The sequence below is a fragment of the Pelodiscus sinensis genome, chromosome 6 (assembly GCF_049634645.1).
Source record: "Pelodiscus sinensis isolate JC-2024 chromosome 6, ASM4963464v1, whole genome shotgun sequence".
In the NCBI taxonomy this organism is placed as follows: Eukaryota; Metazoa; Chordata; order Testudines; family Trionychidae; genus Pelodiscus; species Pelodiscus sinensis.
In genome coordinates this window covers 6,994,198-7,066,286 of record NC_134716.1, presented here as the reverse complement: position 1 = coordinate 7,066,286, position 72,089 = coordinate 6,994,198, and the positions used below count along the sequence as shown (strand labels likewise).

Genomic DNA, 72,089 nt, shown 5'->3' with positions numbered 1-72,089 from the left:
TTGGGGACAGACTTGGCTCTCGCAGACCCAATACATGGCAGTGTGTCATTGAATAATATGAAAAGTGGCTCAGTCTAGCAGGTGCCCAAACCATTGCAAAGGGAAGCAGCAGATGCCATTTCTTTTTGCTGCTAATCTAATGCCTTGATAATGCTACCATCAAATTAAGCCAGATACTGTCACTATTTATCACATGTACATGCATAGCATAGAGTTTAGCATGCTCCAATTCGCCTTGAATGAGCCAAGATGAAGCAAAATCACCTACAATGTGCTAGCAGCTGCTTGCAGGGCAATTAGAATGCTTCGAAAATGGACAGAACTCATTTCTATTCTTCCTCTGCTGTTAAATTTAATTTCACTCCCTGCTACACTGTAAGTTTATCTGATTTTATTAAAAGGAAAATAAACTCAAATTGGTTTTCCATAAACAAGGCCTGGTGTAATTTCCTCATATCTTGCTTGTCTCCTGTTGGTAAATTGAATGTCCTTAAGATTTGGAGAGATGGAGGAGACAGTGTTGATGAACAGGGTCAGCATATCTAGTCTTATCAAGCAAATAATTGGAGATGCCCTTGTGGTAATAGAATAGTCCTTAGGAAATAAACTTGGTGTGACATTTAATTCAGCTCTGTTTCAAGCAGCAGATGGCAGAAAAATACACCGAGCCAGACTTATCTGCAAGGGCAGTTTGCTTCACATCGGCACCCCAATGTAGCCTAGGAGGGAGAGCAAATTGCTTCTGTGGAGTTTCCTCTATGGGAGTCAAACGCCACATATTTGGTGAAGAAATTGAGGGGAATACACACCCCACCTCCACCCCCACACCAAGCCCTATCAGAAAATATTTGGCTTTAGTTTTCTGCGTTCACTCTGACCCTTCTACCCTAGGAGTTGACACCTCATTTTTTGCATAAGCAATGTTTGCCAGAGAAAGAGCCATGCTGCTAGACCCAATTACATTTACATCACTGTTACATTAAAAGCTAATTAGCTTTACAGTATGTGTGTGCATACATTGTGACGAGTACAACAGGGAGCAAGCCAAAAGTTTGGATCCAAACTCCCACACAGTGAGTGGGAGTTTAAGAGTGGAATATGGACTTTATAACTGGTCTCTGCTTGTGGAGAAGGATGCAATCCTACATTCCCCAGATCCAAATACCCATGAAATTTAAGAACAGGTGCATCTGGCTCAGACTTATTACCAATCAGGTAGAGATGTATTATTTAATGGTAACTATGTGCAAATGACTGTTACCATTAGTTCTATTATTCCCGTAAAAAAACCAGATCCTTCATTCTTTCCTACCCCCCCCCCTCGCCCCAACAGCGAGTTATTCTCCAAGAAGTTTCTTTTAAGTTCAATGAAACTATCGTTTTCATTCAAGTTGGAAGAATCTGACATTGAAAATGCTAATATTTATGAATAATTATTTTAAAGTTGAAAGTTCAATTAATAAAAACAGTAGTGCAACTGGAACAGGACTCTGTATTCAAGGTATAAGCGCATCATAGATTGACTAGGGGAATTATATTTTCTATTCCTTTTCTAAGGAGTTCCAAACATGGTTCACCCTATTTGACTACTGATTAACAGTGAGCTGAAGTTTTCAGTCAACTAACCTCAGAAAGATCTTGGAATCTTTGGAGTGTTAACAGCCCTGTATCAACACTTCAAAGAATGAATCAAGAGCCATTCTAGAACTTGGGTTCGGGGCATCCCCCTATAAGTCGCACTGGTATACATCCATTCCACACTAAAGTCGTTGACGCCTGTAGGAACTAGTCCTCCCATTTCCCGTTCCTAAATCGTGGGGGAAGAAGAAAAAAAAAAAAAAAGAGAACTTACACAAATGGAAGTCAGCTGTGGGGAAAAAAAATTCCCCTGCTTTAAGTTGTTTCGCTGTAGAGGCCAAGTTTTTTGGAACATATCTTGGACTCATCATGAGGACGGCCTGCAGCCCTTGTTTACATTCACACTCACATTAGACGTGTTTAGCAAGAGGCAAGCAATTGAGAGTCCATTAACTGAACTTGCAGAGCTCAGTGGCCGGGGCTGGCATCAAAAGCAGGGCTGACAGCCGAGGGGGGAAGCTTTGTTCTCCCCTGGTCTGGCAAACACTGTGGCTTGGGTCTGCTCAGGACCTGAGGTTACCAGACCAGAGAGGTCTCACCTGGATAGTGTCACCTTCCTGTAGCATTTGATTGCTTTTTGGGAGGGGTATGTGAATTGCCTTGCTCCTACAAAAAAAAAGATAAAGAAAAGGCATGTTCGGTGTAGGCCTCTTGAGCTTGGAACATTTCTGGCAACTTGTGGTTCAGAGAGGAACTCCCACCTTGCACCTAGTAGGCTTTCCTGAAACATAATGAGACATTCTAATAATGAAGAACCAGCATATTTTACAGCAGGCTGAATGTTCATGGGTGAAATTCCTGAATTCTGATGCTCTTCCAAAGGCTGCAGTAATGTCCCATTCTGGATCAGATTCCTCCATTGCCAAGAATCTAGGAGGAACCCGTAAGTGCACCAACCAAGTCTCTTGTCCCAAAAGTACACAAGAGTGTAATCTCCTGTCCATCTGGGAATGGTTCTTTCTCTACCTGTTTAATAGATGTTTAAAGCAGTGCTGTATTTTTTATTTTAAACACACTAGTGCCATGAACAGCCAGCCAAGTTGTCACAGACAACATCGGTCTCTCTCTCTCTCTCTGTCTCCATCCCCCTCATTGCCTTCAGTCCAGGTTCCAGCACTGGTGAAAAAAACCTACATCCTTCTTCTAATACCTTAACCCCTCGTACTAGCTCAGTTCCCAAATCCCACCTGCAGCAGTTTCCATCTGGCAATTGTTGAGTTATTAGGAGACCTCTTTGTCTTACTGGCCCATGAGTCAGTTTCAGTCACTTCGACAACTGCATTTATTCCTTCTAGATGGCCAGGTAATGAACACTTGCCATCTCCTGCACTGTTGCAGAAGCAGCATTAACACACATTGCATCCAAGAGAAATAAAGAGAGAAACTGAGGCACCGCTAGGATTCATAAAAAAGTGAGGGGATTCCTTCTTGGTCATGAAGAACTGATTAGATTCATGAAGTAGGTTGCTACTCCCTCACATAGTTCTGAAATGTAAGACTTTAGGCCAACCACATGCATCAGCTTTGGAAGAGTTTGTCCTTACCACTATAAAGTTGTGTGCAGAGGGTAACATTTTCTGGTATTTTGTTAGAAATATTTCCACATGGAATGTCCAAGAACCTTAAACAAATGACAGCCTCAAGTCTATGCAGCACGTTTTCAAAGCACTAAAAAAACAAACAAAAAAACAAACAAAAAAAACGTTAAAAGCCAAAGTGCTATTTATTTTGAAGTTCATGGGAATTCAGCCACTTGCCAAGTTCATATAAATTGGCATGAACTGAATTTGATGCGCAGCGCTCAGGGGACTGATTTGAGGGGCGGGAGGACTTGCAATACTTTTTGCTGAACAGATCCTTGACATCCTTTAGTCAAGGTCTTAAGATTCTTTTGTGCCTGGGTGACATGTTTTATTACAAGCCAAAAAGCCACTCACCCATGATTTCCAGCTGTTGGAGGAGGGGAGGATTGTGGTAGGGCGCCGCAGCCCTGCACTTTTGAAATTCCCCAGAGCCAGCCAATATGGGCCACGAGGGAGCGCATGTGTGGCATGCTGAAATGCCGCGCAACAGCTGAGGGGAGATGCCCGGGTGTGGCGTGGCGTGGCATGGCGTGGCATGACGTCATGGCCCGGGACTTCAAAGCCGCGCAGCCCAGCGTTGCACTGCACGGTTCAGCACGTGGCCTGGAGCCTGGGCCGTGGCCGCCCTGCACACTACAAGGCATAAGGTGGATGGCAGAGGAAGGGGCTTGTGCTGAGGGGAGGGGGGCAAGTCAGGAGAAGAAAGGGGAGGAGAGACAAATGCAAGGGGGCCAAGTGGAGACAGTGAGGAAAAGGGCAGGAGGGGAGGTGTCAGTGGGGGGGGGGAGGGACAGGGTGATGCTGGGAGAGGAGAGGAGAGGAGAGGAGAGGATAAGAGCATTGAGGGCTAAAGGGGGAGAGGGAGGGGGAGGTGCTGGGAAAAGGCTTGAAAGGAGGGGTGGGCATGAGGAAGGCGGAGATGGAGCAAGGCATGTGTGAAAGCATGGGGGCAGAGGGTGGTGGGCATCAGGGGAAAACAGGGCAAAGGGTGCAGAGGCAGTGAGAGAAGGGGGAGGCACCAGGAGGGTGCAGGTGCCAGGGGATTCTGGGGGTGAAGCAGAAGGGCAGACACCTGCAGGGGAGGGACCAGCACCAGAGGAGAGAGCCAGGGCAGGTGTGTAGAGGGAGATGTTAGAGGGGATGAGGAGGGGTAGCTCACATGATCAGAGGGGGGGCTACTGGGGAAGAGGGCACACAGGGGGACCCCTTTTTTCTTTTTCTCCAAAGGGGGGGCCCCGCAATATTGTGCTGCCCTGGGCCCCGCAAAACTCTCATCCGCCCCGAGTGGTCAGAACAGGATGAGTGGGTGTAAAAATCCCATGCAGCCCACTGTCCTCTACCTGGTCTGTGCCACAGCCCTAGGGGCTGGTAGGGGAATGCTGCTCTGCATTTCAGCTCAGGCACCCTCTAATCTATAATCCAGGTCTGCACCCCTATTGTTTCTGGCCTTCTATCTTCCTGGCTGCTCCTGTAGGTTACCTATCTCCCAACTTCCTCTTCCCAGGGAGTGACCTTCGACCTCCTTCTGTAGTCCTGAACATGCCTCCCCTCTTCTTAGGGAGTCACTGCAGCCTACTTCCCTGTCCTTCTACCTAACCAAGATGTTCCTTGCTCGTCATTATTTCTTCCTCCGCTTTCAGCAGACATGGCAAACAATCACACTTAACAGCCCCCAGCATACTTGAAAATGGGTCTCCCATACAGTCATCTTCTCTCTCTCTCAAAAAAAAAAAAAAAAAAAAAAAAAAAAAAAAAAGTGGCATGTTTACTTTGAACTATGATGAAAGGTTGTTTTCTAAACCTTTTATTGTTTTTGTTGCTTTTCCCCGGAGTCCCTCCAATTTTTTCACATCTTCCTTAAAACACGGTGTCCAAATCGGGGCTGAAGACTCCCACTGAGGGCTCACCACTGCTGAGTGAAGCCAACAATTATGTTGCAGACAACACTCCTGTTAATACACCAGGTGACATTAGTGTTTTCTGGAACTGTATCACTGGTTGACTCCATTTGTACCACGTCTACATCTTTTTCAGCTGCACTACTGTCTAAAGTTATTCATTTTGTAGCTATGCATTTGATATTTTCTTTTCTACTTTCAGTACTTTGCACTTGTTATCGAATTTTATCTGGTTAGATACCAATTCTCTAATTTGTCAAGGTTTGAATACAAACAAAAGGAAGTTTTTCTTCACTCAGCACAGTGTCAACCTGTAGAACTCCTTCCCAGACCATGTGGTGAGGGCTAGGACTTTGACCAGACTCAAAAAAGAGCTAGATAGCCATTGATGGACCTAACCTCCTTGAATCTAGTAGCCAGGATGGGTAGGAAAGGTGTCCCTAGCCTCTATTTCTCTGGAGGTGGGTGACAGGGGAGGGATCACGTGAGAATTACCTGTTGTGATCCCTCCCTCCGGGCCATCTGGTATTGACCACTGAAAACTTTTACACAGAGAAAGCTTCTAAGTTTGCCCCTACAGGCCATGTCTACACTACAGACAAGATTGAAGCAGCCACCATCAATCTATCAGGGTTCGAATTGGTGAGTCTAGTGAAGACATGCTACTTCCAATTGAGAGGGCGCTCCCTTCAATGCTGGTAGTCCTGCTCCTACGAGTAGTAAGGGACGTCAAAGAGAGAGAGAATGTGCTCTCCTGACTGCCTGCAGTATGGACGGTGGCCAAATTCAAGTTAAGATACTTGTGTAGCTTAAGTCGAAGTAACGTAGCTGAAGTTGCATATTTTAATTCAAACTTATCCCGTAGCATAGACCAGGCCAATGAAAGAGATACATAAAAGTGGCATGCCCTCCCAGGTAATTATTTACATGAGGCTTGATAATAAAAACACTTGTGTGTTTGTTAAGAACAGAGTTAGATTTAAATGGTTGCTATCTAGCTATCTCTAGCTGAGACTGGCAATGGAAACCTCTTGATATGTTTCATGTAACTGGACATTCTTAAATTAAAAATAATTATCTACACACAGAAGAAGCCCCAGATAGAATCATAGAACTGGAAGGGACCTTGAGAGGTCATCAAGTCCAGTCCCCTGCCCTCTCAGCAGATTCAAACACCATGTAATACAGGGGTTCTTAACCAGCGAGGTGCGTCTCCCCGGGGGAGGTGTGAGGTGCCTCCCAGAAAATTTATCGCAATTGCCTTCTCACTGGATAAAATTTGAAAGTTTAGATTTCTTCATAATATTATGAATTAAAATTATAAACATTAATTTCTTAACCTCTAGAGATCGCACACTACAATAGCAGCGCAAATCAGTCAGGCCTATGTGACGACACACTACAACAACAGTATGTGAGCATTGCTGACTTTCATCTTCAAATATTATGTAAATTTGTTAGGAAAAGGTTCAAAGTAAAAAGCTCATATTGTTCATTTAGGCATTGTAACGGGGTTCACACACCCCACAGCATCACCAGTTATCGGACTTGGGAATTGGCTCGGACGGCTGCATCCAGCTTGTTCGCCTGGTCCCAGGGTTCAGGTAGGCCTTGGGGTTCAAGCCGGGCCTCCAAATCGCCAGGCACCAAGTAGAGCCTTGGGTTCCTCTAGGTCAGAGGGTAGCCCTGCTGGCCGGCTTGGCCACGCCTCAGCGGTCCAGGCAGGGAAGCCTTCACTGGCCTGTGGGAAGGCGGCTGTGGGAGGCCCGGGCCAGGTCTCAGCCTCATCAGCCAGGAGCTCTGGGCAGGCCTCTGTCTCCCTCAGAGGCTGGGCCCTGACTGAGCTCCCTGGCAGAGTTCTTATAGTCCTAGCCACACTCCTTAGCTTCCTGTCAGGTGAGGGGGCGGGGCTAGGCTGTGCACAAAATGGCTCCTGGGGGGTGAACATGAAGTTCACTTTCAGGGGAGGCATGACAGTAAAAAGGTTAAGAACCCCGATCTAATAGGTTAGTTTGCATCTCCTAAAAGTGTGTGCGCGCGCGCAATGGGGATGGGGGGGGGGGGGGGGGGGAGAGTAAGTTTGCCATAGCCACCCCTGAAAATACTGCCAGTATAAAATATTAACTAGTTTAATATATTTTTCCACATTCAATTATGTTAAATGATTTGTGTCCTGGAAATGACACATCACCACATTTCCATAAGATGCCAATCAAACAGACATCAAGTGTAACCTTGCATTGTCCTTGCAAGGATTCCAAACTCCAGGATATCATGAGCTGGCAAGCAACACAAGTCATTCGTGTCTCAATAAATGTATTAGAGGATGACATGAAAAATGGAGTTTGCTTGTATTAGAATTGCCATCCTCATTCCTAAGAGATTTTAAAAAATGGAGAGATTCTGTACCAACTTCTGTCCTCTATTGGACAAGGACTTTTGAAAGCAACAGTTTTTGTGTGTGAAATTCCTCCAATTCATGTTTGAAAATTACCTGTAGGTCATAACTAGCCATGAATTTTTAAACAGGAATACTTGTCAAAAAAGGGACTCTGGTTCTAAGAGCTAAAAATGCACATTATCAAATGGAGCAGCTTTAGATAGTTGTGGAAAGTATGTGCTGAAATGGGGGCTTGTCAGTTGCCCCCCCTTTAAAGGATTTTCTTTTTTTTTTTCCTAACATGTCACCAGATCCCTTTGCTTTCAACATTTATTACTTATTGCTATTAACCATAAACTTATTTTTGTGAGAGAAAAAAGATTTTTTTGTGGAAAGTGAAATTGGAGGAAGTATTTACAGTTCCAGCTTAAAGAAGTTCTCATTTAAATACCTATTTTGAGTTTTAATTTTCAAATATTTACAAAATTGCCTATTGAGGCCTCCCCTCTAATTTCTTCAATTCGTGGAAAAGAGTGAAATAATAAAAAAAAAAGAAATTCATATAAAATCTCAAAAGAATTCATATAACATTTTTCATTAAAACAAAAAGGAAAAAAAGATATTAAATAAAAAGTATTTGTTCATGTTTTGATTAACACATATTTTGATTGGTTCCACTATTGTTTGGACCTAAAGTAGGTTCAGAAATAGGAGGAGTTAAGAGTTCGGCCTTGTCTCCACTACATCGATCGATCAATGGGTCATCGATTTATTTAGTCTGTGAAGATGCAATCAATCACTCTCAAAGTGCTCTTCCATTGATACTGGTACTCCAGTAAGACGAGAAGAGTAGCCAGTGCTGAGGGGAGATCAGTATCCACTGATTATACCGTATGCAAGATACCACAGTGAGTTTATTAACTTCAGCTATGCTATTTGGTTAGCTGAAGTAAAGAGATGGTGGTAGGAGGGGGGAAGAGAGAGAGAGAGAGAGAGAGAGAGAGTGTAGTCCAGATAAGGCCTTAGGGTATGTCTACACTTGCCCCCAGTTCGAACTAGGGAGGCAAATGCAGCATACCGAAGTTGCTACTTAAGCGCGGGATTTAGATATCCTGTGCTTGATTAGCATATTCGTGGCCGGTCACCATTTTAAAATGCCGATAGCCCGAATTAACTCGCCGCGTGTAGACGCGGTAGTCCGATCCAAAACCCTTCCCTCAAATTAACTGTTAGTCCTCATGCAATGAAACAAATGGTAGCAACTGCAAAATAGCCACTGGCTTTTAGCCTCATTCCCTCAGTAGTCTTGCATCTGCATAATTCACAGAGTTGCATGAAACATTTTTCAGGCCAACTCAGAATATGACAATTTAAATTGCTTCAGCAAGATTTCTGGGGTCCCAGGGGAGGTGAGAAAATGAATGAGATTTTAAAACTCTCATTGAAACACTCCTGCAGAGCCCTACAATCAAAAATATGGAAAGACAATTTAAATAAATTGATCCCAAAAGTCTTCCTTCAACCATGAGTGGCAGATTTGAACTGCAAATGGGCAATGGCATAATGTGTGTGTCTGTGTCTGTTACCAGCAAACGTAACATTATTTCTCTAGAAGCATTGCAAGACATCTCCTTGATTTTGGGGGCTTGGGAACAGAGTGGGGTTCTCAGTCTATTTGCAGAAAACTGGAGCCTTTCGGTTTATCACATGGCCAGATACAACAGTTTACTGCTTTTTAGAATCAGGTTTAAGCATTGCTTTTTCTTTTGACAGCTTGTGCGCAGGCTAGGAGAAGCAATCTAACCCCGACCCATACCCTCATCTCAAACGCTGAGAAAGGGAACTCAGTTACTATTACTCAGAAAAGAGGGAGACACAAAACTAGGCACCACTAGAATAGAGAAAACAGTAACCCAGTTCTTTGGGCTTTGGACCAGAGTCTTACACAGAACTAGCTTTGATCCAGAGACCCACATGAGAATAAGATTGCACAGCACGAGGCACTAAGCAAACCCAGTAAGGCAGCCCCGGCTCCCAAACAGCTTACAGTCTAAACCAATGAGAGAGAATGGTACAGACACAGTGAAGTGACTTGCCCAAAGCCAATGACAGAGCCAGCAATGTTACCCAGACCACCCCAAAGGCAGGCCAATATCCTGTCTGCTAGAGCATGTTTCTAAAGCCGACGTTCCAAGAGATTGCAAGTGGCGGTGGAGGGGGGAGAAGGGAGATGTGAATGTGACAAAGATATACCAATCAGAATTCAATTCAAACAGATCACTTCATAAGGAGTTCTCATACCCCCGCCCCCTCCACTTTCCACTACTTGATCTATACGACACAATGCACTCACTTTCAGTTCTCATTCAAATTGCATTGTACTTAAAGGCAGGGTTGTAAGTAAGATGGTTGAAGACAAAACCCTACACACATTAAACAAACTTCCATCAAATATAAGAGAGAGGGTCCAAGCCACTGCATGCTGAAAAGTCATCTTATTTGGTTGAGAAAAGAAAGAGGATGCCATTTTTGTGCTATAGCATTTCCTCTACTTGTTAGGCCCACCATTATGTCTGACAGCTCACCTAGTGGAAGAGACTGAAAGACAAAAGCGTGATATACCTGTTCAGTGCAATGCAGAAGCATTATCTGATTTTTAATGTACCATATTTTCCAGCGTATAGGGCGACTGGGCGTATAAGACGACCCCCTAATTTTTTAATTAAAAGATAGGGTTTCGTCTTATACCCCAGCGCCCCTCCGCCTCCTTTGCTCCCGGTGTCCCTGGTCTGCTGGAAACGGTCCCCAGCAGACCAGAGGCATTGGGAGCAAAGCCGCAGCAGCTTTGCAAAGCCTCGGGGGAAGCCGGCGGGGGGGCAGCCCAGGCACGCCTGGGATGTATACCCGGCGTACAAGACGATCCCCGATTTTTGGGGGATGTTTTTTAACATCAAAAGTCGTCTTGTACGCCGGAATATACGGTAGCACTGAAGAGACCTAGGATTCAATGCTAGCTAATTTCCTGTATTAAAATGATAGATGTAACTAAACCTTTATTTCAGATCGTCTGAACAGGTGTAAACAGAAAAACAAAACAGTAAGGCTTTGATCAATAATGCACTGACCTCAAATAGGGTTAATCAAATGCTTAATGTTCAGCACTTTCTTCAGTGTATTCCAGGATCGCGAACAACGAAGAATTAAGCAAACCTCAATGGTCACAGAAATCCTAATTTATACAGGTTGTACCTTTCTAGGCCATCAGCATCCATGTGGCATGATTTTAGTGAGCCTGATGTCCAATTATGAGTGTGGGCAAGTTTCTTGAGGTCCCATAAAGTGTGTTTGCAGCCACCAGGCCTGGCTCTCAGCGTTCTACGCTGTTACGTAGCTCTAATTTACCCCTAAATGTTTTCTATGAGACCAGTAAGCAGTGAGTGTGCTGGTAGTGCTGCTAGACAATATTGACCTCCCGCGGTTTGGCAAATTGTCTGTTTTGGCACCGGTCAGGTCCCCCCAGGTGTTGGGCTATAGAGGTTCAACCTTTAGTACATTTACACAAAAACTATTGCTACCATTAGCTACCAGTTAATACAGCCTCTCTCTAACTTACGAACCGGTTATGGACCAAGCAATTGGTCGTTACTCTGTTTGTAAGTTGCACCGCATTGAGTTACACGTGACTGCGCTGTTCGTAAGCGCAGATCGCATTCGTAACTCGGGGTCTGCCATTTACGACCGTTTCAGTCGTAACTGCGAATGGTCGTAAGTCAACCGTTCACAACTCAGAGACCGACCGTAAGGGCTACAGAGTCTTCTGTTTCAAGGCACGTGTTGCTAGCCGTGTGGATTCAAGCAAGGAATCCTCTTGTCATATTGTTTTCTACCTTCTAAGTTTCTGGCCGTGCATCCAATAGTAGCCATAAGTGAGGGAACAGACCACCATTGGTCTGATGCAATAAGACCTGAAGTCAGATAAATGCAGGAGGGGCAAAGCCCACATTTTCTGGAAACGGTGCAATCTCAGTATTACTTGTTTGGCACAAACTTGAAGCTTTGTGCTTCAAGGGTTCTTTTAAAGGGTTCTTTTAATGATGCTAGTGAATAACTATATTAAAATTTGCCAATTAGCCCGTCATAAGACAGGACTTTCAGGTCTCTCCTCCATGTCAGTCTTCTCTCCTGAGCCTCCAGTCTCTCCCTCTCCTTCTCCCCCCTCCCTCACAGAACCCAAACGGCTGTTTGGGCTCCAAGCTCCCCGTGCTGCATGGGGACCGCAGCACCCAAACAGCCGCTTGCTCCCCTGCGGCGGCCCGGCTGAGTGGCGCAGAAGTCAGCCGAGCGCCATGGCGGGAGGTGAAGGACATGACTCAGGCAACAGCACCACCCAGAGGGAACAGCCAACATTTCAGCGTTACAGAGTCTCAGACATTGGGCTACTATATTAAAATAAATGGGTAATAGTTGGTATGTATGTATAATCTATAACAATTTCAAATACATTTGTTACGTGCATGTCATGTCCCATTTCTCAGTGGGCATGTTTTCACAAACAATAGGGATCCTTTAAAGTTTGAGCTTAGGCCCAAAAAAAGTGTTTGCTGGACAGATCAGGAGAGCTCTAGATTATCGAGCTGCGATGACATTTTAATTGCAGTTTCACCTCAGGAAAAGAACGCCAAGTGCATGGCAAGTAGTACTACCACCCCTACTACTGATGGATCATATTCAGAGATCTGCAGCCTGAAGACAAAAATAGCTCGGAAACAGCTCAAACACATTGATGTTTTACAGCAAGACAAAGGTTCTCTACCAAATAAGAATCAGATAAACTGAAATGAACACTTCCCAAGTTTTCCCCAGAAAACCATGAATTGTTCTAGGCTAGCTTGATGGGATCCTGACTCTTGGTGAATAATTCAGTAAATCTTGGCCAAGTTTCAAGTGTATTATTCATAAATTTGTGTTGTACTTAGAGACCCCATTCATATATCCAATCACTGCCCGATAAAGAGCTTGCAATCTAAATATGCATTGGGCAGACAAAAAGATGCAAATAGGCCATTATGACTCCCTGGTGGCCAAGATGAGACAGTGACCTCCAGAAGGTGGGGGCTCAGAGGACAGCAGGCCGCAGGAGTAGCAGCTCTTAAAATCTGCTCTGTCACATCAGCAGCTGAGACAGACAGATGCTGTGGGGAGCACAAGGCCACAGTGAGATACAAATAAAAAGTGATCACAGCATACCACCTGCCTAGCATGCGATGACACCCCAAGTTAGACAAGCCATGCGCTTTCAAACCATGTCAGTTTATTACCCAGGTAGTTGTGCTGTCCCAGGAATCGTGTCCCAAATACACATACCCCTCCTGCCAGCCACATTCGCTGGGATGCAAGTACGAAAAGAGACCGAGAGACCGCAATGCTGAGCACCATGTGCAACTTTTATATGCCAAGGAAATTGGGTGTTGTGTTACTCGGCAATGAAATGCCCAACCTTTGGGCACTAAAACAAATCATTGGGATTCATCAAGCCTGAGTGTGAGGCTTTCTATACAAGAAATGGAGGAAGATTAGAATCTAAAGGTGGGATTTGCAAAAGCCAGCATGCAAGGTGGCTCCTAGATTCAACTAGCCAATAGAGGAAGCCACGGAGATGGGATGTGTCCAACTCTGACTTCCAGGGGACATCTAAATCCCGGTCATAGGGAAATGCATCTCTTCTAGGGACTTCAGCTGGGAGCCCTCTCCTGTGTTAGTCAGAAAGCCTGGAGGCAGAGCCGGTTTTAAGGGCAGACGAGTCGGGTGGAAAAAAAAATATAATGGGAACTATTCACCTACAAGTCAAATTGGCAGTGTGGGGTCCCTATGCAAAGAAGGAGTGATAGACACGTTAGACTGAGTCACAAAAGCCAGTACGTTAGGTGGGAGCCACTTAAGTGAGGCAATGGGAGAAGCCAATATCAGTTGTATGCCAAGCCCAGCTTCTCTCATGGCGATCGGCATTTGTCACTACTCAGCAACCCATAAGAAATCCACTGCCTGGAATAGGTGGCATAAGCACCTTTGGTGTGAATGATATTTGACAGGATTACTGGGCTGGTGGATATGGGGGAAAGCAATAGACATGTTTGTAACCGAACACCACATGAGTGACAGTGAGAAATACTATTTACGCCATCTGAGGATATGGCCCCAGATTCAATTTCAAGGCCACATCCAATCACCCTCTGTCTGCAAGTGTAAATGGCTATTTTAGTTGCTGTAAATTGGGAGAGGGAGGAATTTAGTTTCTGCTTGAGAACAGACCATGCCAGACAAAGTGGAATGTTATTTCAGGTCTCAACAGAAGACTTAACACCATGCATGACATTTTGGAAGAATTAGTACGGGGACATCCCTGTTGCTTTCTATTGCCAAATAATTGAGGAAAGTGGTACCAGTGACACATCTTGTCTGAACTTTTTACTCTGCCATTATCCAACTGCAACCAGACTCTGCCCTGCAGATTCCCAAGGTCAGCATCAGAGCTTCTACAAGGCTTCAGCTGTGAATACTCATAAGCCCTCATCCACAGCAACAGTGTTAATTTAAAAAAGTAAAGACATAATGGGTGAAGCAAGGGTCTCTACTTTTAGAAATTACAGGGTTTTTCAAAAAAAGTAGTTTTTCAAAAAAGCTTCACCTGGGTCTAGACTGCAGCTGCATTCTTTTGAAAGTAAATTGAAAGAACGCTGCAGTTTTTGATCCCAGTAAACCTTATTTACGAGGAGTAACGTCTTTTTTCGAAAGTACTCATTCGAAAAAAGGCGCTATTGAATTGAAAACTGTTTTTTCAAAATAGAGTGTCTAGACACTTGAGAAAGCGGCTAGCATTTTTGAAAAATCTGCTTGTAGTCTAGACACTTTTGAAAGAGGCTTGTAGTCTAGACGTAGCCTATGACAGAAGCTGACTGTCTCGGATCCATCTCGCTCGAAAACCTTTGAGAGACTTTTCAGAAATAATTTTTATTGATTCTGGCAAAACTCAGCCTGACCTGTGGAGCACTGAGGCTGCTAAGGGTCATTTAAAAAAATGTATTGGAAAAGTTTTCATTATTTTAAAATAGACAACTGCATGGATTTAATCTTCTGTGTCACATGCTATGATGCACGGGGGGTGGGGAGAGGAGGGAGAATACATGAAAGGTAACCCTTTTCCTTTGTGGAGTCCTGCAGCCATCACAACTAAATCAGAGTTATCCAAGATTACCCATGAATCACTGCAATTGTCTAAAGAGAAACAGAATTCTTTGCCCTGACCCCTCCAGCCAGGGCCGGTCCTAACCAACTGGCAGCCCCGGGCGACCACCCGGCTCGTCTGCCCCTAAGACCGGCTCTGCCTCCAGGCTTTTTGACTAACACAGGAGAGGGCTCCCAGCTGAAGTCCCTAGAAGAGAAGCATTTCCCTATGACCGGGATTTAGATGTTGAACTCCCCTGGAAGTCAGAGTTGGACACATCCCATTCCTGTGGCTTCCCCTATTCACTAGTTTAGTCTGGGAACCCCCTTGCATGCTGGCTTTTGAGAATCCCATCTTTAGATGCTAGTCTTCCTCCATTTTGTATAGAAAGCCTCGAACTCAAGCTTGATGAATGCCAATTATTTTGCTTTAGTGCCCAAAGGTTAGGCATTTCATTGCCGAGTAACACAACACCCAATTTCCTTGGTAAATTCAGCCTTTGCAGCTCGATAACACTTATCAGAAACGAATGTGTTTTGAAACCCCAGACATGCAGCAACTCCAGCTGTTGAGAAGCTTGGTTGCCTGCCCCTATTAGGGATGTTGCCAGGAGCATGATATTTACTGGGCCACATCAAATAAGTGTGCATGTTCTGCTGTAACCTTTTAAATAATTGCAGCTAGAATCCGCACACAAACCCAGGCCATCCCCTAGCAGACTTGGCTGCAAGTCAGCCATTTCATTTAATTTTTCCATTCAAATATCTGTTCAATGAAGAAGAACCCATCAAGATGTTACCACTCTCTTGGGGGGGGAGATGGAGTCTGGTATGATGAGCAAAAACTCACAGCTGTTCCTACACACCCCATACATATTTAAAATTGATTCATCCTCTATCTGAAAAGCTGAAGTTCCTGACATACAGGTGAGCTCAAGAAGAATGCAGAGATGGTAACCATGGTAACTAGTGGTACCCTGTCCTATTGCCAACCTGTGATGCTTACTTACCTCTACTCTTATCTTACTTCCTTTTAAGTCCTTGAGGCTCTTTGGGCTCTTTCCTGCCACCCCTTCTCTCTCCCCCCCCCCCATATTATTCTAGGCTGTTCAAGTTCTAAATGGAGAGGATGGAAGAAAGCAAGCTATTCTAGAGCACTATCATACTCATGAGAGTTAGCCAGCAGCCTGGGGACTTAGGGGTTAGCTTTACCTAAGCCAGATAGAGTTGTCCAATAAGAATGTAGGTAGGAATTTCAAACTAAGACAAAGGAACGTTTGGTTTGGTTTCTCCCTCCTTTGTTCCTGGGCAGTTTCTCTCCAGCTACTGAGGGGGACAGACAGAAGGTCTCCCTCCAAGAAAAGAATTCACTTTCTGTAAGTAGGGTAAAGTTTAGATAAACCCGTTAGGTTTTATTGCTTGGGAAATGGGACCTGAGGACTGTGCATTTAAAAAAAATGGGTTTTGCTCTCCTTTATAACTAAGCTCCTGGCCCATGGTGGAAATCCCCATGAACAGGGCTCGACAAATACACTCATCCACTCTCCCGGGGCGAGTAGATTTTGCCAGCTGGCGTGTGCAGGGGTGGACTGGCCCGGTGGGCCGTTGTAACGGGCTGGCCGAAGCCCACACTATGGGCAGCGTGGCCCCATCCAATCCGCCGGACAGCGGAGGAGCAGAGCACTGCTGGGGAGGGGGAAGCGCGGTGATTCTCAGCGCTGGGCTGCCCGCGTGCAGCTGCAGCGGGAGGAGGTGGGGAGCCGGCAGATGATTTTAAAGGGCTGCAGCAGCTCTGCTCTGGCTGTGCGTGGCGCAGCCAGGCCCCGCCCCACCGGCTCTAGCCCCCTCGCCAGCGAGACCCCGCTCCCAGCCGACTGCCCGGGGGAGTTCACTTGAAGCACCTTTGCCTTCTGCATTTATCGTACCAGAATGGGGAAGGAGCCATGTCAAGCGCCAACCAAGGAGCGTAGGATATTCAAAGCAATGTTGGAACAAGTTGTGCAAACGTAGGCCACATATAAACCAACATATACTTCTCCATTTATTATATTTTCAGTGTACAGGCAGTCCCCGGGTTACGTACAAGATAAAAACAAACCTTTAGTCCCTAAGTTGAATTTGTATGTAAGTCGGAACTGGCTCCAGATTCAGCTGCTGCCACTGAAACTGACCAGGGGCTGACTACAGGAAGCCAGAGGCAGAGTTGCTCTGCCCCCAGCTTCCTGGAATCAGCCTGATCAGTTTCAACAGCTGCTGAATCTGGAGCCTGGGACAGAACAGCTGGGGCGCTGCCCGGTAGGGACTCCCCCCGCCTGGGCGGCTTTGCTCGGCTGTCCCTGGCCTGCTGGAGGGGTCCAGCGGCAGGACCCCCCCCTCCCCCAGCAGACCAGGGGAACAGGAGCAAAGCCACCCAGGCGGGGGGAGTCCTGCCGCCTGGGCGGCTTTGCTCGGGTGTCCCTGGTCTGTTGGATCCGGCGAAAGTGCAGGTCCGGCGAAAGTGCGGATCCGGCGAAAGTGCGGATCCGGCGAAAGTGCGGATCCGGCGAAAGTGCGGATCCGGCGAAAGTGCGGATCCGGCGAAAGTCGGGGACTGCCTGTAATCACTGTAATCCAGGCATTGAGTAAGACAAACCTCCCCTAAGACCATAACCAGACAAGGGGAGCATCAGATGAGCTGGAAAAGTCTCTATCTTTTGAGACCTCATTTTGGGGCCTCTGTCCCAGTCAGTCAGGGTTTGGGGATTATACCACAGGTAAAATAGCAGTGTGCGCATTGAATGTTTTGTTACCGGAGAGAGTGCATTAAAGGACCTCCTCTAGGAGAGAGACATTTCCTGCAGACATCAACGATGACCTCAAGCTCAAGAACTTGAATTCACACTGTAGCAGCTCCTCAGTTCACTCTCTGGCACCTCGCTCAAGCCTGGCAGCCATCAGGTTAGATCATTCAGAAGGTGCTTTCGTTTCTCCAGCATCGGTTACTAGCCCACACAGGGCCAAATCCTGAGGAGTGCTGAGACACTTGAAAGAGTACCCACTGTCTGTAGCAGCTCCTGTTTGACTTCAGTGGGATCTGCAGGGACTCAGCCCCTCAGAGGATCCTCCCCTCCAAACAGAAAAGAGCTCTTTCTCCTGTTGCTGAGGTCGTTCCCAGTGTCACATGTATTTCATACCCCCACCAGAAATGCAAGTGTACAGAGGCAGAGGAATTAAGGGTGTGGGAAGTGCTGTAGCAACCCCTTAGATTTTGCACCCTGCTGCCTCTGGAGGTCTTGGCCGTGAGAGACTCTACTGCAGGCCTCATCTCTCTGAACTATGCCAACACCTTCAAGCGAAAGCAGGGCTGAGCAAGCAGTAGTTTTCCGGTCCTGAAAAACAATTAAGATTTCAAAAATTGGGCCAGAGCACAAGAGATAGCATTGAGAGAAACAACCTGCTATAGAGGCTAAATGTAGTAGACTTACGTAGGTTTTTTTGCTACAAAGTGAAATTACTGCCAAAGGGGAGCGTGAGAGAAAGCCACCCCAGAACAGCCAACAGCCCAGTGGCCCGGGCACTCACCTGGGCTGAGTTTGAATTTGAACCTGGGCCTCTATGCCAGAAGTGCCCCTCAATCAACAGGTTTTTGGCTGTTCTGAAGTGGACCTTTGACTAGACATTCCACTTGGGAACCAAGAAGCCTCCTGACAAACATTTACACCAGTGGTCCCCAACCTTTTTAGGTTGTCGGGCGCCAGGGGGCGTGGCCATTTGCCCGCCGGGCACCAGGGGGCGGGGACCGGGGGCAGCCCCCCCATCCATGCGCCCAGGGGCGGGGCCCCCCAATAGCTGCACGCCCGGGGTGGGGCCCCCTCCAAGGGCCACACGACCGGGGCCGGCGCTCCCCACCTCCCCCTCCCTCCCGCCGAGTGCCGCACGCCCGGAGCCGGCGCTTCCCCCCCCCTCCCGCCGAGTGCCCGGCGCTCTCCCCGCCAAGCACGCTCCCCCTGCAAGCGCCCGTGCGCCATGTGCCCGGGGCCAGGCCAGCCCCAAGCACCTGGCGGGCGCATTGAAATGCCCGTGTTGGGGACCATGGTTTACATTAACATCAGAAGGACAGCCGAGTTAGTCTGTAACAGGAAAAAACTTAAACAAATAGTCTTTAAGGTGCTACTAAACTAACAAAACATGTAAATGGTATCATGAGCTTTCACGGCACAACCCACTTCAGATGATAATATTCAGATTATACTTTGGTCATCTGAAGAAGTGGATTTTGTCACAAAGCTCATGATACCATCTACATGTTGTGTTAGTCTTTAAGATGCTACTAGACTATGTTGTTTAAGTATTTACACTAACATTTTCTCAATGCTGTTTCTGACAAGCTGGCATTTTAAGACAAGCAGTTTCATCAGAAAATTCCCAGTCGGAGCGAGAGGCATTAAGGAATTATTTGTGTTTAAGTACGGTCTGTGTTATTACATGGTTACCAAGAAATACCTATTAAATGAAAAGGGAAAACAATGTACTTTGAGGGGATTTGAATGAGATAGAGCTGACTTTTTTTTTTAAAACTTGTAGACGTCAGATATAAAGGCCCAAGCCTCTTTATTGTTGGCAGAGGATTTCAAGAGACAAGTCTCAAAGGCAGAACAAAGAGCGAACAATCTTGAAAGTCTCAGTAGCGTACAGCTCGACCTCGGTTCGGTGTGTTCAAATGGGTACAGGCAGTTGAAGGTAATTGAAATGGAATCTTAAAGCCTCAAGTGACACTTCTCCAATTGCTCAAAATAAACACAATGCCATACACTGTCAGTGTTGCTATAAGAAATTAGAAAACTCATTAATTATGAGCAAATAGGTCAAGTCCTGGGTGGGATTACGCCATGAAATACTGTAGAATACAAATCAATAGTACTCCTGATTCTACAGCGCATGGAAGGGAATGCTGGGAGGCAAACGAGGCTTTGGGACCGAGTCTCATTTATTCTAAGGAGAGCTGGGCAAGATTTTCTGATGGAAGAGTTTTCAGTTGGAATTGATACGTTCTGCGGGAACGTGTCAATTCAGTTGACATTTTCAACAGAAGCCAGACAGCCCACACCACAGCCAGTAGAAAGCTGAAAAAATCCATTTGAGTTCTGTCAGACAGTTTCCCTCTGGCACATTTTGAGTTTGTGATTTTTAATCCTGATTTGGGACACTTCTACCCTACACCTGCCACCACCCCTTCCCCTCCTCCCCCCCCCCCAAAAAAAATACTAGGAGGGGTATTCTGTTTAACAAATTCTCCCCTCTTTACCGCTCTGGTAGCGTAACTAATCAACATGTGCTTTGAGACCTCTTTTCAGGGTCAGAAGGCTGTGGTGTAAGTAAGAAATTGAAGTGGCATCACACTACATTGTGGGCATATAATTTTTCAAATTTCCCTAATTACAACTACCATCATGTCACAATCAGAATAACCCCCCTTTCATCCTCTGAACTTCCCTGTCATCCTTAACTGCAGCCTGAACACAAGTGACCTGTTTTGAAGTCTTAGGTGTATCAGAATTGTTGGCTGCATCTCCTTCAGGATTAGTGGTTAGATTGTTCTCCACTTTAAGAGTCTCAGCTTTTAAGTACTGCCATGTGGAACCACCACCAGGTAGATTTGAACCTGGGACCTCTGAAGCAGAGTATAGGAGTCTCTACCCTCTGAGCTAGAAGCTGTAGAGGTCTCTTGGTCTTAACTGTTGCTGTGGTCTAGGTGCCACAGCACGGTAACCACACTAGGTGTGCGGGTTACATATGCACACATCAGACAGCTTTAACAATGGCTGAAGCACCAAGCCACCTTGCAGCTTGTGCATGTGTTTGTGTTGAGAAGTCTTTGGGGCATGGAGGTATCACCACAGGCAACAAACCTTGATAATGGCTAATGGACTGTTCTCAGACGGTAACGGCAACACAAACAGCAAGATATTCTTTTTCACTCTTGCTCATAGTGAAAGAGTATTTCCCTTAGTAGATGAGTTATTTCTCTTAAATAACCTCTCCCCCCCCCCCCAAAAAAAAACATCCACCAGCCCTCCTCAAGGGACAGCATTCCCCTCTACAGAAAGAAGGATTACAAAGCTGTAGTGATCATGCTTTGAATGCAATTTTGAAGTGCTCTACACCTTAAGTAGCTGTTTTACCAGTGAGGAGGGGCTGTTAGACTGGTGTTCCTTTTTTGACAGAATTACATCCACACTGTGCTGATGTAAGCAATTTCACAGACATTTCAGATAATGGCACGTCAAGGATTCGGGGGTTAGCCAGATGTGTTGTACATAACAGAGAAAGTAAATTAGAAATACTTGTTATTAGAAGTACTTGTTATTTCAGTACCCACTTTCCTAACACCATCTGGGACTGATTCTCCTCACAGCTGATGTAATAGACAGTTGTGCTAAGTATATGTTAAAAGTTGCCAAACCACTGTGGTTCTGTTTCTGCCTAGGTGAAGTAAACGGGAGCAGGCACAAAGTAGAAGGGGAAAACAGGATGATTTGGTCTGGACGTCATGACTCAACGGAAGCAGCTTCTTTTGTCTGCAGAGCATGATGATCTATTTATTCTTGATAAGCTGCCACTCTTAAAGACACATTAATCTGACTCTGGAAGCAAATAATATTGATTCCATAGCTGGGCCAGAAAAGACAGCCCAAACAAAATTTGATGAAAAAGGAGGAGGAAGAAAAAAAAGAGAGAGGGAGAGGGAGAGGGAGAGGGAGAGATCCTGTCTTGTGATTTGAGAAATGGATGAAAGTCTTGTGAGAGACCCCCGTTAACCGTTCTTGTTATCTATTAAAAGTCTTGCAGTCCTTTTTAGCTCCTGGAGTCATGCTATCATCTGAGAATTTCACCCTCTCATCTCCATTGGCTCAGCAAAATGCTTAAAAGTGTATCCTAAATGTTCAACAGCATAAAAAGATAGTGTTGGGGGGGGGGGGGGAGGGGGAATCTCATTTTTAAAACTACTCATTTTCATGGTGCTGCCTCATGATTTTTGAATATTTATGTTTAGTTATACTTTGAAATACGGTCTCCCTGCAGGCAATTTTAGGATTCGAGAGAAGGGGCTAACCAGCAGAAAAAGGACTTCAGATAAGATTTTGGTAGCCTAGAGACCCAAAATTGACAGAATTTCACATTGAAATATCAGGCACCAAAGAGCAGAGTCTCTTACAACATTTCTAGTCCTGGCCCCAATGAGGAAACAGAAGTATCAAAAACATATATACAAGCACAGAATCATAGGGGAGACCTCAAAGTCATCGAGTCCAGCCTCCTTCCCAAAGGAGGACCAATACCAGCTAAATAATCTCAGCCAAGGCTTTGGTCAAGTTTCCTCCCTAGGTAACCATTCCAATGCTTTCCCACCATCCTAGAGAAATAACATTTCAGAGCTTAAAGATGTTGATACGCCTAAAGTTAGAAATTCAAGGACAGAGTATGTTCAGTTATTTTCTCAATAGAATTTGCAGATTTCGATTTGAGCACATGTAGTGGCTTTTTTTGGGGGGCGGGGGAGCCTACTACTAGAGTCTTACTTTGAGTCTCAAAGTATTTTGGTGAGCTGAGTAAAACACTTCCTGCCTGCTCTTCAATTGCAGAATGACTAATTAGGTCAACGACTAATAAAAATGGTTCTGCATTTGGCCTTTGATCAGAATTTGCCTCAGGTTTGTGGTTTTGGAAAAACACCGGTACAGCAATTCTCAAATAGTACACCTCTTGGGGAAGAGGACTACAATTTTTTGAAAACAAAGAGACCTTGAAATGTAGCAGGTTCCAGGGGAAAGTAGTGGGGGGGGGGGGGGGGAGGAGGGGAGAAAGAGGGGGTTGTGTAGGACAATGCACCAGGTTTACAGAACAAAAAACAGTACACATGACTGGAGCCAGATTTGCAGCCAATCAATAGGTTGACCACACTTGGGGAAAACTTTTAAAGGAGTTCTATACCCAAAGAGAATGAAAACATGAGTGTACTACACATACTACACACAAATGGAGTGCAAGGTGGCAATCGATTCAGAGGCTTGCTGCAGCAACCAGAGAAGTGGAATGCAATTGCTTTTCCATTCACTGTGGATTTTTTACATTGACCGCATGGCCTGGTCACCGCAAACGCTCACAGAGGGCCAGATCCTGCATCCATTCAGAGCTCTGATTGCTTTAGATGGGGTAGGATCAGACACCACCAGAAAATTCAGAGCCGCACGTTCTCAGCTTGCTGTCACAGTCACCTGTTCATGTATCCCAGTTCCAGTCCAGCAAATATCGCCAATGTATTATAGCAGGTCAGTTCTGTATTTCGGTTACTTTTTAAAATATTTGTAAAAACGTGGCAGTAGTTTGAGCCTGAAGGCCACAATTCAGTGGGGCACCTATCCTCATGAGTAAGTCCGACTAACTTGAGTGCTTTGCTCTGTCACAGCCCAGCTGCCCTGCTGAGGCACATGTAAATGTTTCAACACCAACATGAATTAAGGTGATAGATGCCATCTATTTACAACTTCCTTAATTTCTGCTTTAGGATGTGGTTATATATTCCTATTACTACATTAAAAAAACCCACCACCACCTAGCTCTTACAGTGTTTTGCCCCCACCTCCCCAAATCAGAAGATCTCAAGCCGCTCCATAAAGTGAATCATGGTCATCATCCCCTTTTACAGATGTGGGGGAGGGAAGAGAGATGAAGTGACTTGCCCAAGGTCAAAGAGCAGGTTAGTGGCAGAGACAGGAATAGCATACTAGCCACCAAGATTCCCCACCTTATTCAGAACCTTTATGTTGTCTTGCATGCTGCCTTTTGCTGGGGGGAATACTTTAAGCACTCAGCTTAAGTTCGCCTACTCAAGATGGCTAGAAAGAGGCAGCTGGGGTTTTCAGACCACATGCTAATCAATGGTGTGTCTGTTTTCTCCTCCTCCCCGCCCCCCCCCCCCCCACACACACACACTGATTGTGAGATTTGGAGGGAGGAACTATTTGCAGAGCACCTAGTACAATGAGGACTTAGTCTATAACTTGTGCATTAGAAATAATATGCTTAGAATAGAAAAAAAAGAGAATTTAAGTATTCAAAGCAATTAAAAAGCTTTGCTAAGAGCCCATTGTTTTAAGCCTCCTTCAGAGAAAACTATTTGGAAATGTCACCGATGTTACCTGAGGTCCCGGTTTGCGCTGAGAGAATGCTTACACAGCTTAAGTTATGAGGAGTATTCCTTATAAAAAGAAAGGAATTACATTTTGCTAGGGGCGTTCAAGACAACCATGCACCTAGTCTCCATTACCATGGTGAGTCTCAGAAATGAGCGCAAGTTTCAGTGGATTCTGATTTCAAATCAGAATGTCTAGAATATGATGGACCAATCGTAGATGCAGATACACCACACAACGTAGGAAGGTTAGTTGGGACTGAGAAGATAATCCCTTGCACTCTTTTACCATTACAAGAGAATGCCACCCTGACAATTCTACCGAGAAGAAAATTCCATAAGTTTCAATATGTATTTCATAGGAAGCCTCGTTAGGACTTTTGGACTGAAAACAGAGATCCCAGCTTTGGCTGCTGCTAAATTTCAGAGAAGCTCAACAGTTAGCATTGAATTGCCACACCCACTTCAGATGCATACGTGAGAGTCTTTGCTCACGAAAGCTTATGCTCCAATAGATCTGTTAGTCTATAAGGTGCCACAGGACGTCTCATTGTTTAAGAACAGAAGCGTTATTCTGGTGCAGTGTTCCCTCTAAGCTGGGGGCCAACCCAGGGGGGAATGCAGCAGCCAGCAGCATGTGTGCTGATGCGTGGTGCACTCCTGCACATGCCTCAGTGTGGATCACAAAATTCATTCCGCACATGGAGGGAAAACATTTAGAGGGAACATTATTCTGTTGCTCTGTAAAGTTGAAAAATCCACTGCAACCAAGTGATTAAGAATCTCTGTACTGAAATAATTGTGCAGTATTGCAAACTAAATGGCATATAAGCTATTGAAAAACACCCTGTTTGTCTAGAGACAACACTGTCCATATAAAAAGGCCAAGGTATAGGAGTTGGCTTGAGTAGATTTGAAAGAAGAGTATCTTACACAATCTGCAATCTGAGGCAGACAGAAAACTTTGTTCATAGACAGTTGTTACTCTTACATAGACTACTCCATTGAACATTTCGGAAAGATTGTCAGCAGAACTGCATGGAAGTCTAAATGAAGACCAGCAGAAGCCATTTATAATAGTAATTTTCAGGATATAGAGTTGGCAAGTGCACATTCGGACAGGCTATGTCACCAGAAGTCCCCTGTCCTTTGATTCTTGGGAATTCCATTCTGAACCAAAAGATAGAAAAAGGAATTGCCATATCTGTCAGAGTCATGAAAAGTAGTTGATCCCATTATATATTGTGTAGTTGCATAAAACTCATCTCCTCATAGACAATAAGTTATTTAAACACAGAGGAAAAGGTGTGCAAGTCTTAGGACTGAGTAACACCAGCTGCTGGAACCATCTTGCTTTTTCCACATGTTTCCCTATGTCCGGGTCATAGGATAAAACTATGCAAAAGGTTAGCAGTCTGAGTTATATTCAGAAGACAGAACTTCAGATTATCTCAGTCTGCATGAGTTAGTGTTCCTATTTGCTGCAAACTTTTAAAAACAAAAAACCAATGCTTGCAAAAGGAGGAGGATGTTAAATGGATGAGAGGAAAATTTTCAAGTCTGAAGTAATTTTTATCAAATACCATGAAAAAAACTTAATTATTCAAGGGGGGGGGGGGGGGGTTTGATTTTCTGGCTAGTTGTTGAACTAATCAAAATTTTGGCAATTGGGAAAGGAAAACCCCACATCTTAACTGCCAGTTTTACTGATTTTTTTTAAAAAAGCAACTGCAATGTTGAATGCACTTTATACGAGGTTTTACCAAGTCTGTGTTTTAAAGTGTGTCCTTTAACTCTGAATGCTCAAGGTTATGTACCCCAGACCAGAACTTCGAATTGTTCTCTCTCAGGATCTCTGGAAGCTAGTTCCAAACTGACACAAGCTGGTACCCAACTACCTAGACACACAAGTGTAGTGGACACTAGAAAGAAAGCACATGGAGTTAGTTAACTCTGCATAGTCCTTCTGTCTGAGAGCTAAGCCAGTGAGAGCTCTTAACGCCTGGTAGAGTCTCTCAGTCCAGATAGATCAAAAAGTAGGAACCAGACAAAAATTATACACTGTCCTCCCCACCAGGCTGGAGGGGGAGTGATAAGCCAGTAACTTGCCCGCAGGCACATCTTATAGACACACAAGGTAGCCAATCCACCAAACAGTGTGACGGTCAGAGAGGGACGGGCCTTGTGAATGCCCTAAGCAGCTGCCATTCAGATATTCATTCCCTGCCTGGGAGGCCTTGGGAGCAGCTTTGAATTCTCATTGTCTAGAAGTACATAATCCATAGGGCAGGGGTGGGGAAATCTTTTTTGAAGGCTGCTGACCCAAAGGGGGGAAAAAAATCAGTCAGGGACCCCACACAAGTGAGAGGCAAACCAAAAGAATTCCCTCACTGATGTGGTCCTCAACTGAGAAGAAAGGCACCCCTACATTCCCCTTGCACACCAGAGCCTAAGTGGGGGGGGGGGGGGCGCGGAGAGACAGGCTAGTGGATTTTATGTGCTCCAGCCTCACAGGGGATGGCAGGGGGCTTGGAGCACCAGCCTTGAGGACCGGATCTAGTCAAGCCAGCAGCCACATCTGGCCCCCGGGCCTTAAGTTTCCCACCCCTGACATAGGGGGAGAGTCTGTGGTTGCACCTAACCTTTATCCAGATTATTCAGCAGCAATTTCTGCCCCTTTTCTGGTTTAGTCTTTTTTATATTAATAAAAGAAAAGATGCATTAAGAAACTAAGAGGCTGCTTTGGGCCCAGACAGTCACATCTCACCAAGAGTTGGCAATACTGACTCGAAATTACTAAGCTCTGGAGAGCTATAGACACTGGCTTTTTTAGAGCTGTGCAGTGCAGTAGACATGACGATTCCTGGCATCCCCCTAACTGCAGTATACCTTGAAGAATATACTCTAGGGCCACATAAGATACATGCTGCACAGCAGGCGGAAGGAGACAGTCACTCAGATTCATTATTGATTGCTCAACTCATCAAACTCATTGTCTTGAGATTAAGATACAAGCCTCAAGGTCGCCATTTGCAGATTTGACAATGTCTGACCTCATAGGACTATTGAATCAAGTGGCCTGCATGGCAAGCAAGTATATTTAGAAAAGAATTCATTACATCTACTACCCCATATATCAATTTGCTTCCTAAATTAATAACAGCAACTTTTGGCCACATCTATCAAGAATGCCAGTGAAACTAACTAGCAGGAATTGATCAAGAAATAAAAGCTTCCACAGCAGCAGGTGTTCTGACCTTCTGATGTGATTTTACTCTTTCAGAGAGTAATATTTTTGGGAAGAGGGAATGAAACCTTTGCATTTCGTGGGGCAGGGAGTAAGGAATTCTGTTGTGAAACAAACCATGGTAGCTGACAGAAATTAAGCTGGACAGTTGTCATGAGAAAATGAAAAATAATCACCCTTTTGTCCCAAAATTAATTACTTACATCAGAGAAATCTGTCAGAATTCAGTCTATTGTCCCAGCGAATGAAAACGCTAGTGAGAACAGCCTCAGGCCCAAATAGCTTACAATCAATTGAGGATAAAGCACAAGCAGCTGACAGACAGGAGAGAAGGTGGCTGGATAAAACATACATTACATAGTCTTCTCATAGACCCCACTCAGGTGGCTCTAACATCAAAGAAACGTCTACATTCAAATGACGTGGTAAGGGCTAGAGCATTTGTCTAAGCAGAACCAGGGGAGGGATTTAGTATCGCTGTTGCCAAAAGTTATTTTTGAGGAACAATTTGGACAGAGCAGTAGTAGGAAAAAAAAAGATTTTATGGTTCGTAAGTTATGTTTGTACCAGTAGACTCCTCTCTATCCAAGATCTGCTAAAAAGGCTTCACAATCAGTCTGCATTTTCAAAAGCAGACTGAGAAACTCCTAACTTGCCCTGTTTGAACATTGCAATGCAGTGCCTCATGGCTATCCTGTAAGTCTAGGAGAAGAGGAAAGTTCACATCGATCAGACATCTGAAAGCTCTGTTTTTGGGTCCTGAACAGGTAAACTATTTGGGATTCTTTACAATTGTTTTTCCACTTTCCTAGACAACTATTCCCTCTCCTGACCCCATCCCCCAGCACAGAACAACAGGTGGGGGTAAGAAACAGTTCCAAGGTGTCTTCTCTCTTCAAAGTGGCATTCCAGCTTCCCACCAAAGGAAGATCTTGGAGTTTGTTCTAACCTACTGCACAAGCTGTTAGAGAAAAAAGGCAAGGCCTTCAGCAAATGTAACTCAACTTCACTACTCAACACAGCTACTCCCATTTATACCAGCTAAGCACACAGCCTAAAATTGATTCATAGTTCCATCTCTGTTTTGAATTAGATGTTTACTGTTTCAAAGCCACAAACAGATAGAAAAATACTTACAGCCAGTAGAACTTCCTGCAAAAGGCATGAACCTGTCCTGGACCTAGCTACACAAAATGGTTTCCTCACAGCCTCTACCAATCATCTTCCCTTATAAAAGCTTCAGGGTGGAGGTCTGTTAACTCTTGGTTCTCCAGCTTTGATGTTTTCTTATTGGGTCACACGTCTATCATGGCCAGCATATCCTCTAGCAATCAAGTCTGGAGGCATGCAACAATTGTGTTGGATTTCTGTGACTTTTACAAATCACACTGCTAAGGCTGCTGCTGTTTGCAAAGAAAGGCAGCCTTTTAAGACAGCCAGTTACAGGGGGATTTCACAGAAAGCTTTTTCTTCTCTGCAGTGTGCCATGTTCTAAAAGAAAAGCTGTTCTGGCTGAATTCACTCTTGATTATGTCAGATATCACTGTTGCAATGAAAAATGAAGGCTCAGATCCTGCTAACATTTACATATGCACCTTTCCAAGTGGCCATCTTAAAGACAACTCACCCTCATAACATTCACACAAGTATCTGGGCCTAATTTGCAGGCATTCACTCTCAGATCTTTGTGTGCACCCTTCATTTCCTCACACCTGTGACAATTTCTCAATGGCACCAGCTGTGAAATAACACTGCCTGCCCATTACGGGGTGCCACACTTACCTGGCACCTTCTCCCAGGCACTCTGGGGAGTATCTCTGGAGGCTGAAGCTCCTCCCTGAAGTCACACAATGTCATACCCCCTCTTGCTCTCAGGTCCTTCTCCTCTCCCAGGAACCGCAGCATCCTCTTCCTGAGTCAGCCACCCACTTGGACCTGCAGCATTCCCCTTTCCAAAGTATAACAAAAGTCTTTCCCACAGCCGCTCCAGGCAGTCTTCCCATTCGCCACCTGACATGCCCTCCTTCAGGAGCTGGTGGGAGGCCCCAGGCCTGCCCTCTGCTCTGAGTTCCAGTCCAGACACCCTCAACCCAGCAGCTCTGGGCCTTGCCATCTCTGCTGCTTCTTACCACCCCTACTTCCCCCAGCAGTAGCCTCCAAACACTCCTTCCTCAACCCTGGCCCGGCCCGGCCCGGCCCAGCAACAAGTCCCTGTCTGGGCTCAGCTTCCTGCCCAGCTGAGCCTGCTTGCAATCAATCCGGCTCCCTGGCTCCCTCCAGGTGCAGTTTGTGGAGTTAATTGGCCTGGGGGAGATAATTGCCCCCCGCCCCACATACACACCTTATCTCTTTCCAGTTCTAAGGTGTGAGGAGAGGACAAGGGCACCAACAGCCTTCACAGCCCCTGAGCAAGGGTGGGGGCAGCTCTGTGCTCCCAGAAGGAGCAGAGCATCAGGCAGAAGGGACAGCCAGACCTCTCCCTCCTAGCCTTTTCATGCTCGAATAATGTATGTTTAGTCCTTTGCATGATTCTGATTCATGAGTTCTCATGTCGCAGTATGAAGACCTTGTGTCCCCAGACACATGACATGCACAACAACATGCATCAGCGGCCTTTCTTAAAGGAGACACAGGGTTGTGTTAATTAACGTGTTTGCCTCAACAACGCACCGTGGAGGCACGCCTGCAGAGTTTCGGTCTTCAGGATGAGTTGCAGCAAAGTGTCTAGGAACAATAGGCAGCTTAGAAAGAGAAAGGTTTAAAAAAAAAGAGTTCAGTACGACAAACTGTTTCATTGGGAGTCCGATCATGATTCATGACCTTAACCTTTTTGAAAAATTTAATGCCAATATGAGACTGCCTATACATATTTTACAACATTGTGAACCTGGACTTCAGTGTGCATTAGTGTTTCCTGGAAATGTTTATTTGATGTCAGAATCAGGAAATGAATCTGGAAATGGAGAAATGTTTCAGATTCAGAAGAGAGATGTGAACTATAGTATCTGTGAGGGAGGAGGGGGGAAAGACACAGAGTACATCCACATAAAATTCCTATCAAAAATAGGCAGAATATACCCTCACTCAGCAAAACATGTTTTAAGCACATGCCTTAGTTACATTGAAATCAGGGAAATTTAAGCATGAACTTACATTTGAAAGTTCTGGTTAAGTATTTTGCTGAAGTGGGGGCATGGGGAATTTTAAAAACCACCAGGATCAAAGAAAGGTAGGGCCAAAGGAAGTTGCATATGTGAATGGGCGGACCAGAATGCTTTTGCTTATTTAATGCCCAAAACAATGTATGGTTGTTATTACTTGGATCTGGCATAGCAACAGATTCAGATATGATGGTATTATTTACAAGGAGCATTTTGCTATATGATGGGCTATTTGCACAGCATTGTAGTCAAGCAAACATGTTTTGTGGCTTTTGCCCTTTTTCTCTATCAGTAGGTCATTTGTTACTACCAGCAGATAACAGGAAACATCCCTACTACAGGTTGGACCTCCCTGGTCCCACACCCTGACTGGACCCGGATGAGGGATTTTTGCTGGACCAGGGGAGGTCATTTCTGACCCCCTTGATGCCAACCCCGCCACCTGCCATGCCGCCCCACTGGGCTTCCTGGCTTCTGGCTCCTCTCCCCTCAGCAGCTCAGCAGCTTCCTGGCCCCCCTCACTCTCCGCAGCCTCGCTGTGTGCTGGGCTTCCCAGCTTCTGCCCCTTATTCCCCACCCGGCAGTGCAGCTGCTTCCTGGTTAGCCCAGCTGGACTGCACACCATGCTCCCACCTACCTCCTCTGCATTGTGCCAGGCTCCCAGGTCCCCCACTCCCGCAGTGCACTGGGAATCTCTGATCCTGGAACATCCATGGTCCTGGTGGACCACGGATGTTGCCAGACCAGAGAGTCTTGGTTTATAGAGGTGCAACCTGTGTTAAATCTTTAGTAAAAGGGCCAGATCCAGAGCAGGTGTAAATCAGCATAACTCCATTGATTTCACAAGCCAAGGATCTGGCTTTAAATCTCCCATAAGCATTTTTCCCAAAGTTAGGGAAATTCAAAGGACACACGTTAGTTTGAAACTACTTCCAGATCATCTTCTTAGGTATCTGCACTGCCAAATGAGAGGCATGATCCCTAGGCTCCACCAAGACATTTACATACACATATTTCCCCTTTGGGAAGTACATTTGGGTCTTTATTATATCCTATGGTTGTAAAGTTTGTTCCTGCAGAGGACAGGAGAACTGTAATTTCCATGTGCAAAATAAACTCTATATGACTATAGAAAGGTAGGGAGCTAATATGGCTTTGGTTATTTTATTTGCTTTTTTTTTTTATTTGGTACTGTCAACAAGGAGAGAAAAGGCAAACTACCACCATCCATCTTTGAAATCTACATTTCTGTGCAACTAACACAGCACCTGCTTTGGTGACATGGTTGTGATAGTGTTCCATGTGGGTGCATTTAATTATATTTATTGCCCCATTACCTCCACTGGCAATAACTTTGCTAGAGCACATGTTTTAATCAAAATTGGTGACCATTCCGAGAAGTGTGGAGGAGCTAAAAGCGTTCCAGTTTTTTGCTAGAGTGTATTTTCTTGCTGAAAGTGCTAGCTTCGATTGTTTCTTTCTTTCTTTATGCAAGATGGGAAACAGAAATATCCGCCAATGTCCATGTCACTAACATCTAACACTGTGCCTGCAACCACGATTACATATTTCCAAAAGCCCTCAACTTCAGATTGTGGACAGAATTTTGTGTCCACTGAAAATTCTACAGAGTTCAACAATGCTCCCAGCCATGTTATTTTAACAGGTGATTATTGCTACATCTATGACCACTAATATGTTTTAGCCCATATTCAGTACCTGTTCACCTATCCTCAAATAATTTCTGCTTTGCTGGATTCTCAAACCTGGAATATGTCTCCAAAAATGTTCATTGGGCAGGATTTGGGCTAAAAGTCTGCCTAAACTTTGTTCACTGGGCAATTGGAAGCCAAGTAAAAATATTTTGGAAATACGCAACATTATTTATAGGTGACTTAATACTGTTATAAGAAGTAGCACTAACAACCACCTTACATTTTGTTAATTCCTAATTTTGAGTGCTTGACTTTTTCAACGCTAATTCTGATCTTACAACATAGCTACTATTATAGTAGCATGTAGAGTACTCCCAACTGAGATAACAAAAGACAGTCTCTACCCTGAAAACTTTACAATCTAAGTACCCCCAAATCACATGAAGACAGATTAAAAAGACTTGGACTTTTCACCTTAGAAAAGAGGAGACTAAGGGGGGATATGATAGAGGTCTATAAAATCACTACCGGTGTGAAAAAAGTGAATAAGGAAAAGTTATTTACTTGTTCCCATAATATAACAACCAGAGGTCACCAAATGAAATTAATAGGTAGCAGATTTAAAACAAGCAAAAGGAAGTTTTACTTCATGCAGCGCATTGTCAACCTGTGGAACTCCTTGCCAGAGGATGTTGTGAAGACTAGGACTTTAACAGGGTTCAAAAAAGAGCTAAATTCATGGAGGTTAGGTCCATCAATGGCTATTAGGCAGGATGGGTAGGAATGGTGTCCCTAGCCTCTGTTTGTTTGGAAATGGATGATAGGAGCGGGGTCATGTGATGATTACCTGTTGTGTTCCCTCCCTCTGTGGCATCTGGCATTGGCCATTGTCAGCAGACAGGATACTGGGCTGGATGGACTGTTGGTGTGACCCAGTATAGCCGTTCTTATGTTCTTATGTACAGAGCAGGTTAGGGGAAGAGATAAGATTATAATACAGAACTCCTGATTTCTGGTTAAGACAGTGTTAGAAACAGTGTTAGAAACTCCTCCCAGGTAATGTAGAAATTGGTGCTTGGTCCTGCCATGAGGGCAAGGGACTGGACTCGATGACCTCTCGAGGTCCTTCCAGTTCTAGAGTTCTATGATTCTATTATCTATAAAATACAGGCAAATGGATATTGAATAGCTCTTTTTTTTTTAAATGGTAGTGTTACACCAGGGGAAGGGGCTTCACTGGAGTGCAGGACTACGAACATAAGAACAGCCAGACTGGGTCAGACCAAAGTTCCATGCAGCCCGGTATCTGGTCTTCCAACAGTGGTCAATGCCAGGTGCTCCAGAGGGAATGAACAGAACAGGTAAGCATTAAGGGTATGTCTAGACTACATGCCTCTGCCAACAGAGGCATGTAAATTAGACATACCGACATAGTCAATGAAGTGGGGATTTAAATATCCCCCGCTTCATTAGAATAAAAATGGCCGCCGCATTGTGCCAGCTCAGCTGCTTGTCAGCACTAACCAGCAGTCAAGACGGGGATCAGTCGGCAAGGAAAGCCTTTTCTGACTGATCCTGTAAACCTCGTTTCATGAGGCATAAGGGATCAGTCGGCAAAGGCTTTCCTTGTCGACCGATTCCCGTCTTGACTGCCGGTTTGTGCCGAAAAACAGCTGAGCTGACACAATGTGGCAGCCATTTTTTTCTAATGAAGCGGGGGATATTTAAATCCCCGCTTCATTGATTATGACAGTATGTCTAATTTACATACCTCTGTCGGCAGAGGCTTGTAGTCTAGACATACCCTAAGTGATCCCTCTTCTGTCACCCATTTCCAGCCTCTGACAAACAGAGGCTAGGGACACCATTCTTACCCATCCTGGCTAATAGCCATTGATGGACCTAACCTCCATTAATTTATCGAGTTCTTTTTTGAGTTCTCTTAAAGTCCTTCTCTTCACAACATCCTCTGGCAAGGAGTTTCACAGGATGACTATGCACTGCGTGAAGAAAAACGTACTTTTGTTTGTTTTAAACCTGCTTCCTATTAATTAAGAAACTACAACTGGAAGCAGCTCTATTTCTGTTTCTGGCTAAGGGGCTTAAACATTCCGGTGAGGCATATCTGGTTGGTTTCGCTCTGGATACACATATATTGGACATTTATCAGTTACACCTGGAGTCATAGATTTATCAATAACTGTGATACATTAATATTGATGGAACTGTAGTGTGCTACGGCCCTTCAGTCCTGCTTGCTCACAATTACAAGGTTTTACCCAGTTTTTTAAGTGTGGCTCATTCTTAAATCTCTTTCCCAAATACTGGTATTTCCTTCATCCAAGGCCGGAGGAAATACCCTAGCATTTTTTAATTTCTTCATACAGTCTTAGCTGATAGGATAGCAGGAATACTCACTGATCTGGAGGTATGTCACCTGCTGACAAAACACAGTATTTCTGCAAGCAGCTGGGGCAAGACTTAAAAATCCCACTATGTCTGTGTCCTTAGGTGTATCCATACCTTTAGTTTTCTGACCCCAGGGCTCCCCTACCCCAGCACATAGCTAATGACAGCACATCACAAAAGGTTGGCGCAGTGCAAAAGCACACCCAGTCTTTTGCTGTTTACATCAGATAAGCCACAGCATCCCACTTCTTTTTCATTCCACCCCTTTATTCAGGAAATCCTGAATCCATGAGACAAATCACCTTGTTTTCATTCTTGTCTCATGTCCTACTAAAGTTCAATGTTCCCTAATGCTTCTAACAACCCACCTTATTTGCAGAAACATTTTAAAGTGTATTTTGCGCGGATACTAGAGCACATCAGTATGGCTTCAATTGGGAACTGCATTCAATTTGGGGCTGAAGGGCGGGGAGGAGAGGGAATCTTCTGGGGGTGGGACATATGAGGGGGATTTAAACTGTCACTCATCTATGTCTTTAGAAGGTTACAGATCTGCCGGTGGCGGTCTTGTCACAGGCCAGCTCCTCAAGCAAATTCACAGAGAAAGCTTGGAATTACATTACATACACAAATTCAATTCATATGCTAATGGCCTCAATCTTGATTTAGGTTGGTGGGGACTCTACCAATGAGGGTGCTAATAGCTTTCTGAGCAGTATCCTTCCTGTCTTAGCAATCTGTCTATTGACTTTGATCTTTATCTGCTTAGGTTTAGCACCCATTCTCCAAATACTTTAAAAAAAAACTGGAAGGGTGGGAGACACAGCATTGTTTCCCCCCCCCCCCCCCCCCCACCTTCTACTTATTTCGAGTTTTCAAATCCCCTACTCATAACTCTGGTCATCTGAAGAAGTGGGCTGTGCCCATGAAAACTCATGATACCATCTACATGTTTTGTTAGTCTATAAAGTGCTACCAGACTATTTGTTGATTTTTTTATTGTCATGTGTGTTACAGTAGTGTGTAGAGGCCCTAAGGGAAATCACGGTCCTCTTGTGCTAGGTGCAGCACAGAAACAAAGTCAGACACAGTCCCTGTTCGGAAGCATCTTCAACCTAAGACCTTGATGCTGCAAAGGGTTAAGCGCACTTGCTTAGCTTTATTTGAGGTCAGCTGGAGTACTCGTGTGCATAAAGTTAAGCAAGTGCATAAGTCTGAGGCCTGTAATTATGAGGCTGGTAGGGTTGCACTTTCACTGTGTTCTTGTTCCTTTATCGGCCATGTATAGGAGGGAACTTCTAGACTACAGAGCTTTTCTGGGATAAGCTCTGCCAAGTCCAAGGAACGCATCCGCTTTTTCGAAAAAAAAATGTTGTAAAAGTGGAAGGGTTTTGTTGGCATCCCTGTAAACCTGGTTTTACGAGGAAGAAGGGATGTTCCGAAAGAGGGTTTTTTTTCCGACATTTGGCCAAATGTTGGAAAAGCTTCTTTCAGAAGAAAAGCAGAAAAAGATACGCATATTGCAATTCGCAATTTGCATATCTTTTCCCAACTTTTCTTTTTAGTGTAGACATTGCCAGAGATACAAAAGAAGACTCTCTCTAACCCATTTTCCAACTATTCCTTGACTCCTGCTGCTCATTCCATTGTGTTACTATTAAGCCTATGACAATATGTGTTACCATTAAGCCTATGACAATATCCAAAACAGATCGACCAAATCATTGGAAACACTCTCTTTTTGGTCTGTTTAGCCCACATGTGTTTTCTCTCGTAATTTATGCAAAAGTGCCTGATTAGACAACTATGAGGGCCAGAAACTTACTTTTTTTTTTGTTTAGTAGTAGAGATTCTCATGCAATTTCATGATTCCGCCAACTGGGGGCTTTAAGGAAAGCACTGTGAGCCTCACAATGCAAGACTGCACTTTGAAATGTGATTGCCCTAGATGTAAACATCAGGAAATGCACTTCTTCAAAGTTATTGAATCTGGCAGAGCATATAGCTTGGAAGTAATGAACAGAAAATGCATTGTCAAAAGAGCCTCATTTTCCCATATTTGTCTCCTTTTCAGCTGGACTTTGCCTGAATAAAGACTTCAGCATTGATACAATCAATAAAGCAATTTAAGAAGAAACATACAAAAGGCCTGCAATAGAGAGCAGACCGTCTCTATAGTGAACCCTTCGATGGAATGCAGTTTTGTGCTGAAGTTGAACAAAAGTTTCACCTAGTTCTAACACATTTGCAGTACGCTCACTGCATTTTTGTTTATCATGCAACTTTTAACACCCAGCTCGGGGCCATGCGCCATTCTGTCCCCCTATTGATTAACGGAGACACCCTTAAACACGTTTCCTAATTTGGGACCACACAAATGTAATTTTTCAGAGGTGGGGAGTAGAGGAATGACATCACAAGAATGCCTGTTCCACTGTATCCTATGGTACAGAACAAATCTCAGCCATGAATTTACTAGGACGGTTAAATGATAAGCATACGCTTGCAAATGCGGAATTAAACATCAGTTAAACTGCAGCCCTGGTAATCTTTTCTTTAAGATGCAAGGCACTGCTGTCATTTACAGTGCCAGCCCATCTGAATTCCTGTATTTAATTGAAAAGTTCTGTGAAACAGAAAATCACTCTGGCTGGCAAAGTATCTAAACTTCAAAGGAGCTGTCAGAAATAAACACTTAATTTAGGTATACTACTAAAGGTTAATTACTAGTGGACATATATCATATATTACTTGAGAAAGCTTTTCTGTCTGCACATCTACCTGTTTGTTCAAGAACTCCTAAAAGGTAATTGCTAGAACCACCACATTTGGTAGGTAGCTTCCATTTATCATAACTTAAAACAAGGTAAGTGTTTGGTTGTGCCAGGCCAATGGGGTGTGTGTGGAATGGGATTGCTTCTCATAAAGCCATACAGAAAAGAGACAGAGTCACCAGGCAGGTGAAAGAGGCTGGCAGGGGGAACATCCCCCCCCCCTTCCTCTGGGACTGCCCCAGCTCAGAACCTCCCACTTCCATTCACACTGGGACATACAAAATCATACAGAAAAGAGAGAGAATCATCAGTCAGGTGAAAGGGGCTGGCTAGGGGCATGCCCCCCATCCAGGACTGTACCAGGGTCCACCTGGCAACCTTTAGGGAGGATTGGGGGGGAGTGAACCTCCCTCCCCATTCATACAGGAACATTGCTGGCTAGTCCTCTTCATCAGGGAGCAAGGGGAAAGTGCACAGTTTGCTGCATTCCTCATTGTAGATGGGGAGCGCAGGGGACAGACAAACCTCGACCTGCCCCAGCCAGGGGGCATGTATCCCTACTCTGGCTATGCCCGATGGAGCTGCAGCAGCCATGGAGAGACGCTTCTCACTGCATACTTAACCCCTCCTCCCCAGTTCTACCCTAGAACAATGATTTCATTGAAGCAAAAACAAAACTTAATTGAATGTAGGACCCAAGCAATGCCAGGTAAATCTTCCTGTGTGTGTGTATGTAAGTTTGATTGCTATTTTCACATATTGAAATGTTATGGATTTAATGGTAACATTCTGAAATAACTGGCCAGTCAATAATTCATTTGATATGCATTGTAATAACATTTATTAAGATCAAATCTTTCGGCAATTATATGGATGTGAACTGAGAGAGAAAAAAAATAATGAAATTTGCCAGCACGATAGTTCGGCCACATAAAAGTCCTAACAATAAGCATGAGAGAATCTGAAAAGTTGTTTAACTAGTTATTGTTAAACTAGTCCTGCTAAAATAAGATCTGTCCTGAATCTTCACAAGTCTTTCAAATGGAATTATTTGACATTGTGAAATGCTTGTATAAGTTTGTAAAAGCATTTTTAAATGCTTCTCGATTTTTCCTGTTTCATCCGAGGGTGGAGGCAGAACTATAACCCCTCTTCCTTCTCCCAGCTTCTGTTGGTGTAAGGGACAAGCTATTTACCTTCACGGGGCATTCCTTCAGGACTGGGGATGGTCACCACAATTTGTAAGCCAAATACAAAGGTAACCTGCACACACATCTATTCTTGGGTAATTTCTGACTCAACCCTGTAAAATATATTGTATTTCTTGAAAGAAGCTGGTCCCAGCTCTATCTGAAATCAGATTTTTGCAGTTTGTGATTCTTTTTGCAGATGGAGAGAAAGAAAATCGGTCCATGGGGAATTTGTGCTGTTTAGCTTAGTAGCCATCAAATGGAAAGGTAACCCAAGCAACAGTGGAGGGGAAATTGAGAATGTGGGTGCTCATGAGAAAAAGAGAAATAAACAGTCAGATCACTTCTGGGCAAGTACTTTGAAGGAAAGCAAGTACTTTAAGAAACATGGCTTGTGAGACTAGTAACCCCACAATGGAGGGAAATGGGGCAATTTGGGATGGGAAAAGTATTCTAATTTAGATTTTTAGACCTCTTCAGCATAAATTGTGAGGAGATGCCTCCCTTTTCTTTTCATTTCCCTGAAGCTACTTGTATTTAAAACTGTATGTAGTGAAGGGCAGGAGGACTGAAAAAGGGACATAATTGAAACTCAGTGGAATTTGTGCTCCTAAATCACTTAAGCACTAATCCACAAAGGCAGTTGGCAGTCTCAACGTTCACTGCTTTCGATATTTGCAGCGTTGGTATAGCTGTGTTCATCCCCAGATATAAGAGACAAAAGGGAATGAGGGAATACAGTTTCATAGAATCATAGAATACTAGGACTGGAAGGGACCTCGAGAGGTCATTGAGTCCAGTCCCCTGCCCTCATGGCAGGACCACGTTCTGTCTAGACCATCCCTGATAGACATTTATCTAACCTGCTCTTAAATATCTCCAGAGATGGAGATTCCACAACCTCTTTGGGCAATTTATTCCAGTGTTTTACTACCCTGACAGTTAGGAACTTTTTCCTAATGTCCAACCTAAACCTCCCTTGCTGCAGTTTAAGCTCATTGCGTCTTGTTCTATCCTCAGAGGCCAAGATGAACAAGTTTTCTTCCTCCTCCTTATGACACCCTCTTAGATACCTGAAAACTGCGATCATGTCATTCTCCTCCCCCTCCCCCAGTCTTCTCTTTTCTAAACTAAACAAGCCCAATTCTTTCAGCCTTCCTTCATAGGTCATGTTCTCTAGACCTTTAATCATTCTTGTTGCTCTTCTCTGGACCCTCTTCAATTTCTCCACATCTTTCTTGAAATGCGGTGCCCAGAACTGGACACAATGCTCCAACTGAGACCTAACCAGCGCAGAATAGAGCGGAAGAATGACTTCTCGTGTCTTGCTCACAACACACGTTAATGCATCCCAGAATCATGTTTGCTTTTTTTGCAACAGCATCACACTGCTGACTCATATTCAGCTTTGGTCCACTATAACCCCTAGATTCCCTTCTGCTGTACTCCTTCCTAGACAGTTGCTTCCCATTGTGTGTGAGTGAAACTAATTGTTCCTTCCTAAGTGGAGCACTTTGAATTTGTCTTTATTAAACTTCATCCTGTTTACCTCAGACCATTTCTCCAATTTGTCCAGATCATTTTGAATTATGACCCTATCCTCCGGAGCAGTCGCAACCCCTCCCAGATTCATATCATCTACAAACTTAGTAAGCGTACTTTCTATGCCAATATCTAAATCGTTTATGAAAATATCGAACAGAGCCGGTCCCAAAACAGACCCTTCTGGAACACCATTTGTTATACATTTCCAGCAGGATTGAGAACCATTAATAACTACTCTCTGAGTACAATTATCCAGCCAGTTATGCACCCACCTTATAGTAGCCCCATCTAAGTTGTATTTGCCTAGTTTATTGATAAGAATATCATGTGAGACCTTATCAAACGCCTTACTAACATCTAGGTATACCACATCCACCACTTCTCCCTTGTCCACAAGTCTCGTTATCCTATGAAAGAAAGCTATCAGATTGGTTTGACATGATTTGTTCTTTACAAATCCATGCTGGCTGTTCCCTATCACCTTGCCACGGGCCAGCTTCTGTTGGTGGAAGGGCCGAGCTATTTACCTTCACAGAGCAATCCTTCAGGACTGGGGATGGTCACCACAGTTTGTAAGCCAAATTCAACTGGGACATACTGTTACGTAAAAGAGGTTCACACGTGCTGTAGGAGACCACTTAAAACTGAAGTATGTAAGTAAAAGTAAGCAGGTAATAAGGTGTGTTAAAAACTGTTGTAAGGAGCCATGACACCAGAGCATCTGTGAAATCCAATATCTAGGAGATTTATGAATTTAATTTCCCACATGAATCTTTTGAAGGTCTTGTGCATGTTTCCTTTCGGGACAAGAACTGAGAGGTCAATAAAGACATGAGTTTGTGGAAAGTATTCACTCACAGGTGAAGGGGTGTTTCGGCTCTTTATCCTTTTCCGGTGTGAGTTCATTTCAGAGCACAATATTTGTCTGGTTTCACCCATACAGTTGCTGTTGGAAGAGCTGATGAACGGAAACGAGGGACACTACATGTTGAGATAAGCCCATGTGGGATCAATGGATCTTGAAAGATGTATTGCGGTATTTCATAGCAATGGAAATATGGGTGTAGATTTTTCATCCGTTTTTCGGGTAGGGTCTGGTGCTGCTTGGTGTGTACTGGTTGGTGGGAAGTGTGATCTCATGATGATCTTGGTGAAGCTTGGGAAGTCCTCAGAAGAGGTGGTTTGGGAAAGATTTGGTTTTTTTAGGATGTGACCCCCACTAAACATGAGTCGTAATAGTTTGATAGGTGACAATTAGTAGTGTGAAGTGGATTCCTCTCCACCCCGCCATATTGAAGAAGGTTCTCTCAGGTTATTTGGGTGGTCTGTTCCATGATGCAATATACTTCTGTGGTAGAGGCAGTTTTAAGTGTGTATTCTGGACTTTCTCTTTGGAGCAAATTCTGTGGGACTTGAGTGCCTGGCATTTCTTGGCGTGTCTGGGATGGTTGCTTGATTGGTGTTTTTTATGTAGTTGTATTTGGCTTAAAAATTCATGTTACCTTCCCCAGACCTGAAGAGGAGCTTGTGGGAGTTCAAAAGCTTGAGGCTGGTCCAAGAAAGATTATGCCTCACCCACCTTGTGTGTGTCAGTGATTTCAATGAATGTTAGAAATCTAAAATGTGTGCGTTTGGTTATAGGCACTTTGGGAAGTCCCACTTCCAATCACATGAGACTGCTCTGTTCCAGAGACAAAGACTGAACAATGCCCTTACCTCATGGCTACTCCTAAGGTAACCAGAGCTGTGGATAACATATGGAGTCACATCTAGTGGGAATGTCTGTTGGTGGAAAGCGAGATGACAGGAGTGGTTTTGGCTGCAGTCCACAAACAGCAACATAGCTGTCAGAAAACCAAGTAAAAATGTATATAAAATAACTAAAATCCTTTCAGAACATAGTTGCTTTCAGGGAAGACCCCAAATTCACTTAGTCGTTTGCCATATCAGGCCTACATGAATAGCATGAATGCTTGGATCTCTTCATTGTCCACATCATATTGGTGCTAAAGAAAAAAGCAATATCTCTAGCCTCATCACCTGGAGAATGGAACCTCAAGTTGTGCATTTGTAACTGGTGGTAGCATTGGATGTTTGTTATTCATACTGTTGTGTGAGGTACAATATTTCTTGATATTATTTGATGCTCCAGTGGTTAAGGTTGCCCCAGCAGTGGAAAACCCAGGTTTAATTCTCTGCATTGCTAAAACTTGCTCTGTGACTTGAGCAAGTCAGTGAGTTTCTCTGCGCATTAGTTCCCCACCTACAAAATGGGGATAATAATTACATGCGGTCAGAAAACATTTTTATGGAGCTATATAGTTAAATATTGGACATATTTAAGAGGAGGTTAGATACACATCTATCAGGGATGATCTAGATGGTGCTGCATCCTGCCGTGAGACCAGGGTATTGGATTTGGCGACCTCTTGAGGGCCCTTCCAGTTCTGGAATTCTATGATTGTTAGAGTATGCAATTCTGTCAAAAATCAAAACATCGCACAATCAAGTTGATTTTCTGGGAATTTGATTTTGGGGTCGGATGGAAGGGAAAAAAGTTCTGACACCTGTCAAAACATCCCATTTCAACATTTTCACAGAGATTTTGATTTTTCTTTTGTTCTAAAATGACTTTTTTTCTTAAAAAATGATCCTCCTATAATACAAAAAAAAAAAAAAAAGGTAAAGGCCTAATAACCTGACTACCATGCTAACTGCTACAGTGTCAAGTAATGAGAAGGCACACTCAAAATTAGGCAACACTATCAAGGAAAGGCATTTTGTGATGTGAAAAAGAAACATCTCCTGGGATTTTCTGTTCTACCTTCACGCGCTGTAGGAAGCACAAACAGCAAGCATGTTGCTCAACAACAAGAAAGAAAGAAAGAAAGAAAGAAAGAAAGAAAGAAAGAAAGAAAGAAAGAAAGAAAGAAAGAAAGAAAGAAAGAAAGAAAGGGTGTGTCTAGACTACCTAGTTTTGTCGACAAAAGTGGACTTTTGTCGACAAAACTATACCAGCGTCTACACTACCGCTGAGTTCTGTCGACATAACTTCGACAGAACTCAGCAGTTTTGTCGACGCTCGTATACCTCATTTTACGAGGCATAACACCTTCTGTCGACAGAAGGTGTTATTGCCTGTAACGTTGCATCCAGACTACGGAGTTCTGTCGACAAAGCAGCTTGCTTTGTCGACAGAACTCAATGTGTCTGGACGCTCTTTGTCGACGGAAGTTTTGTCGACAGTATCTGTCGACAAAACTTCCGTCGACAAAACGCGGTAGTCTAGACGTACAAAGAAAGAAAGAAAGAAAGAAAGAAAGAAAGAAAGAAAGAAAGAAAGAAAGAAAGAAAGAAAGAAAGAAAGAAAGAAAGAAAGAAAGAAGCCAATATAGTTCTATGGCAAGAAGCCACAACCAGAAAATGAACCTTTCACTCCCCTTTCTTCCCTTCCAATATAGTAATTATTAAGCCCAAATAAAGCCAATAGGAAACCACAGACTATAACAAATGCATCTTAGTTATGAAATGAAAGGGGTGATCATCAGGAATGTCTTCTCCAGCTTGTCCCTAGATTCCCATTCTACTATTTTAAACACACACTTTTCAAATATACCCATTTATCAGTTTCGTTAGAGTGAGCATCATCTCAACCAGAGAAGAACATAATGAGTTTCCTCTTAGCTTTTTTGCTGTGGTTTATGATCTTCTGATACATGGAAAGCACCTACTGTCCCGTTTTTTAGAGGTGCTGCTTGGCAAATTATCTGTGGAAGAGGGTGATTCCTTGTTGTTAACAATTGCTTCTCCTTGGGACAGAAGCGACTCACTCTTAACTGCCTCTGCTGTTTTGGACTGAATCAACTCAAGTGTAACTAACTCTTTGGATTTGGCTTGAATCTGCTCGCTGTTACCCATTGCTTCTACTTCTGACTGAACGTAGTCTGTGATACAGATGACTTCTCTTTCAGGAATCTGCTGGGGTAAGGGCGGTGAGTCGTGTCTTTGACTATCAAACTGGCCATCCCTGGAAATGGCTAAACATCCATGACTATTGCTAGAGTGAGGGTCCCTTACAGGCTGCAGTTTCTTCTCCTCTTTTCCCCCATCTTGGTTAGTCTCCACAGTCATGGCAAATGGCTCAAAAGTGTCTACCATCCTCTCAGCTAGTGAATTAATGAAGCAGTTGTCTGAAGAAGAGTGATTAGTGTTCTCGACAGAGCATGCATGGGTCTGAAACAACCTCTGTAAATTGTCTCTCCTGACAAATTCACCATCAGAGGAACCAAGAGTGGAAATCAAGTCATCAACTGCCTGTTCTAAACTGGAACACGCTGAGCCTGGGATTTCATCATCCCAGGATTCCTCATCATTACTGCCTATGGATTCTCCATCGTCATCCTCATCATCATAATCTTGGGAGTCTTCTTCCTCCTCAGAAGACATAGTCAGTGAAGAATAAAACTGGTATCCCTCTTCATGCAGAGAAAAGGGGATATCGTAATTGGCTCGCCAGTCATATGCCTTAATGTTGAATGGCGAGCGGGCAAAATTGATAAATTCATGGAGGAAGTGATTCGTGTAATATAGCAAGTGAGGTTGCAAGAGATCGGCAAAGGCCTGGCTCTCCAGATCATAATGAGTCATGTTGTGCAGGATGATATGCTGTATGTCATTGACCAAAGACACACGGGTGCCACACAGTACTCTTAGTTCACGCTTGAGCCATGGAACCAATCTGTGGAGGCGAGAAGGGTTGCGGTGGAAAAAATCCGCCGAAATATCCCGATAGAAACCTCCGGCTTGGACATTCCTTACCCATACCCCAGATCGATATAGGGCTCTCCTGAACTTAATTGTGACCTGCTCCCGTACTTGCCCCAAGGATATTCCCCCTGGCTGAGATGGCCTTCGGATAGCAAACTGTCTCATCAGCTCTTCAATGGCCCACTCCCTTGCTTGAGATCGTGGACCTGAAAAGCCCTCACGCAGGATCCCATGGTCAGGTGGAGATTCCGGCCTTTGAGCAGAGGTTGACCTTACCTCAAACATGGCAGAGGATATGTTCTCCACAGGCAGAATGTACTCCTCAAAGTCATTGTCAGCCCTGATGGTGTGGAAGAAGGAATGGAAATATTGTTTGCAGAGCGGGCACTCAGCTTTCCGTTCTGACCATTCCTGTATGCAAGCAAAACAGAACCCGTGGAAGCAGGGATTTAAGTAAGACACATTTTGGATTCTCTCCAAGCAAATAGGGCATCTTGAGTCTGATGAGCCTTCCGCTGCTGCTGGAACATCCCCACTGCTTGTCCCAGCTATGGATGAAAAGCTGCCATCAGATTTAAATGCTTCATTTGAGGATGCCATGATCTACTGAAAGAGAGGGAAAAAAAGAGGCCAATCAGTAGGATGAGCGTATAGCACATGTTTGCCTCAACTGTTCTTGGCCAAAGAAATGGGATGAATTGGTACAATCATTGCACCTGGTCTCTAAGTATGACACAGACAAGACACCATAGATATCCTCATCCGGCTCTACTTGCTTAACGAAATCTAATTTATCAAAATTGTCTTTAACTTATTCTTCCCTATTCTGGCTTTTCCTCCCTCTTCCTTGCTGTTAATATTAATTGTGTTAAGTACCTGGTAATCCTTTTTAAAGATGACAGAAGCATCTCCTGTGAAGAAATGGGTTGTGCCCAGAAAAGCTCATGATACTATATTTTTTATATATATGTTTGTTAGTTTCTCAGGTGCTATAGAACCACCCTTTTTTTTAAGAAGCAAAACAGGCATTCAACACTTCTGCCTTCTTGTTGTCCAATATTCATTCTCCTTCCTGTTCATGGGAGTTCCTATATTTTCCTTCATCTTTCTCTTGTTCTTAATAGATTTATAGAACCTGTTCTGATTACTTTTTATGTCTCTTGATAGGTATAACTCACTTTGTGTCTTAACTTTTCTGATTTAATACCTACAGGCTCATGCTATTCTCTTGTATTTATCCTTAGCAATTCATCCATATTTCCACTGTGTGTAGGATTCCATATTGGCCTCTTAGGGTACATCTAAACTACATCCCTCTTTCGAAAGAGGAATGCAAATTAGACATACAAAATTGCAAATGAAGCCAGGATTTGAATTTCCCGTGCTTCATTTGCATAATTGCATCACGGTGTTCTTTCAAAAAACGCTATTTCGAAAGTGAAGCCACAGCTTAGATGCAGTTCTTTCAAAAAGAAAAACCTTTTTCAAAAGATCCTGTACTCCTCAAAAAGGCTTTTCTTTTAGAAAAAAAAAACCACGTCTAGACCACGGTTTCACTTTCAAAAGAGCATTTTTTGAAAGAATGCCATGACACGATTATGCAAATGAAGCATGGGAAATTCAAATCCCGGCTTCATTTGCAATTTCTATATGTCTAATTTACATCCCTCTTTTGAAAGAGGGATGTAGTCTAGACATAGCCTTAGTATTCTTCCTCTCTTTCCTACCTTTAATATTGTCTCTCAGAGGGTATGTCTACACTACCCCGCTAGTTCGAACTAGCGGGGTAATGTATGCATACCGCACTTGCTAATGAAGCCCGGGATTTGAATTTCCCGGGCTTCATTAGCATAAGCGGGGAGCCGCCATTTTTAAATCCCCGCTGCTTCGAACCCCGTGCAGCGCGGCTACACGGGGCTCGAAGTAGGTAGTTCGGACTAGGTTCCTATTCCGAACTACCGTTACTCCTCGTGAAATGAGGTGTACCGGTAGTTCGGAATAGGCACCCTAGTCCGAACTACCTAGTTCGAGCCCCGTGTAGCCGCGCTGCACGGGGTTCGAAGCAGCGGGGATTTAAAAATGGCGGCTCCCCGCTTATGCTAATGAAGCCCGGGAAATTCAAATCCCGGGCTTCATTAGCAAGTGCGGTATGTATACATTACCCCGCTAGTTCGAACTAGGAGGGTAGTGTAAACATACCCTGAGATACTTCCAGGTCTCCTGTACTCCTTTTTCCCTTAAATGGTCTTACCATGAGACTTTTCCTCCCAGTTCTGTGAATTTTAAGTTTGTATTGTCCTTTTTCTGCCACCCAAATTCCTTCCTTTAGAAAAATGAAATCTATCATTTCATGATCACTTTGACCTAATTTGACTTCCACCTTCCTGTCTGCAACCAATTTCTCCTGCTAGTCAGAAGTCTTACTTGTGACCACAGCACAGACTTGCCTTAAGAATTGATTCACACATGGTACTATTAAAGAGTCCTATTAAAGAGTAATGCCTGAGACCAGTACTCTTTAAGAGTATTGGTCTCAGACATTACTCTTTGATAACAATTAGTATTAATAATATAATAATACAATATTATAATAATAATTAATAAAAATATATTACATAATGCTACCAGATAAAGTGAAGGCTCAAGCCTATCCATATTATTTATAACTTCTCCAAAAACAGATTCTGTATTCGAAGAGTTGTTCTGGGTAGGCCATTTTATACTTTTCTTATATGATAAAAAGAAGATGAATCCTTGATTTAAGCACAAAGTCATCTTTAACTATGGAGTCACTACCAACATCTGTTTAATAAAGGGACTTAACCAAGTGTAAAGGTTTTATAAATGTTTTACCTAGAGGTAATTTGTAAATGGTATTTCCTTTTCTTGTAGTATTTCTCTTTTTTACTCCACTCTGATTTGTTCCCTTCATAAAGTATGTCTCTTTTTTCCCTCTCATGTCATCATCTCTCTATTGATCTCTTATTGTAGGCTTAAGGATCCATGTCTCCTGTTTTGCTCCAGACCAACAACAATATGATTGGCTCTTTTTGATGATGTCACAACTGCACGCCAGCTCACAATGATGGTATGGCTAGGACCTTGTTGCTTAACATTCAAAATCACAGTATTAGGGGTTCATTTTGGGAAAGGGAGAGAGGAAAGGGGAACTAAGAAGGAAAAAGAGAGAGGATTTTTTTAAATGTGTATATTATATTATTTCATATTATGTCAGTAGTACTGTTTAATAGGACCTGTATGTCCTGTCAAGACACATCAGGAACATGCTGCCTCTACTGCCATGTCATGAAACATAACAATAAAGGCCATATGAAAAATGGGGGACGGTTTGAAGGTAAAATGATTTGTAAACAATGTTTGTTAGGTTTTAAGTAAGGTGTTTGAACAGGAATTTTCATGAATATTGAAATATAGATCCAGTTTCACAGATCTTCCCCTCCCCCGCATTGGTTAAGTGGTATTTTTTTATCAGCTCGAACAGTAACATCCCACTGGACTAATGGAGACCCCTGGAGAGGAATGTTCCCTCTAACCTGGACACTGCTGCAGAAAGGAACTATAAAACCTCAGCTATGGCTAGGGAAGAAGTCTCATATGAATCCTTTCCCCCCTCCAAAAAAATCAAATTTTAACTTAGGTTACCCAAATACACCTGCGGTCAGCAGCATCTGCAACAATCCCTCCCACCAACCACTTCCTAAGGGTTTTTGGGGGGGCAGGGATGGGAAAGGAACTTAATCCTTTAGTAACAGATGTGAAACGTTTTGTAAGACTCATGGAAAGACGCCCCAATGCTGCTTAAATCATGCAATTAGTAAGTGCAAGCAAGTTGTTATAGCCCCTCTTTTCTTTTCAGCAAATTAACATGTTTGTTCCATTTAAAATAGTAAGGAGACTATAGCTGCAGTTGAAAAAAGAGTTATGCTTTTATCTTTGTTTTAGCTATAACCTGATGGCCGACAACATTTTAACAAATTTCAAGGGGTGTATAGGGAACCCTCACTCGCCGGAATGCTGGCTAATGCAACTCAAGTCACATTGCAGGCAGGAGTAATGAAAAAGCTCATAGCTATTGAACTGAAAATCTACCCCAAGTTAGTTTTTTCAGGGGCTATGTCTAGACTGCAAGCCTCTTTCGAAAGAGGCTCTTTCGAAAGATACTTTTGAAAGAGCCTCTTTCGAAAGAGAGCGTCTAGACTGCACGTTGAACTTTCGAAAAAGCGGCTTGCTTTTTCGAAAGAAAGCATCCAGTGAGTCTGGATGCTCTCTTTCGAAGAAGCCCTATTTACATTGAAGAACGCCTTCTTTCGAAAGAGGAACTTTCGAAAGAAGGCGTTCTTCCTCGTGAAATGAGGTTTACCGCCATCGAAAGAAAAGCAGCGTTCTTTCGATTTAATTTCAAAAGAACGCGGCTGCAGTCTAGACGCAGGTGAGGTTTTTTTCGAAAAAAGGCTACTTTTTTCGAAAAAACCCCTGAGTCTGGACACAGCCAGGGAGTGTAGCACCAGAAGGAGCTAATCTTGACAGCTGCAATACTCAGGGATGAGCTATGAGGCACTAGATTAAAAAGGGATTTAATTTTTTCCCACTCATAGGAAAATGAGTAAGTCTGTACTCTAGGGGTATGTCTACACTGCGGGCTAAAGTCGAATTAAGATACACAACTTCAGCTACATTAATTGCGTAGCTGAAGTTGAAGTAGCTTAACTCGGCTGTAAGTGCTGTCTCCACTGAAGGAAGTTGAAGGAAGTACAACTCAATCTTTCACTTTGCTTCCTCCTCGTGAAATGAGGGTTATAAAAGTTGGAATAAGAATCCCGTTATTTCAAAATTATTTCAAAATAACGGGCTTGCTGCGTAGATGTGCACTAGGAGAGGATGTAAAGCCAGAGATTTAAAAAAATATTGTGTATGTGAGAAGCCTGCCATCCATTGTATCTCTTCTCTATGGGTCCTTACAGTGACAGGGAACAAAACTGGATTATTACAGATTTGTCTTTGCAATGAATTTTAGAACCAGCACTCATGGTACAAATGCCACTAGAGTTTATTGCAAAGAAACATCAGTTAGAAAATACAAGACATCAGGGCCTATTGGGTAACTGTACATGAAAACTACCATTTAAACACAATGGTACACTTAATTTGCTGTTTCTATAAGATTGGATCTCACATTATGCCTAGCGATTGCACACTAGATAGTGGTAAAGGCAGGCACTTATAAATGCCCAGAGGAGAATCCTACACTAAGTGAAGTCAGACCAGCATTTCTTTCTGTGTATGTCTAGACTGCATCCATCTGTCGGCAGAGGGATGCAGAATAGGCAGGTCTACATTGCATAAAAATTTGCATAAAAATGGCCGCTGCTTTTGCCGACTCAGCACTTTGTCGGTTAAAAAGCAGCAGTCTAGAGGGGGATCTGTCGAGAAAGAAAGCCTTTTCTGACAGATCCTGTAATCCTCCTTGCAGGAGGCATAAGTGATCTGTCAAAAAAGGCTTTTTTTCTCGACAGATCCCCCTCTAGACTGCTGCTTTTTGCAGACAAAGTGCTGAGTCGACAAAAGCGGCAGCCATTTTATGCAAATTAGGCACTGGATATTTAAATCCCTGATTCATTTGCAATGTTGACCTGCCTAATCTGCATCCCTTTGCGGACAGAGGGATGCAGTCTAGACATACCCTCTGAGACTCAGTTCCACCCCCAGTGTCACCCAGAAGTCATCACCCCCAATGGAGACAGGAACAATGTCTGATAGTTTATAATGAGATAAGATTGAGATAAAGGTGTGTGTTATGTTTGGTTCTGGACTGAAATCTTTCCTCCAAACTACTACAAGTTAAGCAGATCCCTGAAAAGGAGCCGAGCACAGAGTGTTCTGACAATCCAGTATGTTCTTTGAAGTGTCTGTCTCTAGCAAGGATGAGACAAAACACCTGTGGAGAGCCTCTAATCAGATTTAGGTAAGAATCATTTATATTCTATCAGTGAAACCCAGCTCCACAGCCTCAGAAAAAAAATGAGGTCTGCAAATCAGAGCAGATATTTACACAGGTGATGCTCCCATATAACTTATACGCTGCACTGCATCTGTAGTCAAAGAATTCTCGGGTACAAAGCTCCTCAAAAGGGAAGCATCTTGATTCCTATAAAGTGAAAGTGACAGATTTTGCTTCGTTGCACCAGCTGGAGCAAGTCAAATATAGGCTCAGCTCTCCATGTAAAAAGAGGGAAAGTTACAAGGGGAAAAGAGAAAAGCTTTGGAGAAACTAGTTTTTGAGGACCTCTGGTATCATGATTAGGCTCAGATGTTTGCAATACTATTATGTCCCTCATTCTCTGCTGGTCTTTTGGAAGGTATAAAGGATGAAGAGATTCCCCTAAGTCATATCAGGGGTAGTATTCTGCATTTCGTACTCTAGTAGCTCCTCCAGAGACTTCTTAACATTGTTCACCTTCTCTGGACTCTAGTTTAGAACTTCCTGTGACAAGTCCTGGAAGGAAGCCCCAGAGGGGAAGCAAATTGGACGCACTTCCATGCTGTGTCATGCTTTCTGAATTTTGTCTTGAATGACAGCAGGAAGGCCATAGATGAGGGACATGAGGATCAGACATACGGACTGCAGCTGCCAGATGGCGGTACAGAACATAGCCAGAGTATGAGACTCCATCAGGTGTGAAAAATGAGGTGAGCACAAGTTAGGGCAGGTCCCTCTTTTCAAGAGATCACCTAACATTTTGAGTGAAGGGTTGGAGGAAGGTCAAAAGGATAGCTCTTGTTGAGCAGCACCACTGGCCTCATTCCCTTTGAGCTTCCCACTGCTCTGGCCTCTCTATTACAGTTGCCTCTCCATTACAGTTATTCTTATCTATACCATGCTTAACTTATTTGATCTGGGAGAGAAGCAAAGTTTAGGAAAATCAACACTGAAGGTTTAGCATCTGTATGCATTATTCAAGATGTGGGTGTACCATGTTTTTATATCTTATTGCCTCTATATAAAACCATGGTACACCCACATCTTGAAAACTGCATACAAATGTGATTGCTTCATCTCAAAAAAGATATATTGGCATTGGAAAAGGTTCAGAAAAGGGCAACACAATGATTAGGATTCGGAATGGGTCCTATATGAAGAGAGATTAAAAAGACGTGGACTTTTCAGCTTAGAAAAGAGGAGACTAAGGGGGGATAGGATAGAGGTCTGTAAAATCATGACTGGTGTGGAAAAAGTGAATAATGAAAAATTATTTACTTATTCCCACAATATAAGAACAAGGGGTTCACTAAATAAAATTAATAGGCAGCAGGTTTAAAACAAATAAAGGGAAGTTTTTCTTCACTCAGTGCACAGTCAATCTGTGGAACTCCTTTCCAGAGGATGTTGTGAAGACTAGGACTTTAACAGAGTTAAAAAAAGAGCTAAATACATTCATAGAGGTTAGGTCCATCAATGACTATTAACTAGGTTGGGTAGGAATGGTGTCCCTAGCCTCTGTTTGTCTGGAAATGGATGACAGGAAAGGATCATGTGATGATTTTCTGTTGTGATCCCTCCCTCTGGGGCATCTGGTATTGGCCACTGTCGGCAGACAGGATACTGGGCTAGATGGACTTTTGGTCTGACCCAGTATAACCATTCTTATGTTCAGTTTCTTCACTCTACTCTGGTAGCACAGATTGACAAGTCAAGTTATGAAGAAGTAGATTAGCCTCAGAAAACTAATAATGAAAGGAGTCAAATTCATTCTACTGAGAAGCAGAGAATTTTATTTTTAGGTGTCTCTCTTCTTCCTTGTGGAAAGTTCCAGCTTTTGGGGGAAAAATCCCAAAACCAGAATATATGTTGGTCAGACTCCAGAAGAAAAGAGCAGAAATACCCTTGCCATGTCTCATTCGGAACTTCAATGTGAGTGTTTTGGAACTCATTCTTCCTACATCTCCTGTCCTATGATGCATTCCTTATCCTCTGGTAATGAGGGGGCATCACAGGAGTCCTTCTCCATAGGGCATCATGGGATAGGTTGTCCAGCTAGCCTGGCTCCCAGAATAGAAGCCTTGGGCACCTGGGCTACATCTCCCATGAAATCAACCATTTTTAAATCAAGATTTGGTTTGGGGCGTTCAGTTGTTCTATTGAATATCAAGGTTTTCCACGATACGGGTGCTATCTATTAAAAGTTCACTGACAACCCCCTTGTCCATCAGCCCTCATTAAAATGCTTTTGATTTTGAAGAACCTGAACATCGTGTGGGACACAAATTTGTTAAGCAACCTAGTGGCTGCCACCAATCTATGCATTTGACACCCTAACACTAGTCCCATTGTTTAAGTAGCCAAAGTTTCTGCTAATATTTACCCTAAATTTTTCCTTAGGGAGGTGAAGAGGAATTTCTCTCACCTGAAGGAAAACTAATCCCTGTCTATTCCATAGTCTCCCTCATCTTGCATCCATGATTTATGAGGGATACCTAAGATCTAGGCATTACTCTAGGGCTGTGTCTATACTGGCAAGTTTTTCCACACAATCATCTGCTTTTGCGGAAAAACTTGCCAGCTGTCTACACTGGCCGCTTGAATTTCCGGAAAAGCACCGACGATCTCATGTAAGATCGTCAGTGCTTTTCCGGAAATACTATGCTGCTCCCGTTCGGGTAAGTCTTTTTCCGAAAGACTTTTGCGCAAAAGGGCCAGTGTAGACAGCACAGTACTGTTTTCCGCAAAAAAGCCCCGATCGCGAAAATGGCGATTGGGGCTTTTTTGCGGAAAACCGCGTCTAGATTGGCCACGGACGCTTTTCCACAAAAAGTGCTTTTGCGGAAAAGCATCCTGCCAATCTAAACGTGTTTTTCCAAAAATGCTTTTAATGGAAAACTTTTCCGTTAAAAGCATTTTTGGAAAATCATGCCAGTGTAGACGTAGCCTAGATGAACAAATGCATGGGACAGACCAGATGGATAAAAAAAAACCCTTTTATTTAAAAACAGCTGCGGAGGCATTTTCAGGTAGATACAATAGAAGCTAATGAAGCACGTTAACAAATCATAAAGACCATCTCATAAAATTTACCTTTGCCTCCAGCTTCTGTATCTAGGGATAAATCACCCTTCTGAACTACACCACTGATCAGTGCACTTCAAACTGGATACTCGATTCCACCACTTCATTAGCCCATCACATCTTCTCTTGGCAGCCTATCTGATGTAAACCCCCTCTGATAGGCTGCTGGCAGATCTATTGAGAAACTCCTCGTGCAGTAGTTCTGTGTTTTTAAAACGGAACTGCACAATGTCAGAGGCGAAACATTCAGAGCCTCCTCCAGAGCCCCATGTATTCTCTGACAGAAAGAGTCGGCTTCCACGGCGTAGCCCCCTCCTGCTTTCTGTCATGCACTTCTGCTCTGTTCTATGGTGCACAGGCATTGCAGTGGCAGCATCGGACTAATTAAATAAAGGTCACACATGTAGAGCTGGGATGGGACCAGGGAGTAAGAACCCTTTACACAGGACACATTAAACTAAATAGGCAGGAGTAGGCAGACAATGTGACCATTCCCACCTTCCAGGAGTCAGGGAAAGGTTGGGAAAATGGTGGAGCCTTGGCTGAGGGAACAGGGCTAACTCCAGGAGAGGGTCTGTAGTGGTAACTCCGTGAGAGGGTTTGTGACTGAGAATTTTCAGGGGAGAGAAGGTTTATGAGGAACACCTGGCAGACAGGTCAGTTGCTTAGATGCCTACATCCCTACTTTTCAGCACTTCTCTTCTGCCGAGGTCAGTTTGCTGGCTTCTGAAGATCCCTTTCTTAGGTACCTAGCCCTCCCCATGTATCCCATGGGAAACCTGAGCACCCATCTCAGAGTTGAGGATTCCACTACTGGAATCCTCAGTCGCAACACTGAGTGAAGCAGCATCAAATACTTTTGAAGATGAAGGCCTCAGAGTGTATGGGGGCATTTCTCTCAAGCACAGCATCTCTTGGGGTGATACAGTTGTACACCCCACATGGTTACGTCCATGTTTAAATTCAGCATGTGCTCAATAAACAAGGATCGCTCCAATAGCTAAAGAAATGTTCAATACCTAATCAATTAACTGTATATATAACCCTTTCATCAGGACTATTCTCAGTCTTGGCTGAGATGCCATGGGCTTCCCACAGAACTGCGCTTCAGGCTCTTTTGTGTGGTTTCCCCTTTAATTTAACATTTTGTTGTAAAATCATATATATAGTAGCCCAGTGTCAGAGTCTGTAATGCCGAAATGCTGGCTGTTCCCTCTGGGCGGCGCTGTTGCCTGAAATGCTGGCTGTTCCCTCTGGGTGGCCAGTGTTGCATGGGGAGTGCGGGGCCCAAATGGCCGCTTGCTCCCCCGTGGCAGCCCGGTTGAGCAGCGCAGAAGTCAGACGAGCACCACGGCGGGAGGGGAAGGAGGGTGGGGCGGTGATGTGTGGCATGACAGCGGCTCCAGGCCCTGCCCCCTGGCCATGTATGTTACCACCCCGCCACCACTCCTTCACCTCCCACCATGGCGCTTGGCTGACTTCTGTGCCGCTCAGCCAGGCTGCCGCGTGGGAGCAAGTGGCACAAGCGACCGTTTGGGCTCCACTCTCCCCATGCAGCAAGAGGAGCGCGGTGCCCAAAAGGCCATTTGGGCTCCACGGTCCCCCGAGTGAGAGGCAGGAGGGGAGGAGAAGAGAAAGAGAGAGACAGAGAGAGGCAGGAGGCAGAGGAGAGCTGAGGGGGCGGGGAGGCAGTAGGAGGAGGAGAGAGAGAGAGACGGAGCAAGAGACCAGAGGCTCAGGAGAGAAGACTGACATGGAGGAGAGACCTGAAAATCCCATCTTATGACAGGCTAATTGGTTAGTATCTAATGGATGTTGAACTGAGCAAAAGAGGAGGAAATGCCAAACAAAAGTACCATTTTAAATCATTCCTAAAATTTCCTTGTTTTGTGCTTTGTTGGAGTTGGGCCTTTAGTATGATCGTTGCTGGAAATGATTACACACTACTCATGCAAATGTAAACGTGCTCATACTGTGGTCACTGTATGCAAGTTGGATAATGACAAAGACTTCCCTCTGCTGCGCACTGCAGATTGCAGTCAGCGATGGTACTTCTAGGTGAGCATATTAATTAACCTTGTGATGATGTGGTGCCAGGATTTTTGTCTGTGAGCACAATTCTGCAGTTGAAAAATAGATTTACCCATGCAGAAGAGCTTAAAAAGCTGTCCCTGGCAAGGGGATAAAAACAAAATCCATTTTTAATGTTTGGAAGCTTGTAGCTTAGCTCACATTATTAGGAAGCCATTGTTTTCATTCTGTGCTCCTGTAAATTGCCTGCTTTGGGGAGATATTATCTAAGTGAGAGGAGGGATTTTTTTTAATACCCATAAAGGCATCAGGGACCCTGCAGTTCAAAAATACCCAAGTCTCGGCTGAGGCGCAGCTGTATACTCAGCTTTTAGTGCAGTGATTTACAACAAATTGCTGCAAAAATTCTCCAGAGTAAGATCTGTAAAGCCCTTTAATCCTCCTCATTGCTTTAATGTAGAACATGCAGAACCATCACGGGACCTTTTCCTAAGATGTAATTGAACTAATCACAAACTGGAGGAAGATAGCCATAATACAGCTATTCAAAGCCAGCTATTAGTTGCTCACCAACAGGGTTATAGAAGATGCGATTCATCCCTACAACTGGAGTTCATCCCACACTGGGACAATAATTCATTTGAATTGTTAATGAATTACTTAGTTTCTGGAATTACTTAGTTTCAACCTTATTAAAATATTTTGTGTCAAATAAATAAAATAATACAATAACATAATCATTTTGACTTTCATATTATATATCAATATAACATATATATATGAATACACAATCACACATATTACATATGTGCACACAAATAACATAAGTTCAAATGATAACATTGGAGAACAATGCTTTGACCTTATATAAATGAAACATTTTGATAAATCCCCACAAAACTGGACTAAACTGATGCAGTCCTGTGAAATGTTTAGAAATGATCAAATCAGCATTTTCAAATGTTCCGTCCCTTCTAGATTTCACTATAAGCTGGGTCCACATTTACCAATTTACCCACATAATTATGTCAGGGTTCTGATTTTTTTTCCTCAAATAGTTATGCCCATAAAAGCTGTAGTGTAAATTGTGTCATAGCCTAAAGATGCCTTATATTGATAGAGCATTTTGGGGTTTCCAGACTGAAATAAGCTGTACTGGTCTACACACATTTATACTGGTATGACTGTGTCCATGCTGGTGGAGGGGTCACTGTAATTACACTCGTCTAGTTAAAGTGGCAAAACTTTTCAATGTAAAACAAGTCTGCAGTCACCTATAACTTAATAAGCCAAAATTGTCAGCTCATGCCTATTGGTGGATAGAATTCAAGAGGAAGCAGTATTGCCTAATGGATAGAACATTTACCTGGGACTCAGGAGGCCTGGTTTCTTGTCCTTACCCTACCATTTGTATAATGGTTGCCCTTGGGCAAATCGCTGCATCTCTCCATACTCCATTTTTCCCAAATGTAAAACAATACTGAGCCTCTTTGTAAAGTGTTTCGAGATCTGCTGATTAAAAAGCTCCATCTGAAAACTAGCTATTATTATGTTACCAACTGGAACCAGCTGACTATTGGTTATGTGCTTACAACTTTTATATGCATTTCTCCTGCTCCCATTCTTGCTATGAGACATTGCATAAAAAAAGCCTTCGCCTGAGATTATTTGATTTTACACATTAATTTTCTGAAAATACACTAGCTGTAAGGTCTAAGGTTTTAAAATGCAACTCATTGTAATCTTTGTCAAACTTTGCAATTTACTGTAATCCTTTGTGAAACCTTGCAACTTTTGTAACGCTCAGCAACTTTGCTTTATAAGTTCAGAAACGTACTGTAAGCTGCAACTTTGTAAACTTTGTAACTCTCAGCCACTTTGTTTGTAACTTGCTCTAAACTGCATTCTCCCCTGAGTGATGGAGAGAGAGAGAAAGTGTGAGTGTGTGTTTGTAACTGTAATGCTAGGGCTGGAGCACATGGTGATGAGTCATCAAAGACTGCTGCTTTGCTGGATAAAGGGAAGTCTGGGCAAGCTCCCTGGTGACAAGGTGGATGAGTCTCAGGGCCCATGTAGACACAATATAAGGAGAGGGAGCACATGTGAGATTCTCTTTTTTTCTTCCCCTGCTCCTGAGAAACTCCTCGCTAGAGCCAGTGTCTTTCCTGACCAGCTTCCCAGTAATGATCAGCAGACAGACCTTCCAGAATCTACATGCCTTGGCTCCTTCTGCAATCCATATGCCTGTGTAAGTGTTTGAGTGCATGAGGGCAGGAATGAATGTGTGTGAAAGAGTGAAGGAATGGAGGTGCGTGCGTGTGTGTGTGTGTGTGCTTATTTGTTTGTGTGCATGTGAGAGAGATAGTTGGTTGCCTCTTTAGTTTAAACCTTTGGTGTCAGCTTTGTAGCTTCTTTAGATTATATCTTTAGAAACAGCTCTACCTTCTTTGCTTTAACCTTGTAGTGCTCATAGTGAAGTGTTAATTCCTCAAGCAATAAACCCATGTTAGTGTAACCCTGGGTGGTCTCCAGTGGGAATTTTTTGGGGTAACATGAGAAGGCTCATTTGAGAACAAAACACCAATTTTGCATTTTTTGTTAATAATTACAATGATAAAAAGGTTTAGATTGCCTTTTTTCTACTCCTGTAATCAAACAGCTTTGTTGGTTATTATCACAAGCTATCACTCCATACACTGCTGTTTATGGTTTGAAATTCAGTCCTGTAATATTATGTACACATTTTTCTTTTGATTTAATTTGCATAACTAAATTGGTGAAAATGAGCATTCTGAAATAATTGCGTTGCCCAAAGCCTCCTGGATCAGGTAATTACAGAAAAGAACTAACGCGAATCCCTCCTTTCACTTATTCTTTGCTGGCTGTATAATTATCATTAACTCTTTGGAGCTAAGGTGAAGTTGGAAATCTATGCACATTCCAAGATAGTCATGTTGTCTCATCGGATATATTTCCAAACGACTTAGATTGCAGAAAGTGTAATTATTCTTGGAAGAGGCCTCCTTGATGATCCAATGATTACATTTGTCTCAGCATAGTATATAAATTACTGGGGAATATGGATGGATGAATACACAGATTTAAAACCTACATAAGGCTTATTCTTATTTACAGTACAGTCCCTTTTCATTTCACATGAGGGTAATTTTAAAGTTATTTTGAAGACCCTTTAGTGGTACAAACAGGCCTTAATGTAATGAAAATCAGCCCATAGTACTTCAAGAGATATAAGGGTACAGGACCTTTGCCCTTTATGTTTCTTTTTTAAATTAAGAACTTTAAGCTTGATTTTCTTTGAGCCAAGCCAGTCAAAGCTTGGGTGGCTATCCCGATGCTCTGCCCATGCCGCAGCAGCCACTCAGCTATTTCTCTATTGGAGAAATTAGAAAGGGTCCAGAGAAGAGCAACAAGAATGATTAAAGGTCTGGAGAACATGACCTATGAAGGAAGGCTGAAAGAACTGGGTTTGTTTAGCTTAGAAAAGAGAAGATCGAGGGGGGACATGATAGCAGTTTTCAGATATCTAAAAGGAGGAGGGAGAAAACTTGTTCATCTTGGCCTCTGAGGATAGAACAAGAAGCAATGGGCTTAAACTGCAGCAAGGGAGGTTTAAGTTGGACATTAGGAAAAAGTTCCGCACTGTCAAGGTAGTCAAACACTGGAATAAATTGCCCAGGGAGGTTGTGGAATCTCCATCTCTGGAAATATTTATGAGTAGGTTAGATAAATGTCTATCAGGGATTGTCTAGAAAGTGCTGGGTCCTGCCATGAGGGCAGGGGACTGAACTCGATGACCTCTCGAGGTCCCTTCCAGTCCTAGTATTCTATGATTCTATGATTTTTAGCCTGTTAGTGAGAGCAGAAATAACACAAGCCTGTCTACCTGTGCTGGGAATCACACCTCCCAGCTGCAATGGAGACATACCCTTAATAGAAAACTATTTGTTGACTTCAGGGATACTATGTTCATTTTCATCTACAGTGGGCCATCAATTTAAGTTAGCCAACTTCTGCTAAGTGAATAGTTTCACAAGGCATAAGGGAGCAGTCGACAAAGGCTTCCCCTCTTGCCCGATCTGCGTCTTGACTTGCACGCTGTGCCAACGATCAGCTGAGCCGGCACAGCATGGCAGCCATTTTTATTTTAAGGAAGCCGGGGGATATTTAAATCCCGGCTTCATTGATTATGTCAGGTAGCCTATTTTACATGCCTCTGCCGACAGAGGCATGTAGTCTAGACATACCCTAGGAGTCTTGTTTCTGGCCTAAGGAAGTTCATTTACCACTAGGTCTGAGCCTTTGTAACCATTTCTGCTTCTAGATGAAGACATTAGGCATTAACCATGGAATAACCTTGTTCCTCTCAATACTCTTAGCCCAGATCACACACATAGGCCCAGATGTTCAATGATATTTAGGTATATAACTCCTCATGGAATCAATGGGCATTACATGACCAGCTGTCTTTGAAATCGGGGATATTATTCCACTTTGATGTGTCCCTTAGCAGGCCACTAGATTACCATATAATTTAAATGCCAGTCTCCTCAATGGCTTGGCACCAAGGATGAAATTCACCACTGCACAAAGAGCTGACACAAGGACCATGGCATCACTGAAGTCCTATTTCGGCCAATTTCAAGGGGAGTACGTGGTGTTAATGGCTTAGCTTCCTCCTATTTCATGAAAGAGTCCAGCTTTAATGGTCGCCTTCCAGTCTTTATAATGTTTTGTTTTCATTATTTGTCTTTGCCTGCCTGGCAGAGAAGAGACCTAGAGTCAGCCTGGAGCTGACCATCATACCTGTTTACAGCATTATATAAGGACCCAGGTGTGGAGATACAGGTGAGTAGCACAGTGGGGCCCTGATCCTGACTGGGGCTTCCAGTGGTTACTGGACACAAAGAACACATCACTGGCAAGCAGTGCCAGCCTGAGGCATTCACATTGCATGCTCCAGGCCCCCAAACGTAGTGATATTGGGTTAGAACTCGTAACATGTTTAAAAAAATACATGTGGTGTTCTTTTTATCTTCCTGCTGGGTTTTCATCCTTTGGGGTTCACCTTTCCAAATTTTCCTCCATAACTAAAAGGTGCTTCACTAGGAGCCTCAATCACAAGACTCCAGAAGCAGGGACTTTGTGGAAAGGAACAAATCTCTCGAGGCGCGTTCAAATTGCAAGCATTGGCCGTACTGTCTAGCCTGTGCTGGGCTAGGCGAAACGGTAGTCGCTTTGCTCAGGGGAGAGCAAAGACTGTTCTCGGTCAATAGGGAGTAAACAGTACCTCAGGAGGGCTGGAACAGCACAGCTACAGCTATCTGTACTAGCATATACTAGGTTCACATAAAATCCTGGGCTGTGTCTAGACTGGCCAGTTTTTCCAGAAAATCAGCCGCTTTTCTGGAAAAAACTTGCCAGCTGTCTACAGTGGCCGCTTGAATTTCCGCAAAAGCACTGACTTCCTACTGTAAGAAATCAGTGCTTCTTGCGGAAATACTATTCTGCTCCCGTTCAGGCAAAAGTCCCTTTTGCACAAAGCTTTTGCGCAAAAGGGCCAGTGTAGACAGCTCAGAGTTGTTTTCCGCAAAAAAGCCCCGATCGCGAAAATGGCAATCGGGGCTTTTTTGCGGAAAAGCGCGTCTAGATTGGCACGGACGCTTTTCTGCAAAAAGTGCTTTTGCGGAAAAGTGTCCGTGCCAATCTAGACGCTCTGTTCTGAAAAATGCTTTTAACGGAAAAGTTTTCCATTAAAAGCATTTCCGGAAAATCATGCCAATCTAGACGCAGCCCTGTAGGATACATAATGCACAAAAGCCAGGGCGGGATGTGTGTGCTGCTTTATTTCCCTCTAATTATGGCTGGGGCACCAATACCGGTAGATGAGCCTGCTACCAGGCCCACCAATGGGGAGGGGGCAAGAGGGCAGTTGCCCTGGACCCCGGGGCCCTTTAAATCGCTTCCTGGAGCACTGTGCGGCACACTGTGGGCTACTACGAGGGCCAGAGGGTGCGGTGCACTTTGGCCAGCTCTGATGACTTGGAGTGCCTGCAGTTGCCCTGAGCCTTCTGCTTCAGGCCCCACCCCTCTGCACCCCTGCTCCTGCACCGAGACCCCATCCCAGATCCTAATTCCCTACCAAATCTCTGCACCCCCTCCTGCACTCCTGCCCGAGGTCACAATCCCCTCCCAGATCCTGCACTCCCTCCTATACACCCCTCCTCTAAGTCAGAATCCTCTCCTGTACCCATACCCCCTCACAGATCCTACACATCACAGCCCCCTCCTTCAGCCAAACTCCCTCCCAGATCCTCCACCTCCTATTGCACCCCAGTTCCTTACCCCACGCTCCCTTCTGAACCCAACCTCCATCTCTGACTCTGCACCTCCTCTATTAATTAATGGAAATCTGCAGCACTTGACCACTTACCAAATTCATGGAGTGTCTCCCCCCCCCCCCAATCAATAATTATTGCCCACCCCGGTCTAGAAGAATGTTTTGGCTAGAACAGAAATGCGAATATTTAGTTATTTGCCTATTTACCTGTTTGTCAACAAGCCATACTGTTCCAAAACCAATAACGTCGACACGGTACAATTTGCAGAGCATTCTGGGAAACAGAAAACCCTCTTGATTTCCTCCACTGGTTCCCTATGACAGCACCACTCAGCACAGCGCTTCAAATGGCCCATGCTTTGTAACCGCACACTGCCTTTGGCAGGACAGAAAATGTACAGGACTGGAGCTCTCGCATCCTCCCTGTATTTTTATCCAACTACAGCCACTATCTCTCCTGGCTCCATGTCAGACCTATATGGGAAAACGACAGAAGAATCTCAGCCCTTTTTTAATTGCCCTCTTCTCAGCAGGTTGATTACAAAAGTTTAGTGCCATTTCTGCTTCCTCAACCTTTGGTAATTCAATGAAGTGGGGTAAGGAGAGAAGAGAAAATGCTTTGGAAGGTATTTTCATATGCAGAGTTCCTTTTAATTCTTTCTGCTCTTCAATGCGTGCAGTTAGGATTTAGATAATGACTTCTAATTATTTTGGTTTGCAATTGCTGCTGTCAAGCTGGCTTGGGGTAGATGTGTCTTTCCCAATTAGGCTTTTTACCTGAAGTGATTTGTGGGATACCAGCTGCAAGGCACAAATGGAGATAGCTCACTGCTTTGGCCTGCGTGATAACAAACCATTTTCCACAGCTGTTAATTAGCCTGAATCAAGTGTAAGAAGGTGGCGTCATATTACTTATTAACAAAGCTCAGTCTTCAGCCTTCGAACATGTTTCTTGGCGTGAAATCGTAGTCCCAACATAGTGTATTCTGCAGTGTTTTTGACTCGAGTCCCACGATTTGAACTTGAGTCCGACTTAAGTCACCTAGGTGACTCAATTTGAGACTCGACTCAGGTTCATTGTTTGTGTCTTGAGACTCGACTTGAGACTTGCTAATTTTGTTAAATCGACTTGATGAAAAAATTGTCCAAAAATGTCAATATTGATGGCTTGTACAAAAGTGACTTGATATTTTTAAAATTAAGACTTGAGACTCGACTTGGGACTTGACTCAAAAGTGACTTTAGGGACTCGAGACTCGACTTGAGACTTGAAATGTAGTGACTGGAGACTCGACTTGGACTTGACAATGTCGACTTGAAGACAACACTGGTATTCTGAACTGTCACCCTTTGGCTGGTAATAGACAGAAGGCAGCCATCTTTTGTTTATGGCACAGCACGCTCAGTCATTTAGGGTGTGTCTAGACTACATGGCTCCGTCAATGGAGCCATGTAGATGAGTTTACTAGATTTAGCAAATGAAGCGGCAATTTAAATAATCGCCATGCTGTGCTGATCAGCTGTTTGTCGGCACAGTGCGGTAGTCTAGACAGGGATCAGCCGACCCCCGAACCCCTTGTCGTCAGATCCTGTAAGCCCCCTTGGCAGAGCCATGTAGTCTAGAAACACCCATAGTGCCTTAATTCCTGTTTTTCTTCATTTTCAAGTGTTCTCTGTTCTTTTGGTTGTGAATATGTACCACTGTGTATTTAAGTGCATACATTACTTCCTGCTTAATATGCTAGTCAGGCTTCGCATGATTGAATTTGAAAGTGATCATTTTATGGGCTTGGGTTGACTGACTCTTGAGGAAGATAAATTTATACTGGCTTCCCTCCATCAGTTTTGGGAATCTTCACCAGATTTTATAGTATGGCAAAATAAAAATGCCATCAATTCATTCCTTCATAATGAAAATTAAATCAGAATAAACATTTGTAAATATATATATATATTGTCTGGATGCACTTTGTATTTCCCTAAAAAAGTATTCAATTATTTGTTCATTTATTGATATAAAAAGGATAATTTTTCTTATGATGCAAATAAAATTATATAGTCTCTCTTGTTTTTCTATGAGAACATACACAAAATATCACTTTCACAGAAATATCCCAGTAATTTAGAAGAACTCGTGTTTTTGGCATCCTATTTTTTGTATAGTTATATAAATCACAATCTTTATAATGTAAAATTTGTTTTTACTAGTTTCAATACAAACTTTCTGCTACTAATTTTAGTACCAATATTTGATGACCTTCTATAAAAACAAAACAATTCAATGTACTGGAAAAACCCAACCCACATACAATAAGCAAATCATCAGAAAATTGTAATTCTTATCAGTGTAATAGTTGGGCTTTAGGCTTTTGAGTTATCTGGATCCTACATTCTCTGTTGCCACTTGTATCCTCTACTGCCATCTTGTAGCCTCTAAAATTGTACCCTCTATTCTGTTTTGACAACTTCCCTTTTGTATAGATACAAATATAAAGCTTGCATGTTTATTTATTCAATGTCCTTATTATTAAAATAATACTTTTGCTTTTATGGGGCCCCTTACACTTGATACGCCTTAGGGCCTCAAGAATGTCATTATACTCCAGTCGTCTGAAGAAGTGGGTTGTGCCCACGAAAGCTCATGGTACCATCTACATGCTTTGTAAATCTTTAAGATGCTATTAGACACTTTGTTGATTTTTAAGTTTTTCTTGTTACAGACTAACTCGACTACCCCTCTGAAGCTTATAATCCAACCCTGTTCAGGTGACTGCATAGTGCTGACTATTTCTTAAGTGGATTTACTGATGCAGGCACTGGACTGCATTTAGCAATTTGCTACACTCCCTGCAGCGTTTACCACCCTTGGCATCTTATAGAAGACGGGCAGAACTTTGGCCTGCATCATTGTGCACAGATTCACTGGCATCAGAGTTGAGTGCTGATGGGGCAATCAGAAGGGAGCTGGCATTGTTGCTGATTTTTGCATAGAATCTGTCTTAGCACTCCAAAGCTAAAGAAGAAGAAGTGCAGTTATAGACATCAAACATCTGAGTCATGCAGGGGAGGAGCACGAACTCTCTTTTTCAGCAGCCACCTTTCAGAGTGTCATTGAAACGTTCATATGGTACAAACTTTAAAAGAAATAAAGGAGGAGAAACATTTGCATTTGGCAGGGAGAGAAAAGTGTGTGGGCGGGAGTTAGCTTCCGGGGTTGCTATTTCTTTTCCTCTCTGCCTCATGGATGAGCTCAAACTCCCTTTGGCTCCCATATTTGTGCCACATAATATACTTCTATTCATTACTGAGTGGGAACTGTCTTGGAACACAGCATTAGGGCAGCTTTGCAGTAGAATAAAAGATCTGGGGAACACTTCTGGCTCAGGTTCTCTCTACTGGTTCAGCAGGTAGTGGAGTGTATGGGCCTTCGCTCAACAGTTCAGAATACCAGTGTTGTCTTCAAGTCGACATTGTCAAGTCCAAGTCGAGTCTCCAGTCACTACATTTCAAGTCTCAAGTCGAGTCTCGAGTCCCTAAAGTCACTTTTGAGTCAAGTCCCAAGTCGAGTCTCAAGTCTTAATTTTAAAAATATCAAGTCACTTTTGTACAAGCCATCAATATTGACATTTTTGGACAATTTTTTCATCAAGTCGATTTAACAAAATTAGCAAGTCTCAAGTCGAGTCTCAAGACACAAACAATGAACCTGAGTCGAGTCTCAAATTGAGTCACCTAGGTGACTTAAGTCGGACTCGAGTTCAAATCGTGGGACTCGAGTCAAAAACACTGCAGAATACACTACGTTGGGACTACGATTTCACGCCAAGAAACATGTTCGAAGGCTGAAGACTGAGCTTTGTTAATAAGTAATATGATGCCACCTTCTTACACTTGATTCAGGCTAATTAACCAATGCCAGATGCCCCAGAAGGAGTGAACAAAAACAGGTAATCATAAGTGATCCCTCTCCTGTTCCCCATTTCCAGACTCTGACAAACAGAGGCTAGGGACACTATTTCTACCCATCCTGGCTAATAAGTATTGATGGACCTAACCTCCATGAATTTATGTAGTTCTTTTTCAACTCTATCAAAGTCCTGGTCTTTACAACAATCTTTGGCAAGGAGTTTCACAAGTGGACTGTGCACTACGTGAAGAAATGCTTCCTTTTAATTGTTTTAAACCGGATACCTATTGCATATTGGATAGCAGATTTATTATAATTTTCCCCAGCACTTTGAAGTCAAACAGTTGCAAGCATGATATATTTCAAATATACTTAGTTCAATAGTATAAGGCTTTTCTTTCTTTCTTTCTTTCTTTCTTTCTTTCTTTCTTTCTTTCTTTCTTTCTTTCTTTCTTTCTTTCTTTCTTTCTTTCTTTCTTTCTTTCTTTCTTTCTTTCTTTCTTTCTTTCTTTCTTTCTTGTGACCCTTGAGATAAGGCCTTGTAGTACACAACACTGGGTACCAAAATTAAAAAACTAAAAAAACTTAACTTATTTTAGGTCTTCTGAGTTTCATTGGCACGTACAGAACTGAGCAACAGTAAAGTGCCTTGAAATGAGAACTGTTGTATGCACATTGCTAAATGGACTGTTGCCACTGTTCTGCTACACTGCCTCACAAACTGATTCCTTCCAATATATTGTTAAAAAGCGAGAGACATTCCAAGGTTGTTGAGCAAGCCAGCTAGGTTGTCAGTGGTATGTCCTTGAGGTCAATCTTTAATGATTAAAATTCAATAAAACCATATGGCAACAATGAGGTGCGTATGAGAATGTTTGCCATTCCATTTAGAGTGATGGTTTTCCATTAGGCTTTGGAGGGTTTGTTGGCGTTTCCACTGAATATGTGAAAAGATGTAAACTCCTACTCCTATTTGAAAAGTCATATTTCGGGTGCACCTGATCTATTATGTACACCATCACGACCAACCCCTCTACCCCCTCACACAATGAATTGTCCCTTAGCTGCAGCTCTGAGCCCAAGAGAAGGAAAGAACATGGTCAGACCATTCACGATCTCTAGTAGCTTGTGTATCATATTACATGTAGTAAGGTATTTCCAGACACTGCATAGTAGGTTGTCTATCTATGCCCTTGTGATGGCCTTGTTATGACCATTTAGTGCTTAATTGTTCATTATATTTATTTTTGTTGAGAGTCAAAAATAAGGATCTCAAGACTAGATTCCCAGTGCCTCCTGGGTCTCTAAATCAAGATCGCGAATCCACATTAGGGGAGCCTGCCTCGGACTTTGAGGCTTGCCTGTAGTGTGGATGCTCTATTTGAAATAAGCTTGCAGTGTAGGCATACCCCTAGAGCAAACAGCTAGCTACCACTGTCTTGCTGCCCAGTAATGACTCATGCTGCTGAAACAGTCTGAGAAGCTCAAATCTCGCATATTAGAAATAGGACATGCAGCTTTTTAGAACCAATAATAACTCAAGGGAAACAAAAGGACAGATGAACCGCATCTATTCAGGGCTTCCGTTTGGGAACCAGCAACGTTAAATTGTTGGGTATCTGATGCCTTGAATGCGAGCCCTCTTATTTATGGGTTTCCTTCTAAACTTAGCATATTTTAGAGTTAAATTTTGCGCATTTGTTTACAAACAGCATATGGATTGAAGAGACACTAACATCAAAGCCATACACCTTTTCTCTCTAGTAGAACAATAGACTCCCAAAGAGAGCCGCACGGAAATGTTTTCTTTGCTCTCCAACAACTAATTGAGACAGGCTATTTCTGTAATTTTACAATTCCTCTCATTTGTGTTCTCTGGTGACTCCTCATCATTAAGCACTAGATATCAATCTTTGCACCTTCTTTTCATCTAGACCGCTGAATGATATAATGAACTGAAAATTACATACACGAGAATGATTCATCCATTACTGAGTCGGCTTTAATAAAGCAATCCTCAGGTGACTAAAGGATTGAGAAATGAGATATTAAAGAGAAAGATGGCCCGTGTATGCTTGCTGAATGTTTAAGGAGACTCGGGACTATGGAGAAGTGCTGAGAGAGTCATTTAATGCAGCTCCAGTGGAAAAAAATTAGCCTTACATGTGGATGGACTGCACATTGTTGGTGGTAGAATAGCTCTCACAGGCTATGTCTAGACTGCATGCCTTTTTCGACAGAGGCTTTGTCGACAGTATCTATCGACAAAGCCCCTGTTGAAAAAGAGCATCTAGATTACATTATGCGGATCGAAAAATTGATCTGCTTTTTTGGAAAAGAGCGTCCAGACTGCTAGACGCTCTATCAACAAAAAAAGTGCATCTGGCAGGGCATGGGTCAGCCTTTATTTCCAGGTGCTGCTGCCTGCCCTTTGCAGAGACGTGTGCTTAAAGGGATCCCCTTGGACAGCTGTGGCTCTGCTCCTGCTTCTGGCTTGCCTACCTCCCAGAGGGAAAGCAAAGCTGCTGCAGTGATTGCTCTGGTTGCTCTGCTTCCTCGGACACCACAGCAGTTTATTTTCTGGGTTTTTGTTTCTGCTTTTTACTGGTTTTGGCCATGGAGTCTGAGCTGCCCATGGCAGGCGTTGGCCCCACTGCAGCTTCTGCTGCATCTGCATGACTCTGTCATGAATCTCCTGCCCCATATGGACCCAGACCGCACTGAGGAGACCCTCTTCTGGGATGCAGGAGCTCTGTCCTTGCCCCCAAACTTTTTTGGGGACAGGCAGATTGGAGGCACGAGACGAGTTCGGACTGGCGGAACTGGCTCATCATGCAGCTCTGGGACGATGACCACTGGCTCCGCCACTTCTGGATGCGTAAGGCCACATTCCTGGATCTGTGTGCCTGGCTCGCCCCTGCTCTGGAACACCAGGACACCCACCTGCGGTCTGCCATCCCCCTGAAGAAGCAGGTCGCAATCACCCTCTGGAAGCTGCCCACTTGCAACAGCTACCACTCAGTGGGACACCAGTTTGGTGTGGGGAGGTCTACCATTGGGCCGTTTTGTTGGAGATAAGTAATGGTCGGGGGACAGGCCCTGCTGAGTGAGGGGGTTCTGAAAGGGGGACTGCCAGGCAAGGGCAAGAGGGAGTGGGGGATGGAGTGGCACTTGGAGGCCACTCCTCAGCCACTCCTGCACTGATGTGGGGAGGGGGACATCCTGACAAGGGAAGAGGTGGGTTGGGGGGAGGGTTCTCCTCCAAAGCTCTTAGGTAACCTGTCTAACTCCCTGGTTTCTGTCTATTTGCCTCGTGCTGCAGGTGGTGAGGGCCATCAATGTGGAGCTGCTGAAGAGGCTCGTCTGTCTCAGGAACCTGGACAACATCATTGTGGGGTTTGCAGCCCTTGGCTTTCCAAACTGCGGAGGAGCCCTCGATGGGACACACATCACAATCCACGCACCTCCCCATCTAGCAGGGCCTCCCTCATTGGGGGGTTTGGCCTGGCCCACCCCTGCTTCCACAACCCTCACTCTCTTCCCATTCAGAACACATATAAGACCCACTTTTCTTTGTAAACAGAAATTTGCTCCATTAGAAACACTAGCAGTAAAGGAAATGTGTGAACTGTTGAACAAAACTTTCTTTTTTAACTGTTCACCTGTTTATCCACAAAGTAAATCTGTCAGTCAGAAAGAAAGATTTGGTAACATAACTGAAATGCCCTTTAACTGGAGTGGTAGGGGACTGAAAACCTGGAGTGAGGAGGGGGACTGAAAACCTGGAGAGGGGAGGGGGCTCAAGAGGGCTGATGCTTCTCTGATCACAGGGTCCTGCCACCTTCCTGCATCCTGGCATCACCACAGCCTTGGGATCCGATGGAGCGAGAGCCAGTCCTGGCCTGGGCGGGGGGGGGGGGGGGGCAGCTTTTGGGCCTGTGAGGGCTCGGGAGCAGGAGGGGGCTCGGAGGGAAGAGGGGGCTGGAGGAGCCGGGCAGGCTGGAGGAGCAGTGCCCATGACAGGGGCAGGCAAGGCGAAGACCTCCTGAATTGTGGCACAGATGTCAGTGCACTTCTGGGCCAGCTCGTCCAGTTGCCTAGTGCACCACTCGGCCTCTGCTTCTATCCTCTGCTGGAGGGTCCTGTTGAGGTCCTTTAGGGCCACTACATGCTCCCTCAGCAGGTCCGTGTAGAGCTGCCAGTGCCTGCGGGTGCCATGGGTCCGGGATGGTGGTGGGGCGGGTGTGGTGGTCCCCTGTTGAGTAGAGGTTCTGGCTGTGGAGGAAAAGAGGAGACAATCACTGTCTGCGTGCACCCCTGCTGTCCCTGAGGGCATGCCATGGCTGTCAGGGGCCCTCTTTTGGACAGGAGACTCGGGAGTGTTCCACGTGACACTGCGTGTGAGTTGGGCAGTGGCCTGAAAGCCTCACAGGGGCCTCACAGTGGCAATGGGGCTAGCTGGCCCCCCACGCTGCCAACCTGCCCGTGTGTATGGTGACCCCTCTAAGCACTCACCTGATGTTCCCTCCCCAATGTCCACGGACGCCTGGGAGGCCTCTGGGGACTGGGTCCCTGCTGCCTCATCTTCCTCCTCCTCCTCCTCCTGGTGCAGCTCTCCCGCCTCTCCTACCTGGTCTTCCTCTCTCAGGAGGGGTTGGTCCACGACTCCATCACACGCAGTGGAGTTTGAGCTTCCCCACCTCCCAGGAACTGCTCCAACTCCTGGTAGTAAGGGCAGATCTTGGGGGCTGCCCCAGAGTGGGAGCTCTGGTCCCTGCCCTTGGCATATGCCTGCCGCAGCTTCTTTACCTTGGCCCTGACTTGTGTCATGGTGCGGGGGTGATGTCCTTTGGTGGTCAGCCCCTGGGCCAAGTGCTCGTAGATGTCCGCATTCCTTTGGTGTGTTTGCAGGGCCTGAAGGGTTTCTTCCTGGGACCAGAGCTCCAGGAGGTTTTGGATTTCTGGCCCTGACCAGGCTTGTGCCTGCCTTTTGGTGCCCCTGAGTGGGTCCTCGTCTCTGTCCTGAGAAGGGCCAGGGGGGTGTTGAGGCTGGGACATGGCTGTCATGGCTGGCATGGGTGCTAGCTACCGGACAGCAAGCTCTGTCTTGGTGACTGTGCCTTCAAGAGGCTGTGGCCAGGAACCACAGAGATGCTGTACATGTAACGTCTAGACTGTCCACCAGAGCTTCTTCCTGGAGGCCTTTTTTGTCAACAGAACTGGCTCCCTGCATCCACACACACCTTTTGTTTGTGGACAGATCTCTGTCGACAAAGGCCTTCTTCCTCGTGAAAGGAGGTTTACCACTGTGGACAAAACTGCCGCATTCTGTCGACTTACTGTCGACAGAACGCAGCAGTAGTGTAGACATGGGTATAGTTTTGTTAATAAAAGGCCACTTTTGTCGACAAAACCCTGTAGTCTAGACACACCCACAGGGGAACTCTGCCTTTACAAAAGAGAAGTTTTGCTGATTACACTTGGGGATTAATCCATTCACATCTTTTAAAATGTATCCAAGCATCCCATAGATGATCTGTCAAGGCATAAACAATTAGCTCGACGAAATTGATAGTGTTAAGGACAACACGGTGGGAGTAGCAAAAGCATTAAGTCTTGGCCTTGCTGGTCTTAGTGAAATAGTCTGTTACAGAAAAAAACAGCAAGCAAATGGTCTGGCAGCACTTTATAGACTAATAAAACATGTAGATGGTATCATGAGCTTCCACAAGGGAAATCCACTTCCTGGACACTACAGTAAAGTTAAATAATGGACAACTTTCAACCACCCTATATCGTAAAACCACAGACCGCTACACTTACCTTCATGCTTCCAGTTCCCATCCCAGATACATTTTTCAGTCGATTGTATACAGCCAAGCCCTATGATACAACCAGATTTGCTCTGATCCCACAGACAGAGACAATCACTTACAGGATCTTTACAGAGCATTCCTAAAACTGAGATACCCACCCGGGGAAGTGAAAAACAAATCGACAGAGCCAAAAAAGTACCCAGACATGAACTACTTCAAGACAGACCCAAAAGAGAAAATAACAGAACGCCTCTT

General features: G+C 44.0%; 1 protein-coding gene and 1 long non-coding RNA gene across 4 annotated transcripts; one reads left to right on the top strand and one right to left on the bottom strand.

Moving 5' to 3' along the window:
- Positions 1-43,372: 43,372 nt before the first annotated feature.
- On the bottom strand, positions 43,373-47,664 carry LOC112545323 (E3 ubiquitin-protein ligase Topors-like). Of its 2 annotated transcripts, none has more exons than XM_025183187.2 (2): positions 47,494-47,664; positions 43,373-45,246 (listed from the first exon to the last, which is right to left on the bottom strand). In XM_025183187.2, exon 2 carries the CDS (start codon positions 45,238-45,240, stop codon positions 43,573-43,575), a length of 1,668 nt encoding a protein of 555 aa, XP_025038972.2. In that variant the 5' UTR covers positions 45,241-45,246; positions 47,494-47,664; the 3' UTR covers positions 43,373-43,572. The 2 variants fall into 2 exon arrangements, with proteins under 2 accessions (XP_025038972.2, XP_025038975.2); XM_025183190.2 differs by having other exon boundaries at positions 43,373-45,243.
- A 194-nt stretch (positions 47,665-47,858) lies between these two features.
- Positions 47,859-56,400, top strand: LOC112545325 (uncharacterized). Of its 2 annotated transcripts, none has more exons than XR_012905037.1 (4): positions 47,859-47,995; positions 50,500-50,623; positions 51,238-51,348; positions 56,214-56,400. It is a non-coding gene; the product is annotated as an uncharacterized LOC112545325 (long non-coding RNA). The 2 variants fall into 2 exon arrangements; XR_012905036.1 differs by lacking the exon at positions 56,214-56,400 and adding an exon at positions 52,441-52,570.
- Positions 56,401-72,089: the final 15,689 nt, after the last annotated feature.

What these genes read in the sequence shown, in the direction of transcription:
- LOC112545323 (XM_025183187.2), bottom strand. Translation starts at nt 45,240, where the DNA reads ATGGCATCCTCAAATGAAGCATTTAAATCTGATGGCAGCTTTTCATCC.